Below are 68,920 nucleotides of genomic sequence, written 5' to 3' on the forward strand. Positions count from 1 at the left end.
ACTGTTTCAATAACAATACATGTATAAGCGATAAATTTTATTGAAATATGTTTGATACCCACGTGGTTGAATTTACAGCAATGTAGGCGATACAAATAAAACTTTTCAAGTATAGATTACACCATTAATTCAATTAGAAAAATCATCCATACTGGAAACAAACACACAGCCACCCCGCAGTGAATAAACAGAAATTACTTCCGCCTGGTGACGATCCATAATAACAAATACCATAGGAATAAAATACTGGAAAACAGCAAAACCCTGAACATGTGTAAATATGTTGTTTGTCTTTAAAGTATTTCATTTTAATAAAAGTTTAAAGATATCATTATTTATATTACACAATTTTGAAAATACTTTTGAAACAACTTTATGTAGTCTATGTTTTGGAATATATGGACCAAAATTTTCCTCAGCGGTATAAATCAAAATAATGAACTTCATATATCATTTATCACATAAAAATACTCAACTATGGTTAAAACCATACATGTATGTGTTGAAAATTGCAAAGTAAAAGAAAAATAATGATACACTAGGTGTAAAAAGGAGGGAAGTTTTAAGTGCATGTATTAATACTTGTATCATAGTTGTGGTGGGGGGTTCCCCTTTGAATTCATGTGGATCCGGTAATGGGTAGAGCTAGCAGTCACATGACACACTTTTACATCTCTCCAAACTGAAATTTCAATTTGCTATATATAAAGATATTTACTGTAAATATTTTTGGTCGAAATAATAAAACTTCAAAATAAGCAAATCAATGTTAATTCACATGATATGAACTTTTTATCAAAACAGCCCGGAATTTTTTTTTATTGCATAAGTACTACGGATAACTCCGTTTACCGGATCAGGATATAGGGCTCACGGCGGGTGGGACCGGTCGACAGGGGATACTTACTCCTCCTGGGCACCTGATCCCACCTCTGGTGTATCCAGGGGTCCGTGTTTGTCAAACTATCTATATTGTATTGCTTATGGGAGTTATGAGATTGATCATTGTTCGTTGTCTTCACCTTTCATAAGTGTGATGAAATTGATTTGAACCACAACTTTTGTGAAGTCAATTTATTGACGAAACACCAAATTTTCAACGTCAACGCCAAACCAAAATGTGCCCCCTCTGGTACTGGAACAATTCAGTATTTCAATTTCATCAAGCTAAATTGTGAGTTAACATGAAGTGCTCCTTGGTTAACAAAAGTTCATATCATACTCTCAAGTCCTCCACGTTCATTGTCTGGAACGCTAGTTCTGATTACCAATTGTAGTGGGAAACGAAACAAAGATATGTGGTTATCTGACAAAAAATTCGATTTTTCATCGAGAATAATAATAAAAAAAATCTCACAAGGACTACGGGTCACATGGAAAAAATTTCTTTGAATTGGTCATGATACAAGACAATTATTGACTATCTTGATTTATTTGGACAAAGGGCAGAAACTCGCACTCGTCATCGCCCTTCGTCTTAATAAGTCAAGATACACCAAATTGAATATTATACAATAACTATTACTTGTATTCACATTTCGTTCTCAGATTTCGACAATAGTTATAGAATTTGTCAAATAAAACAGTTATGCATCTTTATAACGTGTGTTTCAGGGCCAAAACATTGGTGCAGATTAAACGAATGTTGGACAACTTGTGGCTCAAAACGGCGACAGTCTCCCATTAACATCAGAACAAGGAAGGCCAAGTCTCGCTATATTGAGAGCTTTGTTTTCGAAAATACTCATAAAAGAGTACCAGCCACGATCTTCAATAACGGTAGGACAATTTTTTTTCCGGACAAATTACATGATTACCCGATTGATCAGTGTTCGTTATCTTCACCTTTCATGTATATATGCACGTGTAAGGAGTAAATGTCTTGACGATGAACCTCAACATCATTTTTCTTCTTTGCAATTAGTTTAGTAGACATTTACATCATTTAGGTATGATGGGTGTTTCCACTGAAGTATGTGACCTGCTTCAAGTGTTAAATAATGTCATAAATGGTTTGCCCAGTACGGTTACGTTTCATTAAATTATATTCTTGTCATTTTTATTCTTGAAGGACATGCTCCTGATTTCAATGTCGCTGTGAACGAAAATAATGAGGAAAATATTATTCTGACCAACGTCCCAGGAAGGCCCTCTAACAAAAAATATATTTTCGCGCAGCTTCACGTGCATCTAGGTCGAAAGAAGGGGAGGGGTTCAGAGCATTCCATAGACAGAAAGTTTTACCCCATGGAGGTAAGTAAAATATAAACTGAAAGTTTTGAAACTGAAGGCACGAAATACTAGTAAACGATACATACATGAATTGTGAAAAAAATATTTTGCTATCAACCTACACCGTCATCGAAGAAAAAGCAGTTATTATCATTTGAGGGGGAGGGGTTTTAATTGTAATTAAAAGTACTTTTGGGCCGGTTGAATGTTGTAAAATATTGCAGTCTGTGATAACAGGTTTAAGGGTTTGCTCAAACTAGACTAAATATAATGATATTTACACCTGGTAATATTTTTGTAAAATGATTACCATATGTTATGATACCTCATGAAAAGCAATATACAAAACAATCTTCTCTTTCAGGCTCATATGGTATTTTACGACAGTAAATTTGACAACATTGCAAAGGCTAAACCAGCCAAGGATGGCTTGGTGGTCATCGGGGTGATGTTGAAGGTACATGTTGTTTTCACAACCGTAATATTCTATTTTGAGCTGAGTTTACAGAAAATTTTAATTTTAATTATCAACATTAAGCTAAATCAGTATGAAAATATCAAAACAATAGAGAGAAATAGCGATTTGATGTGAATAATTAGGTCAAAAGGAAGGATGGGGACGATGATGACGAAGAGGATGAAGACGATGATGACGATGACGATGATGACGACGAGAGAGAAAGGGAGGGAGATGAGGTATGCATAATTACCAAGAGATTGTCGGAATATCAAAAAATAAACGATCGAAATTCAGATACATTTCTTAGATTGTTTCTAATACAGGTAATGTAAACATACATTGCCGTATGCCGTTGAGATCAAATGCATTAACGTTTTATGAATGGATATAAAGCAACGTCTTTTTTGTATGTTTTGCAGAAACATGAGCATAAAAAGGTCTGCAAATATAGAGACTTCCGATATTTCCTGAAAAAATGCTACAAAGGGGTAATATATAGCTTTTTATATTACATATAAATCTTGTACATGAATTTGATATGACCAAGTGCATATATATTGAACTTAATATTTGTACATTTCTTTTCTCTTGAAAATGTAGGTAATTTGAAACGGCAACACTTCATTTTGTTTTAATTTTGCTCTATTCAGCGAGGGCGTTGCAAAGTGAGATTTGCTAGAAGACTGAGTTTCATAATGGAGAAATATTACAAAAAGGTCAGAGAGCATAAACCCTCGCATTCCCCAGAGCCGCAACACACTGTTCCCAAGGGTAAGTACATGTATAATAAAGGAAATGAAATTATGGAACATATAACATTGAAAAGGAGGCAAGTTGAACACTTTATCTGGTGGCCTAGACCACTATGAACAACTAAATTTTGATTCAGGAAGTGAACGTCATCAATAGTGTACAAAAGCATGATTGCTTCATAATCATGCCAGTAACCTGAATATTTGTAGACTTAGTATGTGGAAAACCGCCAAGCCAAGAAACTATCGAAGAAAAATGTATCAAGAAGGGAAGCGAAAACAGCGACGCTGTCAGTGTATCTTGTGGGATCTCCCCGCAAGATGTCCTCCCGTTTGACCAGAGATTCTACACATATCCGGGATCTTTAACCACGCCCCCCTGCTACGAAACAGTCCAATGGATAGTTTTTAAATGCCCAATCATGGTGTCGCACAGAGTAAGTGATACCAAATTTATGCATGAATGAAACCCACCATGACCTATGGCTAAACTTGGGAAGAAATTAAACAATTTCTATTAAGCTTATGGATTTTATTTTCAGGCATTTGAGGCATTGCGACATGTTGAAGATTCACACGAGGAACCACTGCATACTCTGGGGGTACGGAGACCACTACAGGTAACAAATCTACTATAGTCCTTTACTAATGTAGAATCAAAATAAAACTTGTACATGAGAAATATGAATATTCATTTCTAGATTAGTGTAGGATAGAATGCAACCAGCTGCTATTTACTGAAAAGATATCTACATCCTCATTAGTCGAGTAGCTCAAGATACATCATGCCCCGATAGTTTACTACGCACCCCAACTCTGCACATTCCTATAATAAGAAAATAAAAATATGCTAATGCGAAATATATTTTCTTTCTTTTTTATTACAGAAAAATAAACTCCAGTCAGTGTATAAAAACTTTTGAAGACGTGATAAACAGTTATATATGAAAACAGTTGATTACGCCAATGTACAGAAATATTGTGATTAATAAAGTAGTACCAGCTCATCAGTGCGTTTTTCATTATGATACTCAGCATATTGTAAGCATATGTTAATATCTCCCACAGAATGGGGAGGTCACAATTCAACATCACATCACAATGCGGATGCCCTATCTCGCAGACCTTGTGTCGACGGAATTTGCAAACATTAACGAATGTGTTATAACCAAACCTAAATAATGCGAAGTTGTCAACCCGCTCTAGTAACCACAACACTACTCGTACATCTACCCCTCCTAATGTCATGTAAAAATAGGAGTTTGAGAGAAATACAAGAAAATGACCCCAATATTAGGAAATTCATAGAGTAAAACTCAAGGATAAACCTTTATGTGAAATGTATCAAATTTGAGGCTTGCAAATATTATTGAGTTCGATTTGATTCCTTCCCATGGAAAGATGACACTTTTTATTATAAATGGGAACATATAGTCCCAAAAGTGCAAGTAGTCCTGGCTCATTTGCCGAAGCGTTTTGTCAGAAATTAACATTGGACTTACATGTACTAGGGGACTTTAGGTCACAAAAGGACATTATCAATAGCAAGAGTTGCCCCCCCCCCCTCCCCCTGAATCTGCTACTGCTATTTCACAAAATGCATAGATTCAATCCCCGTAAAAAAGGGCTACTACTATATCTCAAATAATTACTGCAATATATAACATCCATATACGAATACAGTTACACCCTGATCAAAGTAAGATCCTTGAGTCCATTATATTCCAAATACTAAGTAAACTGCTAGAGATAGAAAAGACTCGAACAATACCCTACATACTCCAATCTGGCGGGATGGTTGAAAGGGCTAATCGTACTATTGAAAATATGTTGTCAGGTTTTGAAGACAAAAATCAGAAAAAATTAAGAAGAGTTAACACCTTTACTTATGTTAGCTTACCGATCTCCAGTACATATGGGAAAAGCCCAAACGAAATGATCTTTTATCGACAAGCTGCACTTCCTGTTGATCTTGTACGTGGAAGAGACCATGAAAGAAATAACGTTTCAGAATATATACAAGATTTATCAGAAAAGTTAAAACTTAAATTCCCAAAAGTATGCTATGGGAATTCAACACAATCCCTAGAAAGTGGCTTACTATGGGTTTACTAACCAAACCAAACAGCTTCAGAGTACTTGTGCGTAGAATCAGAGTGGTGTTTAACAAAGTAATTTTTTGATTGATCACGTGATATGAATATTTTCTTTTTCCATTTTTGTTGAAGAAGCAACTGTCTATGATGTTAAAAAGTCTAGTCTTTAATTTATCGTGAGGAATGGTCGCGAAAAGAGTTGAAAAGTCATACGTTTTGATGTTAATTCGAGAACAGTTTTTGTCATCTAAGTTTAGGAGTGGGAAGATATTACTTATCAAAGCGATTTTCATAGGTCAAGGAATAATCTTCATAGTAAAAGCGTAACGCCCTTTCCTGTATTATCATTTTTGAGCATCGTTAATAGATAAAACATGTCTATCTAAAGGAGTTTCTGCACAACTTAACTGTTTAAGCGCTTTTGAAATTATTAACCTTTCTGAGTAGACTTGCTATTTACCATTCTTTTATTTACTCTAACTTTAATTACTGTCTCCGCACTGGGCATTTCTGCAGTGAAGCTAATACCAACAAGAGGCCACATCGCTCACCTGAGTCACCTTGGCTCATATTTAAGAATTTTTCCTATTCGCATGTAAAACTTTCATCCCTATTGTGGCCCCAACCTACTCCCGGGGGCCATGGTTTTTGCAAAATTGAATATGTACTATGTCATTAAGCCTTCATGTAAACGTAAACTTCCTTGGCCAGTGATATTTGAGAAGAAAATGTTTAAGGATTTTCCCTATATATTTGTATGTAAAATTTTGATCCCCTACTGTCGCAACATCTTACTCCTGGGGACCATGATTTTTACAAACTTCAATCTGCACTATGTCAGAAAGCTTTTCTGCAAATGTAAACTTTTTTTTTTTAGCTTAATGGTTCTTAAAGGGAAAGGTAATTCAATTTTTTTTTACATAATAAATGATAATATTAATTATATTATAAAGATTTATCATATTATTCTGTTGATACATGGCCTAGATAAGCCTCAGTACTAATTTTAAAACGTGAAAAATTAAAATTCCCGCCATCTATAAAGGCTGCCATGAAGCGGAACTATTTTGTATTCAAGAGCACAAAAATTAATAATTTTGACGTCACACCGTCTATTCCGGTTTAGATGAGATTCAAAGATCATCAAAGATGTGCATGTGGTAGATTTTAAGAATACATTGTAAATAGGTGGATGGCTTCTTGTCAAGCAGTTAATTACGCTAATGCGAAGGGGAGATGTGAAAAAAGTTTCCCCCCCGAAATTCCTGACCTAACAAGGTTATTTGAAAAGAAAATACTATGTAAACTGTGGATCCATCATTTGCGTAATGACAAGTTGAGGTTTGAGACATGTACATGTATGAAGAAACGAGTACCATCTGCCTGGTCTGCGACTCGACTGAACGTCTTCTTTTCTTACATTCCTATTGCGAAAGAACGGGCTCAAATCTATACGACTCCAAACTTAACGGTTCGTGACTTGTCATGTTTACAGTGCTGCTGATGAAATAAACCGGAACCGACGGTGTGACGTAATAAATTAAACTTTAATGACTGCTCTCTTAGCGGCGGGTAATTTGAAATATAAGATAGATTAATATTGATTTAATTGTTACGCAAGGATTTTTCTTGTTAAAGACTGTAATTTACGATATCAGTAAGTAATACTTTATTCATAAAGGCAACAATGGGGTTAGGGTTGCCTTTCCCTTTAAGGAATTTTTTTTTTAAAGATTGTTTCTATCTATTAGTTATGTAAAACTTTGATCCCCATATTGTGACCCCATCCTAACCCCAGGGGTCATGCGTTTCAAAAACTTGAATCTGCATTATGTCAGGAAACTTTCATGTAAATCTCAGCTTTTCTGGCTCAGTGGATCTTGAAAAGAAGATTTTAAAGATTTTCCCTATATATTTGTATGTAAAACTTTGATCCCCTATTGTCGCCTTATCTTACTCCCCGGGGTCATGATTTTAACAAACTTGAATCTGCACTATGTCTGGAAGCTGTCATGTAAATTTCCACTTTCCTGGCCCAGTAGTTTTTGAGAAGAAGATTTTAAAAGATTTTCCCTATATATTTATGTAAATCTTTGATAGCCTATTATCGCCTCATCTTACCCCCGGAGCCATGATTTTAAACAAACCTGAACCTGCACTATGTCAGAAAGCTTTCATGTAAATTTCCACTTCCCTGGCCCAGTAGTTTTTGAGATGAAGATTTTTTAAGATTTTCCCTATATATTTGTATGTAAAACTTTGATCCCCTATTGTCGCCTCATCTTACCACCGGGGCCATGGTTTAAAAAAAAAACGAATCTGTACTATGTCAGAAAGCTTTCATGTAAATATCAACTTTCCTGGCCCAGTAGTTTTTGAGAAGAAGATTTTTAAAGATTTTCCCTATATATTTGTATGTAAAACTTTGATCCCCTATTGTCGCCTCATCTTACCACCGGGACCATGATCTTAACAAACTTGAATCTGCACTATGGCAGGAGGCTTTCATGAAAAATTGAGCTCTTCTGGCCCAGTGGTTTTTTAAAAAAGATTTTTGAATGACCCCACTTTATTTTTGTATGTTTGTGATTATCTCCTCTTTGAAGGGGCATGCCCCTTCATTTGAACACACTTGAAAGCCCTTCACCCAAGGATGCTTTTGGCCAAATTTGGTTATAATTGGCCCAGTGGTTCTGTAGAAGAAGTCGAAAATGTAAAAAGTTTACAGACGGACAGACGGGCGGACAGACAGACAGACGGACAACAGGCGATCAGAAAAGCTCACTTGAGCTTTCAGCTCAGGTGAACTAAAATTATGAAAATAAAGGAAAGGGCATTACGCTTAATCTATGGTGACTATTCCTTGACTTATAAAGATCGCTTTTATAAGTGAAATCTTTATAGGAGTTATGAGATTGATCACTGTTCGTTATCTTCACCTTTCCACTCTTAAACTTAGATGACAAAAGCCTTAAAAATCATTTTTAAAAAAATCAAAGCCTTTTACCTTTGATATCTTTACAAATTCCAAATACGGGCCTCCCGCTTGCAAAGTTAGTGCTCTATCCATTAGGATATCGGTCATATTGTATTTAAATTTTAGCATTGTATTTTATTATTTATTTATTGTTTGTTTGTTTAAAGTCAAATTATGAGCGTGAAAAAAGTCTTCATTACGAAATAAAAATTTGTAATATACAAGATAAAAAGTCGTTATTACGATTTTCTGTCTATATAATGAACAAATAATATGACATCTATCAATGAAACAATAAAGCTGTGTTTAAGACACCGTGTAGTCACTTTAGAAGAACCACATTGTGACTTGCATATCAAACCGAAAGTTCTTTTTAATGTCAGCCCGTTGGTTGATTGTATGATTTTAATATCATGAGTTCCAAGAAGCCATAAATCAATTAAACATCGGCCCAATAAGTTTTATTCCGCGAAATTATCAATCAAGGGTCTTAGCGTATCGCTATTTAAAGACATTTGCATATCTTTAGTTGTAATGACGACTAATTTCGTAATTACGACTTGTAAATGTTTTTTTTTCGTGTTCCTAATTGGTTTGCGTAATTGTTCCTTTTGCCTTTTCACCGTCTATATCCGGTACACGGTATTTTACGAAGAGCATTGACATTTTGAATAGATAATATTATATAGATAAGATTAATCTAGAGTAATAAGTAAAGTTTACATTAAAAGATATCAATCGGGAAATCCGTTAACGGTAGCAGATAACACTCAGAATAAAATAAATTTTCGTGGAGGATATTAACCCCTCCCCTCTAATACTGGTGTGCTACACATGAGCCCATATATAATATGTATCGAATTGATATGATATATATGGTATGTGGTTTTTTTTTAATTGATTTGCGTGAAATATTTTGATAATGAATCCAGTAAAAAGTCACTGACACTTAACAAATAAAGAGGTCAAAATCATTTTCAATCGATGGGGACTCATCGCTTTTTTGCAAAATAATAATTATTCAGGCGATAGATTAGATTGACACATAAAAATATATCACATCAAATGTGTAAACTTAATAAACTTTTAAGTTTTTCCTTTACAAGAGCTCTGCCCTTTACTTTGAGTAAATTAATTGTGAATATCAAGAAAAAAACTGGTGTGTACACAATTCAGACGTGTATTCAGCGTGTACCAATACATGGTTTAAATTTTTCATTAATGAGTGTAAATATACAATGTAATTTCGATATGCATTGGAAATAAATACTTAAATAAAATAAAATCTGAAATAAAAATTCAATGCAACACTATTTTACAGTAAAATTCCTGGACTTCGTGTTACTGTAATCAGACTGGGATTACAAGCCGTACTTAGAAAGCAATGCTTCTTTTGGTTATTACACCAGTTACATATATATCTTGGCACACTGACTACGGATCACTCTGTTTACCTGAAAGTGATATAGGTGTGACCGGTCGACAGGGGGATGCTTACTCTTCCTAGGCACCTGATCCCACCTCTGTTACAGGTATATCCAGGGATCCGTGTTTGCCCAACTCTATATTTTGTATTGCTTATAGGAGTTATGAGACTGATCACTGTTCGTTATCTTAACCTTATGTATACTGTTTTACAAGTCATTGAAAAATGTATACCTTTAACCCCAGAAATTATATAATGGGGAACATGTGCTCGTTTTTTTCTTACGCTTTACATCAACGTTTCAGGATGCGAAATGTAGAGGCAGTGGTGTACACAAACGTTTACATTAACTATTTAACTATTTCACCATGATATTCAGGTCGTGACATCCATTAAATTTACAGAAATGATTGACTTTCATAACACAGAACTTTCACGTGGAATTTAATTTCACTATATTTTTGATGCATTGATATATTAAAAATTTTAAATTGTTGCAAATTTCCCGGGGATTTCTATTTATTCATTTGTTTAATTCAGAGAAATTATAGAAAGTTAAATGAATCAAAATATCGCAAGGAAATCCAGTGATCCCCAGTTATAACGCCATTTGTACATCGGCAATTTTGGCATTATAACGGGGGTGGCATTATATGGGGGGAAGGGGATATGTGTACAGTTGTCATAAGAAATCAAGCAAACATGCTTTGAATGCCTGGATAATCCCGGCGTCCACTGGTCGTAAATGACCCGTAATAGTAGGGGTATTTAATGATTTCTAGTTTTTGTTTTATGTCCAACACACTTAGACTTAGGTGTGTCCGCAATTCTTAGATTTCAAAAACAATACGGCATATCTGAACTCAGTTGATTATAATTTAAGTAACTTATTATCTGATCTAAACTTTCATACCTTGATGACTAATGGCAGATAATTGCTTTAGCCTACTCACTGAAATTTTCCTGCCGTTGATTGGAGATAATTAGCGGGGGTGATTATAACGGAAATTGACCCAATCGTACCTGTAAATAGGTTGGCGAGTGGCGGTATGCGGGGGATGCCGTTATAACGGGGTTTGACATAGCGAGGAAAACGGGACTTTGAACTTTTTGGCGATATGCAGGGGTGGCATTATAAGAGAGGGGGGGGGGGGGGGGGGAGGAGGGGGCGGGGCGGCAATATAGCGAGGATCACTGTATATACTACATGTAGCTCCAGAATAGAAAAAGGTTTTCTAAAATAGTGAAAGTGCATCTATTCATTATCATATTTTGGATATCACTTCTGGAAAATGCATTTATTTGTTCAATTGTTATGTTTAATGCTTTAAAAACGCTTCTAAATAGTATTGTTGAGAACAAAAACCACGAGTGACAAAGTTTGACCATCAGCAGAAATATTATACAAGCGACAACTGAAGGGCATAATGAAAATCATTCTTGATCTAAGATGGGAATCGAGCATACAGACATTTCACACTTCGTAGCTGCTAGTGATAGTCTACAAAAACACAGATGATGCTTAGAATTGATATTTATTTACTATTTATTATATAGCCAATGAATACTCTGATATAAAATCTGCGTAAAATCTAGAGAATGTTAGCGTTCAATATCCCGAGAATTTATTGAACGCTAACTTTGCATTGCGTAAATTGTATGCGCCTGAAACATTACGAGTATGAGCGTTCAATATTGACGTTACCGTAACGACGTAAACAAGCCAAAATGGCAGACGACGGTCCTCCGAATCTGACAGAGCCGGTATTTGATATTCACTTAAGCTTTCCCAATACTCAAAGACGGAAACGCAGTCATGGACATCGTTCATATTAAAGACCAAGTAAAAATGATGTCACGTTTGATTCATTTATACCTTACGTCAACAGACAATTAGGTCCACATCATATTCGTACAAAACTTTACTCTGTTCCATTGACAGTTTTACATACGTTACAGCTGGTCTATACTTGGATTTTTCAACACCTGAATATAGATTGAACTCTATGATAATGGATGTTGTCAATCACAGTCTCCTTAAACCACCACAGGTTATGAATAATACTCCTTCCAAATCATACTTCCTTAAGCTCAAATTTACAAAGGAATAGATGCCGTCAACATAAGCAATATTCTTCGTCATAAAAAAGTTCAATCGTGTATTCGAACTTATTTCAAGTTCAAATCTATACCTTGTATTTCATACAGCTATACTTCTACTATTGCATTCAAAGTTTTTATATAAGCAAACTTTGCAGTTCCTAGATATATGCCATCTTCTACGTAATCCATCAGCGTGTTCTTGTTCTTCATCTTCTTTCAAATATAGTCCAGCTGGACATGAGATGACTGGTGATGTTGATATAACTGAAAATGAGGATCTCAAATAACTTATTCTAAAAGGTTCTAAATATAGAGAACCTCGGTCTTTCAGTTGGCGACCGAACTTCATCTCTATTATGAAATGTGACGATAACGAACAGTGATCAATTTCATAACTCCTATTATGAATTCTGTCGAGGAATATGTCAGACGATGGGCTAAAAATGAAAAAGAAGGACTTGATACATTGTAAGAATGGATTAAATGTATAAGAAAAATATTAAAATCCCGCATTAGACATATCAAAACAAAATACCATCTATCCTTCTGTGTTTAGTAAACCAGAAGTGATAAAAGAATTATTTAGGCTAAATGAGAAATATGTTTTGGTTCTAGCTAACAAAGCTTATAACAGCATTGTCTTTGTTTGTAAGGCTCATCATTACAACTGTATTTTAAACGAACTTGACATTGACTCCACTTTTGGTAATCGTACTTATAATCCAACTGCCCTTTTAAAACATGAAATTCTTCAAAACCATACTTTAGCTTTAGGCACATTTGGTATCCCGGTCGGTCTGTCGAATGAATATGAGTTACCGTACCTATACTAGATTCCAAAACTACATGAAAACCCTTACAAACAAAGATACATCGTTGAATCAAGAAAGTGCTCTACCAAGCCCCTTGCTTTGCTCCTCACGAAAATATTAACAGCTGTGAAGGACAAACTTCAAACTTACTGTACGACTTCATATGCCAGAAGTGCCATAAATCAAATGTGGATTCTAAAAAAATCTAAAGAACCTTTAATTAACTTCAAATCGCAAAACTTTTCTCAGATCACTGTTCGTTATATTCACCTTTCATCAACAACATCAAATCCTATGACATTTGAACCCTTTACACGACCATTCCTCACGATTAATTAAAGACTAGACTTTTTGACATAGACAGTTGCTTCTTCAACAAAAATGGAAAAGGAAATTTTCGTATCTGGTGATCAGTCATAAAAAAAATACTTTGTTAAACACCACTCTGATTCCACGCAGAAGTACTCTGAAGTTGAAATAAAAAATATGCTAGAGTTCCTCATTGACAATATTTTCGTGGTCTCTGGTGATCAGGTCTTCCAACAGTCTGTAGGAATTCCCATGGGCACGAATTGTGCTCATATGTTAGCTGGTCTGTTTCTCTATTCATATGAAGTAGAATTTATTCAGAAACTTCTACGTGAGAAGGAAAACACTGAATTCGACATTTAAATATATCGACGACGTTTTATATATTTACAATAATAACTTTAATTCATATGTCGATTCCAAATATCCCTGCGAGCTCGAACTAAAAGACACCACAGAGTCATCCACGTCTGCTTGATACTTATATATTTTATTGAAAGTAGATATTAACGGCGAACTAACAACTCACGTTTATGACAAACGGGACTATTTTAGCTTCTCCGCCATCAACTTCCCATATTCATGTAGCAATATTCTATTATCACCTGTATATGGTGTTTATGTCTCTCAACTGATTCGATACGCAAGAGCTTGTTCTGCCAATAGTCAGTTTTTAAATCGAGACAAGCTACTGACAAGCAAAATGATGGTACAGTGGTTCCAACAGTCGGATTTAAAGTCAGCATTTCGCAAATTCTATGATCGTTATAACAATCTAGTGTTTACTAATACAACCTATCATTGGGTCAAATGCTGTCTGACGTGTTTCATACCGATTATAGACCGTTCGTGGCACACTGATCTTGACTAAGGATAACTCCGTTTACCTGATCAAGATATAGGGCTCACGGTTGGTGTGACCGGTCGACAGGGGATGCTTACTCCTCCTAGGCACCTGATCCCACCACTGGTGTGTCCAGGAGTCCGTGTTTGCCCAACTATCTAATTTGTATTGCTTATGGGATTTATGAGATTGATCAATGTTCGTTTTCTTCACCTTTTATGATATAAAATCTGAATCTTTGTAGGCAAAGAAAATATAATTCTACAAATATACTTCTTATTTGTTTTAACTACATACAATTTAACAGCTTGATAGTTAAACAGATTATGTATTATCTCATTAATTGGAAAAAAATCCCGCGTGAATACTCTCTGATTAGTGAATGACGCTGTGTAGGTTTATGTAACATGGTCATATATTTCATTACAACTCTTCAAAGGAAGTAATCTGAAATTGTTTTTTTGAATAATATCAATTTGTTTGTAAAACTGCGGATTAATCAATTTTAAGATGTGGTGTTAAGTAGAAAATAAAACTGAATCATCGTAAACATGTTAATTTTTCAATCGAAAATGTTCTATGCTGCTTTAATCAAATGAAAAGGTGATAAATCTCATAACCCTGCAAAGAATACACAATTACGGTTTCCAATGAAAGGTGAAGATAACGAACAGTGATCAATCTCATAACTCCCACAAGCAATACAAAATAGAGAGTTGGGCAAACACATGTATAACGAAAGGAAAATGGGCACTTTTGAAAGAATTAAATGAAAATGAAGGTTCATTGTTAAGTAATTTGAATTTAAAGCAGGGGACAATTTACAGTACTAAAAGTCGTACAAGTTAAAACAAGTAAACTAATAGTGGGTCAATCAGGTGGATTCTTTAATTAATAGTGAAAGCGAAATAGACACCTGATCCCACCTCTGGTGTATCCAGGGGTCCGTGTTTGCCCAACTATCTATTTTGTATTGCTTGTAGGAGTTATGAGATTGATCACTGTTCGCTATCTTCACCTTGCATAGATGAAATTCACATGACTGGTATGCAATTAGAAATGGACCTTGTTTGCACTTGGAGTTATTTGCCCTTTGTAAAAATAAGAAAGACATAATTTTCGGAACAATGTATGCGGTAAATGATTAAATTCTTTTCATATTTTCATGAAGATAAAGAGCATGCAACTTTCTACCAAGAGATTTGTATCAAAATATAATTTCTTTTAAAGATATTTTTAATAAAACATGCTCTTCAATGTAAAACTTTAGGTGAAATAAATTAAACAGTAAACAAAATTTTTGAAAATTCCTTGGGTGGATTATTTGTATTTGATAAATCCTTCAAAATGATATCATGATTAGAAAAATCCCACCATTCATTTACTATATGTGAAATATGGTCGTTATACATTGAATACATTAAGAACAGTGAAAACATGGGTCCCTGGGTATACCAGAAGTTGAATCAAGTGCCTAGGAGGACTAAACATCCCCTGTCAACCGGTCACACCCGCCGTGATCCCTATACCTCGATCAGGTAAAGGAAATGATTCGTAGTCAAAGTCAGTGTGTAAAGAAAAGCGCGCGTGATTGTGTGTTAAATAGATATATTACATTTATCAAGTAAATGTGTCTTTATACACACAGTATGTACATGTACTACTGTAGTGCGTTCATGAGGAAAAGCACATTATTACAATTTGTAAAGATAATGGGAAATGTAAATATTCATATTGATATTTACATCCCAATATCTTTTCTTTTTTTTTTGTAAAACATGTGATGTTTCAAACCTCTTCTCCTCAAATACCCTTCTGCTAGGAAAGCGAAAAGCCTGCATATAATTAAAATTCAATGTCGTTCAATCAACGACTACTGGGGACAGAGTGGGACCACAATTAAGGTTCAAAGTTGTACATAAGAATATGTAGGAATGATGTTGAAAATAATCAAGAACCACAATGAATTCTACAATCCACTTTAATTATAATCAGATCCTTGATTTTAATTAGATTGGTCAACAATTAATCAAATTATCAAAATATTCAGGTCACGCAGATGTTTATATATGTTCATACCATAACTCCTGGTGACACAATTCTAATCGAAAGTTGTACATAGAAATATGTACAGTGTATATAGGACATTTTACGAGCCAAGTCTATAATTAGCCTACTTTTTTTTTTTTACTACAGCGCAAGAGACGTTCTCCTAAACATTAAAGGCGTACGTTATGTTGTGATTCTCGATTCGTGCCGACTGAACATTGAAAATAACAGTTACATTATCGCATCGTTTATTTTATTTCCAGGTGTTAATTCTTAAACTTTCTTATTTATTTTTTTCATTTTAATCCAACTGTGACGTTGGTTGTACCGACCAGTAGTCTATTTCATTATAATAATGCTTTATCGGCAGTTATCCTCGTCCCTATTTTTCCGAGTTAGAAGCCATCACTATTTGATTTGTCCAGTTCAAATATCCTATAACATTGTAACAAAAAAGTTAAAATAAAAACAACACCTACCCACCCCCCAAAAAACAGCAACACCACAATCTCCCCCCGAAAACAGCTAAAAATCATTTAAGAAAAACCACCAATAACAAAACAAAACAATCAAACAAAATACAACACAAAATGAATAAGAAAATAAATATACAAAAGATTAGGGTCTACTTCGTGCGTATCCATCTTTAAGTCAACACCATCCCCTGACCTTGCTGTTTGATGAAATTGTTTGGAACATAATTCATTGATATACATTGAAACAATGTATCTTTACAAGGTCATTTTTACTTTTTTTCCCCGATGAACTGATTATGGATTTTGCAACCGATTACCACCGTTGCGTCCGAGTAACCGGTTAACCGATTAAAAATTAATCATTACACAAAGAAAGATGATGTATACGTGATGTACAGGTGAAAAATCATCGCACAAACTGTTGGACTCTACAAGGGCCATCGATGCATTTGTCTACAGCAGCAAAACATTGTGGTTCAGCTCTTTTGGTCAAAGTTCCATTGACCAAAAGTAAAAGATATGTTTCTATATAATAGAGTTTAAATCAAATCTAAGTAGATGACTGAAAAGATTGTTTCGAGCGTTGAAATAAATTTTACAGGCAACAAAATAATGATATGTTTGTTTTCCGCATGAACAGAGATTATTATTCTGAATAGATCATAACTAGGAAGATTTTTCACAAACTAAAACTGATGTCTCCATTGTCTTATCATAGTATACCCACATACCAAATATTATAGGCCTATGTCAAAAGACAACACAAGTTATGGTCCGGACAAAAAATGCCCCAAACATTCTATTATTTGACTGCTGCATAAGGTAATCACAAATACCACGCAACATTCTGTCCTATCATGGTATACCAACATAGTCAAAAAATTATATTATTACTAAATTTATTTAACCTTTACATAAAAGGTCAAAATCAAAGGTCATCAAAATGATGCACGGCACACTGTCTTATCATGGTATACTCACATACCAAATATCAAAGTCCTATGCCAAAATACCAGAAAAAACCCGTTATGGCCCGGACTTTGTATGAGAGCCGGAAGAAGAACTCACACTAAAACAATATGTCCCCTTCTGGGAAGGAAAGACATAATTAATTAAGCAGCTGTGTCTTAATTTGGTATGGATTATATCAACATAGTGTTTGCCGAATACAATGGGGGTACTTTGAAATATTTGTTAAGTATGTTACTAAGAAATTGATTGATTGAGGTACCCAAGGTAACTCCTCTTGTCTATATCTAGTGAATTTCTTTTTCGAACAGCATCAAATACAGCATCAGATACGAATAACATATTGAATCATGATAATATATAAGTTTGTTACCATTTTTCTTCAATAATACACCTTGAATTATCTATTACACAATTGAATAAAGTAAGGACCTTTTGAAAACAAATTGAAATCCACCCTTGAAATATCAGAAAAATGAAAGTTTACAAAATTGATATTTTTCTTGCTACGCTAATTTTAATATGGCGTCCACTTTTAATGACACAATTATGTGAAGGCATTTCAATTCTACCCATAAGATAAGATGATCTTTACAAGAGCATCGCTAAGCAGAGCATCCCTTCGTGATAAGAAATGTTACGAACATATGCATTATTTAGGCATAAATGAAGAATGAGGCCAAATTTTTGGGAGCTATTATCCGACCTATTTGTTTCTTATTTACATGTGGTATTGACTTCAAGTAAAACTGTATAGAACAATAATCACAAATATAGGAATAGATGAAAAATGCTATAAAAATCTTAAGTGGTTTCAATAAAAAATATTTCGCATATAGATATCAAGATTATCGAATATAAATCAAGAAATTTGCATATAAATAACGTGTGTCGAATATAATTCAAGATTTTCGCATACATGTATATATAACAAGATTAATGAATATAAATCAAGATTTTCGTATATATTTATCAAGGTTTGTATATTGCAACGTTTTAGACGCCATAGCCGTAAAGACCCCTCTATCTTATGTTCAGTCCACCATTCTCATAATTTTTCACATTGACAATTTTAAAACCTGATAATGGGGATCATTCCATACAAATGAAAATAAAATAATGATAAATAATACTGATGTTAAAATTTGTAATGCACCTTATGTAAAACAAATAACTCTGAGGCGCTTTACAAGGGTGAGAATAAAACACAATTAAATGAAAAGAAGTGGCAGTATGATAAAAAGTGAAGATAACGAACAGTAATCAATCTCATAACTTCTATAAGCAATACAAAATAGATAGTTGGGCAAACACGGACCCCAGGACACACCAGAGGTGGGATCAGGTGCCTAGGAGGAGTAAACATCCCATGTCCACCGGTCTCACCCACCGTGAGCCCTATATCCTGATCAGGTAAACGGAGTTATCCGTAGTCAAGAACGGCCTAATAATCGGTATGAAACACACCATACAGCATTTAACCCAATGATTGCTTGTATTATTGTATGATATAAGATCTTATATCTGTAATATAAAACACTAGCCAGAGTGTTTTTGGCTTCTTGAAATCATTATCATCATTATGTACAACTTAATTGTGGTTCCACACAAATGAAATTAGAATAATTCTTGAATTTATCTACAGACATTTTCGGAATAATTTGAAACACCCATTAGTATGTGATTCAAAACTGGTAAAACAGCTCTCCTACATAAGGGTGTGATATGCCTTTTATTCCATTGACTAAGAATGAGGTGAGTATTGCCTCTTGAGCTACAGATAATGACGTTTTTAATTGTCACATATTTGACAATTAAGCTTTGACTTAGTATCCATGTACATGTATATTATCTGGATACCTTACAATGTCTTTCTCGTCACATGCATGTGTATTTTGTCAAATATTGTGATATGTGTACAAAATCACGTTAATATTAAGTTCATAAGGTAATTTTGGGGGAATGGTACCAGATATCCATGTTAAATTAATCAGCTGGATCTTTTTAAAAATCATTTCCTCCTAAAATTGTACAAACCACGTGTCCTCTGTAACCTCGTTTGCTTTAAGATATAAAAGGAGCGTGGGGCAGCTTGTTTCTTCATTGACAGAGATGGCAGTTTTGAGTCAGGTACTCGTGTGCGCTTTATTGTATATTGGGACAGTAAACGGTGCCGGCTACCTGTCCATAAGGCCTCGGTCAAGCGGGTTGTGTTATTACGAAAATATCGAAGATGCTCATTTTAGCTACGATAGAAATGATTGTGAAGGTAAGATTATTAATTTAGTTTAAAGAATACTTTTGGCCGGGTTGCATAACGTGCAAACGATTTATAGAATGGTGAACGGCGGGCGGGTGTTCCTATAATAGGTTACCTACAACCCCTCGTACACCTCTTACTTGACGTTCCTTAAAATTTGTACAGTTGTTATGGACACATTAAAGATTTGCATGATTTTGGGTAACCAACTCTTCTTACAGCTTTTACTTAACATTTTCGGACCGTGCTTCTGGGTTTTAAAACTTCTACATTTAATATGTCATTTTCCAGTATGTTTTGTACTGCTGTCTCTATGATCGATTACAATTATTTTAAAGCAACCCGACCAATTTTCTTCTTGAATCGATTTTTTTCATTCTTAATGTTATAAAGTAAAAATATATGTACAAAGATAATTATGTCTCCGAACACATAGTGTCGGGGACATATTGTTTTTGCTCCGTTTCTTATCATTATGTCTCCGAACACATAGTGTCGGAAACATATTGTTTTTGCTCCGTTTCTTATTATTTTCTTCTTCTCATTCCTCTTCTTTAGTGAGAAAGTCCGCGCGATTATATGAAAGTGCTTCGACAGATCCACTTCAAACTTTATGAGCTGATAGATGGTCATTAGGAGGGGTGCAATCAACTTTCCCAATTTTCAAAACGTCAAAAAATCAAAGTTGTCGGATTTCAACCAAATTTTATTTATATGGTTATTTGATGACCTCAAGTCCATTTCCACCATCAAATTTTTTTGAGCCGTCATTTTCAAAATGGCCACCATATACCGAAATATTTCAAAGTGTTAAAATCTCTACAGCATTTTGGTTCTGGGGTCAATTGAGGGTCCACAGTTCTTTCCTAGCATCAGTATTTCCTTCCTATCCATTTTCATTTTTTTTCAAAATGGCCGCCATTGAAGAAAATGGCTGCCAAAAATCAAGTTTGTCGGATTTCAACCAAAATTTAGTTTCTAGGTTTTTTTGAGGATTCTAATTCCATTTCAGCATCATCATTCATTTCTGACATGGGGAGGTGTTCGGGGACATTTGTGTTGGCATCCCAACACAGTTATAGCTCGTTCTTATTATTTTCTTATTATTATCATTATTCCTCTTCTTTAGTGAGAAATTTGTTCGTGCGATTTTATGAAAGTGCTTCGACTGATCCACTTTAAACTTTGTGAACTGATAAGGGGTCATTAGGAGGGGTGCAATCAACTTTCCAAATTTTTAAACGGCGGCCAACAAACGTCAAAAAATCAAGGTTGTCGGATTTCAACCAAATTCTTTTTCTAGGGTAATTTGGTGACCCCGAGTCCATTTCCACCATTAGATTTTTTTGAGCCGCCATTTTCAAAATGGCTGCCATATGCCGAAATATTTGAAAGTGTTAAAATTTCTACTACATTCTGGGGTCAATTGAGGCTCCACAGTTCATTTCTAGCAGCAGTATTTCCTTCCAATCAATTTTTAAATGATTCCAAATGGCCGTCATTGAAGAAAATGGCGGCCAAAAATCAAGTCCGTCGGATTTCTACATAATTTACTCCCTAGGGTTTATGGAGGATTCTGACTCCATATCTGGCATCAAAAACCATTTCTGACATTGGGAGGTGTTCGGAGACATTTATGTTTGCATCCCAAAACAGTTATAGCTCGTTAGTTTTAAAGTAATCAATGGAAATGAAAATTTGGGCGCACGAGATATGAATTCCATAGGAATAAGGCGACATTAGGAATGTAAACTTAATCATAAGTTTTTCCATACTGTTCTACATTTTCATACTGTAGAGTAAACACGATAGAAAAGCAGGTCACCGATTTCTTACTTCATCCCAAAGTAAAGAAAAAAGAGAGAAAATGAATAAATGTATTTTTCTTGGAAATTGGAAACTTGAAGAACAAATGGCCAATTGTTCGGAAATTGAGGTAAAAAATGTTGTAATTACTTCAGAGAGACAAACGAAAGAAAGGACCTCTATAAGTTTCTTAAGTGCATTGTTGTCCCACATTTTGACATCATTTCTTTCTTCAGATAACAAATATACCCCTCACCCCACCCAAAAATTATTGATTCTCAAAATATAATATACTTTAAATGGGGAAAGGGTTGCTATGGTTTTAATTTCGCTATGTTCGCGGTCGGGGATTTTTCCGCAAAATTAAAACAATCGCAATCATTTTGCAAGTGTAACACAATACGTTTTGAACTGTTATACAATTTGAATTCCGCGAAAATAAACCCCCCGCAATTAGACCAATATAAAAAACCGCGAACTTTTAGCACCGCAAAATTAAAACAACTAACAGTATTCTTCGCATAATTCAATGGAAACGATTGAAATAAAGAAAAATATGATAACATTCGCTTATTAGATACGATATTTCATTACAGAACGAGCACATGAGCACTGTTAGATACGATATTTCATTACAGAACGAGCATTTGAGCACTGTTTTGCAATTGTTTACAATTCATTCATTTTGATTCATTTCTAACGAGAGAGAGAGAGAGAGAGAGAGAGAGAGAGAGAGAGAGAGAGAGACATGTAGATCGATACACATATTTTTAAAAAAGACACTATGAATTGCTCACCTGATCAATTCAAAGATAGGTTTTAAAATAAGAGTATCTAAGTTATCTATTCATAAGTTTAATTATGTTGGTTAAACTCACTTCTTATGGTCTTTCATCGTATAAAGAGTCATCGATTCTAAATTATTCATCTTATTCACTTAAGTCAACAGCTTGCATTTTATTCATCAGCTTATCAGACAAATCTTTGGTATTGTGCCATATCGAAAAGAAATTCCGTCTTTATGCATTTTTAAATAGAAATAAACCAAAGATCCAAATTATAATCATTCCTATTAGAAAGATAGATTGTTCAAATAGTTAGATATGGTGGCAGTGTTGTTTACATTTGATTTTCAAAGTTTATGATGAAAATCTTATGAATTAAAACGACAGCATGGGTTCGTGGAAATGGTCCTTTTGGAATTTGTAGACAGCAGCAGTAGGAGTCTTTCCTGTCTTCAATGTTTTAAAGATAACAACTGTCAAACCTTTTAAAATAGATTCGGTCAAGTATTTATAGATAGATAGATTTAGTATAAAATGTAGACTTGCTCAAGTCTATTACTTTATCATTTCATCCAAATTTTACTGTGTTTTAGAAATCTCTGCTCTCTACCATACTTAAATGTCATCAAACATATGTTTGGCATTATCAAAAGTATTAAAGAGAGCACTGATTGTTAACCATAGAGACTTGAGCAAGTCTATATACAATGTTAATTATACAGTTTTCCAATAAATTATAACACAAAACAAAGTTTTACATAAACCGCACGAAGCTTACATACTAGTAACGATATCGAGTAAAAGGGACTTCCATGCCATTGAAAATATTATAATGTTGACAAAGATATGAAGTTATGACATTGTTATACCAGAATGACCCATAAAAGCCCTAAGGCTTACTATAGTACAATGTATTTCAGTTTGGGTCCGTTCAGGATCCACTCGTTCAGTGAACCTTTTCACACGTGTCATTATATTCCCGTGCATGCGCGGATGAACACCTAATTAACTTCTTGATGATGATTAGTAGCTGTTGTCATGAAATAATTATGTCAGTGCTTTATTTATAGAATGACCCAGATACTATGGTTTTTCAAGAGGCTATCCACATGTGTGTAATTCAAATAAAACAATTAATATTACTAATACATATCATTGACAATACAGGAAGCGACACAAGCACCTGTATGGGCCGGATATACTGAAGGTACACATTATTTTGAATAAAGGAATGCCTGTGTATATGCGTGAAGTTTCTAAAGTTTGACCAGAGAAAGGTGTTTACCAAAACCCAGTGCACCTCTTCGTATCGCGATAGTTATTCTTAAATTAACTCTAATTAGGAAATTTGGAACATTACTTACTTATTGTCCTATATATTGTTCTTGATAAAAATAAAAGTCTAGATACTTCAATAATTATTCGGGTTTACTGATTCAATAACAATATAAGCGATATTTTTAATTAAAAGGTTTTTATATCCACATGGTTGAAATTACAGCAATGTAGGCGATACACTTTCCTCCAAATAAGACTACTCAAGTATACATTACAACATAGTAAAAACGTAACGCCATTAAAGTAAGTAGAAATAAACTTTTAAAAAAAAATCATTCATACTGAAAACAAACACGCAGACATCCCGCGGTGAATAAATATTGCGCAGTAAAGCATGAATCGAAACAAAATTCATTTGAAAGAAAGGGCCGTCTAGTGCCGACCCATAATTACGGATACAATAGAAATAAAATACCAGAAGAAAACAAAGCCATGAACATGTGTAAAACATGTTTTTAAAGATTAAATTAAAAGTTATAATAAAAAGATTAAGTAATTTAACTTAAAGGGTTTCACTTTGATAAAAAAAGAGATTTACTGACAATATTTTGTTTGAAATAATAAAACAAATTATGAGCTTGATAATGAACTACTGTAAATGGGGAAAGGGTTGCTATGGTTTAAATTTCGCTATGTTCGCGGTCGGGGATTTTTCCGCGAAATTAAAACAACCGCAATCATTTTGCAAGTGTGACACAATACGTTTTGAACAGTTATACAATTTGAATTCCGCGAAAATAAAACAACCGCAATTAGACCAATATGAAAACCGCGAACTTTTAGCACCGCGAAATTAAAACAACTTACAGTATGTTAATTAACATGATATGAACTTTTTATCAACACAGGAAGAATTTTTTATCGCATGTGTGTTGTGAAAATGATATGAATCACAACTTTAGTGAAATTGATTTAAATGCTATTCCGGACATATTGGATATTGACAAAAGTCAAAATATTCAACGTCAAACCAAAATGTGCCCCTTCAGGTGCTGGAACAATTCGGTATCAGTACGTCCAAAGTAAAGTCAATATCCAAGATGTCCGAAATATCATTTAAATCAACCAAAATTGTGTTTCATTTCAATTTCATCATCGCACATGTGCGTTAACATGAAATGTTCCAAGGTTGATAAAGAGTTTATATCATAATTACAAGACCCTCAAGTTCATTGTCAGGAACTTGTTGCGCTCGCATATTCTCACTCTACCGTCAATGGTGACGTCTCCATATGAGTGAAAGATTTTCGAGAGGGACTTTAAACAATATTCAATCAAGCAATCCTCACTCTACAAGATTCTACTGACCAATTGAGGTGGAAAACAAAAGAAAAATATGTGGTCATCCGACAAAAATTCGATTTTTCATAGAGTACAATAAAATCCCGCAAGGACTACGGGTCATATAAAAAAAATTCTCTGTATGTCTTAAAATGCTGAAGAAGGTCACCGCAGCTAGTTTTTGCTCTATCAATATAAACATAATGTAAAAACTTATACGGTACCAATTTTGATGCACCAGATGCGCATTTCGACAAATAATGTTTCTTCAGTGATGCTCAACCGAAATGTTTGAAATCCGAAATAACAATGAAGTTTTAGAGCTATTATAGCCAAAAACAGCGTGCCAAAAAAGTTGAGTCAAATTCGTCTAAGGATAAGAGCTATGCATGAGGGAGATAATCCTTAAATTTGAAATGAATTTCTAAATTTCATAACAGCAATTAAATATACATCCGCATTTTCAAGCTAGTAACGAAGTACTTAGCTACTGGGCTGTAGAGACCCTCGGGGACTAACAGTCCACCAGCAGATGCCTCGATAAGGCAGATTGAGTCTGGAAATGTCATTCAAATAACGGCATTTATAACAAACTACTAACAAGGGGATCAGACTCCAAACAATCAATTGAAAAGATCACTGAGATCGAGAAAGAAAATCAACAGTGACAAAATAATTCACTATGTCTGATCCCGAAAATTTATCTACAAAAGTCTACACCAAATACCATGAAACAACCTTACAAAGATGCAGCAAAAAGATGGCTCATCAAAAAATTGGCAACAAAAAGATGGCTCATCAAAAAATTGATAACACCTTATCAGATTACCAACATCACAATTTAGAATAAACAATACTAGATATTATAACATAAATGAAGCGGAACTAGAAGTAACTGAAAGGAATGAAGGGGTGGATGGTGAGTTTACAGTACAGATCAAACGTTGTTGGTTTTTAAAAAAAAATGTAAGTGTGCCTACAAGGATGTCAAAAATGTAGAGTGACTGTAAGGTGGAGTCACGTGATTAATTACGGAATGCTTATTGGGCAATATAGAAAAGTAGTGAGTTTGGGAGAATTGATAAGTAGTGAGTTTGGGGGAATTTAAACAAATATCCAATGTACGTTACACAAAAACCAGCTTGAAAACATGGAACGATTAATGCAATTACTTTAAGAACTGTTGTTGTTTTAATTGGGCATGATACAAGTAATATATTGAATATTTATTTTGGTGTATCTTGATTTATTTGGACAAAGGGCGGGAACTCGCACTCGTCACTGCAGACAAGATACACGAAAATAAATATATACAATAACTAATATCTGTACTCACATCTCTTTATCAGATTTCGACAATAGTTATAGAATTTGTCAAATAAAACAGTTATGCATCTTTATAACTTTTGTTTCAGGACCAAAAAGATGGTGCAAATTGAACGAATGTTGGACAACTTGTGGCTCAAAACGGCGGCAGTCTCCCATTAACATAAGGACAAGACAGGCCAAGTCTCGCTATATTGAGAACCTTGTTTTCGAAAATACTGATAAAAGAGTACCAGCCACGGTCTTCAATAACGGTAGGGAATTCTTTGAACAAACTATATAGATCTACAATATGCTGGAATATATATATTTGTACTACGGTACACATTTCATAGAAAACGATTTAAAACGCAAATGCGATTGTGATTAGATATTTCTCAGAACATTATTTTTACACACACACACACACACACCCACCTACACACACAAGTGGAATGAATATCTCCAGCTATAAGGTTTTATATTCCAACAAATGACTAAATCAAACCAAACTTATATTGAAATATATTCTGTTGAATCATATGGTGCTGTGTATACTTAAGTCCTCACCACCTCTAAATCATTGTTAAAAATAGGTGTTTTGTTTGTGTATTTGGACGTTACCATCTCAATATCATTTTTCTTCTTTGCAATTAGTTTAGTAGACATTTATAGCATTCAGTTATGATGCGTGTTTGCACTGAAATATATGACCTGCTTAAAATGTTAAAGGGACTGATTCACGATTTCCCCCCAAAATTTTCTTTTTCACTTTTAATGATCAAAATCTACTGTCTAATGTGTTTAAAAGATTTCACATAAAAATTAAGGTTAAACATTATCACAGAAGCTCATTTTAGACAGTTTATTATTTATTTTGTAAACAAAGATTACGGTATGTTATTGTTTACGAAATTTTCAACAGAAATGGATATCGATCAAAGTTTATTATATCTTTCACATTTCAAGTATTTTTGGGGTAAAATGTGTCATCTAAAAGTTAAAATTTGTGACTACACAAAATTAAGATTCTTTATTTTACAAAATCAATATTTCACTTGTTTGTTTGTATACATAAAAAGACTCGAGTCTTTGTTTACATAGCACAGATTCAAGGCTAAAATATTGCTTTATTCTTGCATTCAAAAGGTCAACATTTTGGCTGTCAACATGTTTAACATCAAAAATGAAAAATATATTTATCGAAAATCGTGAACCAGACCCTTTAAGTAATGTCAAAATTGTTAGGCTAGTTTAACACTATTACGTCTCATTAAATCATATTAATTCTTGTCATTTTTATTCTTGAAGGACATGCCCCTGATTTCAATGTCGCTGTGAACGAAAATAATGAGGAAAATATTATTCTGACCAACGTCCCGGGAAGACCCTCTTACAAAAAATATATCTTTGCGCAGCTTCATGTGCACCTCGGTCGGAAGAAGGGGAGGGGTTCAGAGCATTCCATAGACAGAAAGTTTTACCCCATGGAGGTAAATTAAAAAAATGAATCCTAAGGTCACTAAAAACTAGTAAGTAAATAGATAATTATATGAATTGTGAATAAAGATATAGCTATTAATCTACACCGTCATCGATGAAGAAAGTGTGTGTTAATCATTGAAATTAAAAGAATTTTTGGGTCGGTTGAATGTTGTAAAATATTGCAGTCCGAAATAAAAGTTCTAAAGGTTTGTTCAAACTAGGCTAAATATAATAATATTTACACCTGGTAACATTTATCTAAAATAATTACCAGGTTTTATGAAACATTTCGAATAGCAATCCCATATACAAAGAAACTTTCTCTTTCAGGCTCATATGGTATTTTACGACAGTAAATTTGACAACATTGCAAAGGCTAAATCTGCCAAGGATGGTTTGGTGGTCATCGGGGTGATGTTGAAGGTACACGTAATTCTCAGAAACGTAATATTCTATTTTGAGCTGAATTCACAGAAAATGTAAACCAATAACTTGAATAGGTCGTAAATTTTAATTTTTTTTAACGTTCAGCATTAATCTCATCTACAAAAGCCGGATAGGCTCATTTTTGAAAGGAAGGAAAAAACCTCTAAAGTGAATATTTCGTTATAACGAGTTTGGCATCTCGTTTTAACGAATTATTTATCCTCCTAGGCACCTGATCCCACCTCTGGTGTGTCCAGGGGTCCGTGTTTGCCCAACTATCTATTTTGTATTGCTTATAGGAGTTATAAGATTGATCACAGTTCGTTATCTTCACCTTGCATTTATCTCGTTATAACGAGATAATTGTTGCTAAATCTTTATAACGATATATCTTATGGAAACTTTGTAAGGCCTTCTCTTGTTCCCGAAATTTAACAATATTTTTACAAAAGAAACTGTGAATGTTTTCTTAATCTAGAAATTTAGAAGTCAAAAACACACATCAATTTCGTAGTGGTTTGTAAAAATACATATATATTGTAAAATGAAAGGTGAAGATAACGAACAGTGATCCATCTTATAACTCCTACAAGCAATACAAAATAGATAGTTGGGCAAACACGGACCCCTGGACATACAAGAGGTGGGACCAGGTGCCTTCGAGAAGTAAGCGTCCCCCTGTCGACCTGTCACACGCCGCGAGCCCTATATCTTGATCAGGTAAACGGAGTTATCCGTAGTCAAAATCAGTGTGCCAAGAACGGTCTAACAAACGGTATGAAACACGTCAGACAACCTTTGACCTAGTGATAGGTTGTATTGGCAAACTAGATCGTTATAACGATCATAGAATATGCGAAATATTGACATTAAACGAGACTATTGAAACCCCAGCACCATGAACTTGTTTGTCAGTAGCCTGACTCGATTTAAAAACTGATCATACACAAAACAAGCTCTTGCGTATCGAATCTGTCGAGATATATGAATACCTTATGCAGGTGGTAATGGGATATTGCTACATAAATATGGGAAGTTAAAGATGGAGAAGCTGAAATCATCCCTTTTGTCATCCAGTTGAATTGTTAGTTTGCCTTTAATATCTGCTTTCAATAAAATATCCAAGTATGAAACAGAAGTGGACGACCCTGTGGTGTCTTTTATTTCGAGTTCACAGGGATATATTGAATCAACCTATAAATGAAAGTTATTGTTGTTTATAGATAAAACGTCGTCGATAAATTCAAATGTCAAATTGAAGGCCAGAGCAAGAGATTTTTGCTTTTCATTTAGAAGTTTTTGAATAAATTCTGCTTCATAAAAATATAAAAACAGGCCAGCTAACAAAGGAACACAATTTGTGCCCATGGGAATTCCAACAGACTGTTAGAAGACCTGATCACCAAACACCACGAAGATATTGTCAATGAGGAACTCGAAGATTTTTTTAATTTCAACTTGGGAGTCCCTATTTGTGGAATCAGAGTTGTGTTTAACAAAGTGATTGGATGACTGATCACTAGATATAACGAATATTTCCGTTTTCCATTTTTGTTGAAGAAGCAACTGTCTATGATGTCAAAAAGTCTAGTTTTTAATTTATCGTGAGGAACGGTCGTGTAAAGTGCTGAAAATTCATACGTTTTGATGTTGTAGATTTGAGAAAAGTTTTGTGATTTCAAGTTTACTAAAATTTCTTTAGAATTTGTTAGGATCCACATTTGATTGACTTCTGGGATATGTAGTCGGACAGTACGTTTGAAATTTCTCCTTCACAGTTGTTAATATTATCGTGAGGAGCAAAGATAGAACACTTAAATGATCAAAGTATATCAATTTGCAGATGTTTGTAAATTTATATAATATATAACTTACGTGTGATATGTGAATACTTTTTTTCGTGATGTTTAACAACAGAAATAAATCCAAGCTTCTGTTAGCTTTGTCAGCCCGCATTTACATTTCTAAAAGAAATAAATTACGGCATTAAATCAAAATGAAGTACATTTAGTAATATTTTTCTGTGCTAGACAGATATCTGTCTGCCACCTCAAATATCTTCACGAATGATTGTTTCATTTATTGGGGAAACTGGCATTACAGGCTCGCAGCCCTGTTTTTCAAAGTAAGGAAGGAGAGAGTTTTATGAAAAGTTGATTTCACTATCATCCATAATTCTTGACAAGCAAAGAAAAAATCAATAAAATTCTAAACCTCAGTAAACCCAAACTATAAAATCCTAGAGAAGCACTCACAAATAATGATTAAAAGACGATTGATAATCAAACTTCACAATCTTTAATCGGAATGGGGGCGGGGTGTATGTTAGCAAGTGTTTGTTCTTTTAAACTGGTTCAATTCATTGGGTTAAATGCTGTCTGATGTGTTTCATACCGATTGTTAGGCCGTTCTTTACATACTACTTGTGACTGCGGATTAAGACTCGATAATGGGGGATAACCCAATATATCTTACTTAAGATTGCAAAGAAAGTTTTTCGATGCAAAAAATAACGGAAAATGTACGCTGTCAAATTAGGGAAAGCCCTCTAGTTCTACATACATGTACTTGTATTAGTAGCATAAATATATCTATTTGTACGCTAAAATCATCTGTACCGAGACTGCTTTATGTGATGCTCAAATATCGAGTAAGTTCGAAAATTTCGTCAAACCATTGTGGTACAGTGTATTTTAAAACGATGAAATTTAAATTTATTTTTCAAAATGGACAATCAGTATTTTTGTTGAATGTTTAGATTTTGCAAAGAACAGGTCCTTAAAATTAACTCGTTATAACGAGATACTAACTCGATACAACGAGATGATTAACTTGTTATAACGAGTTGAGGTATTTTTTGTAACTTTTGTCAAAAATCAGTCCAGTCGGCTTTCGTACTCACCAGTATTACAATAACAGAGAAAAATAGTAATTTGATGTAAATAATCAGGCCAAAAGGAAGTATGGGGACGGAGATGACGAATACGATGATGACGGCGAGAGAGAAAGGGAGGGAAATGAGGTATGCAAAATTATGCGAGATTGTCGAATTTCTTTTTAATTGATAGAATATTCCGATACATTTCTGAGATTGCTTCTAATGCAGACAAAGTAAAATACAATATCGAATGCTATTGAAATCAAATGCATCAATATATTATCTGAATTATGTTTTTATGAATTGATGTCAACCAATCACAACGTCTTTTTACTATGTTTTGTAGAAACGCAAGCATAAAAGTATCTGCAGATATAGGGTCTTCCGATATTACTTGAAAAAATGTTACAAATGGGTAATGTATAGCTTTTGATAGTACATATAAATCTGGTACATGAATTTAATATGACCAAGTGTATATATTGAAATTTATACATCTTCTCTTGAAAGTATAGGTAATTTGAAATCGAAACAAACTTTCATTGGTTATAAACTTTTGATGATTTTACTCTATATTCAGCGCAGGCATTGTAGAGTGAGATTTGCTAGAACACTGAGTTTCATAATGGAGAAATATTACAAAAAGGTCAGAGAGCATAAACCTTCGCCTTCCCCAGATCCTGAACCTACTTTCCCAAAAGGTACTTGTATAATAAAGGAATGAAATGATGGAACACATAAGATCAAAATGTTGTTTGCTTTGGACAAGTTCAACATCTTGATCTGTTGCCTTTTATCCCTGTGAATAACTCCATTTTGTATTTAGTTTATTCAGGAAATGAACATATTGCATAGTGTACAATAACATATTTACCTGAATGTTTGTAGACCTGAAATGTGGAAAACGGCCAAGCCAAGACACTATCGAAAACAAATGTATGAAGAAGGAAAGCGAAAACAGCGACGCTGTCAGTGTATCTTATGGGATCTCCCCGCTAGATGTCCTCCCGTTTGACAAGAGATTCTACACCTATGCGGGATCTTTAACCACGCCCCCATGTTACGAAACAGTCCAATGGATAGTTTTCAAATGCCCAATCATGGTGTCTCGCGGAGTAAGTGATACCAAATTTATGCATGAATGATACCCACAATGCCCTATCGCTAAACTCGGGAAGAAATCAAACGACTTGTAATAAGCTTATGAAAATAATTACATTTTTCATATTCAGGCATTTGAGGCATTGCGACATGTTGAAGACTCGCACGAGGAACCACTGCATACTCTGGGTGTACGGAGACCACTACAGGTAACAAATCTACTATTATAGTCCATTACTAATGTAGAATCAAAATAAAACCTGTACATGAGAAATATGTTCTTGGCACACTGATTTTGACTGCGGATAACTCCGTTTACCTGAACAGAATATAGGGCTCGCGGCGTGTGACCGGTCGACAGGGGGGTGCTTACTCCTCCTAGGCACATGATCCCACCTCTGGTGTATCCAGAGGTCCGTGTTTGCCCAACTATCTATTTTGTATTGCTTGTAGGAGTTATGAGATGGATCACTGTTCGTTATCTTCACCTTTCATGAATATTCATTTCTAGATTAGTGTAGGATAGAATACAACCAGATGCTGTTTACTGAAAAGATACATTCATCCTCATGAGTCGAGTAGCTCAGGATATATGATATATCATGTCCCTATAGTTTACTACGCACCCCAACTCTGCACATTCCTATAATAAGGAAATAAATATATGTATATGCGAAACATATTTTCTTTCTTTCTTTTTCAGAGAAATAAACGTCAGTTTGTGTATAAGAACTTTTGAAGACGTGATAAACAGTTATATATGAAAACATCAGATTACGCCAATGCACAGAAATATTGTGATTAATAAAACAGTACCAGCTCATCAGTGCGTTTTTCATTATGATACTCAGCATATGTTAATATCTCCCACAGAATGGGGAAGTCACAATTCAATATCATGTGGCAATTCAATATCCCACAGACCTTGAGTCGACGGAAAACATCAACAAAATTAGTAACGAACGTGTTAAAATGCGAAGTTGTCACCCGCTCTGTCAACCGTAACACTACTCATACATCTACCACTCCTAATGTCATGTAGAAATAGGAGTTTGAGAGAAATACAAGAAAATGACCCCGATATTAGGAAAGTCATAATGTGAGTAAAACCCAAGCATAACTCTTTATGGGAAAATGTATCAAATTTGAGTGAGGCTTGCAAATCTTGGGTTAGATTTGATTCCCTCCTATAGAAAGATGATACGTTTGATCATAAATGGGAACATATAACCCCAAAATTGCATGTAGTTCTTCCTGTTTCATTTCCAAAGACGTTTTGTTAGAAATCCACATTGTTTTTACTGGGGACATCTAGGTTATAAAAATAATTGTGGTATAAAATACCTTTACATCAGACATTACTGTCAAACATATGACATTTGTGCTTCATGGGAATCCCCAAATATGTTGCATAAAGTTCCATTACAAATTCATAATGTTGGGGTACCAATGGAACGTTGGACACTAGATAAGATTGGGATCACTTCCTATCACCCTCACGAAAACTTAATTTCTGTTGGTTCTTTGGGACTATTTCACAAAATGGATTGATGATTATCGGTCACCTGAGTACTAGTAAAAAGTATCACTACTCCCAAGGGCTATGAAATCTAGAAAAAAATTCCTATTCTGAATATCTAAGCTAAATTCTTATCTTCATCAACAGTATAAAACAAGATGTGTTCTTAAAACTTTAATACTCTCAAAAGTGCATACACCGATGAAAGGCTTTACATAATATAATAGGTATTAACATTAAAACATCAAAAGATATGACTAATTTGGACCCATCCTAGAGTTAAGATCCTGAGTTGTGAAATTCACTATTTTTTGTGTATCCTTTAATGCAATTCCTAAGTATGCATTTAGATTTTATACAGTATCAGCAAACTTACACATAAATACTACACACTAAGTTTGGCCCCACCCTAATACGAAAACCCCTTCCCCCGGGATCATCAAATTTACAATATTGGTGAAGGACTACATGCTCTTTCTAAATATCTATTTAATTTCAATTTAGTATCAATAACACTAAAGAAGATGTTATTTAAGTGTTTACATATAAACACTATATGATAAGTTTGGTCCCGCCCTTGGATCAGAACCCCTACCTATCCCGTGGGGAACCGGGTTAAAATAAGTCCTCAGTACCCCCTTGCTTGTCGTAAGAGGCGATTAAATGGGGCGGTCCTTCGGATGAGACCGCAAAAACCGAGGCCCTGTGTCACAGGAGATGTGGCACGATAAAGACCCCTCCCTGCTCAAAGGCCATAAGCGCCGAGCATAGGCCTAAATTTTGAAGCCCTTCACCGGCAGTGGTGACGTCTCCATATGAGTGAAATATTCTCGAGTGGGACGTAAAACAATATACAATCAATCAATCAGAACGCATACCCGGGGATTATGAAATTTACAATTATGGTAGAGGTCTTTCTTCTCTACATCACTATGTATTTAATTTTTCTTAAACATGTGCGGTTATGGAGAAGATTTTTGAAAATTGATCAATTTTGGGCAGTTTTTGCCCCGCCCATAGGGTCCCAGGGGTGCAGGAATCCTCAAATTTACAATGTATGTCACCCTTGTTCCAAAGATGCTTCATACCAAATTTGACAAGAATTGGAATGATAGTTACAGTCTCGTTTAAAGCCAGCATTTCGCAAATTCATTGGGTGAATGCTGATCAATCTCATAACTCCTTTAAGCAATACAAAATAGATAGTTGGACAATCACGGACCCCTGGACACACCAGAGGTGGGATCAGGTGCCTAGGAGGAGTAAGCATCCACTGTCGATAAGTTGTAGGATGATATGTTGTATTGGCATAATAAATCATTATAACGACTATAGAGTTTGCGACATGGTGACTTGACTTTAAACAAGGCTGTTAAAACGAAACCTTTGTAACACCAACTTGTTTGTCAGTAGCCTGCCTCGATTTAAAAACTGATACACAGAACAAGCTATATATTATATAGTTATTATGATAAACTTTTATACGAAAACCTTAAATAATAAATTTCTTGTATTGTATTTCTAACGGATATACAGACTTGGGAGACCCACAAGTTACAATTATCTAGCAAAGTATAAAAAATGTTTATAATGTAACAGTTGTTGATATAGTTTTATATATTCTGCTAGCCGTTGCTAGAATAGGTCCTCGGTACCCCTTTGTTTGTCGTAAGAGGTCACTAGATGGGGAGTTCATTCGGATGCGACCGCAAAAACCGAGGCCATTGTTACAGCATGTGTGGCACGATACAGATCCCTCCCTGCTCAAAGGCCGTAAGCGCCGAACATAGACCTAAATGTTACAGCCTTTCACCGGCAATGGTGACGTCCTCATATGAGTGAAATATTCTCGAGAGGGACGTTAAACAATACGCAATCAATCAATCCAGAAATGGAACGTCTTTTTATTGAATTATTTTGTATTAGTTGAGATATTGATTCTTATTTATACATGTATTTCTCTATCTCCGCATTTGACGGTCTCCCCAAGATCTCTCGCTTCTAAAATTTAAACTCTCCGAGAACTCTTCTGACTTTATCAAAAGCTATTTCTCCAACACAAACCAATGTGGTAAACTTGGAAACCACACAATTAATTTTAAAATTATATACATGTATAAAGGTGTCTCTAGGGGATCCATCATGGGACCAACCCTCTTTAACATTTTTCTTAATGGTATCTTTCTTTTTGGTAAACAAATCTATTCCTTATAACTATGCAGAAGGCAATACGCTGACTGCATCTGGTCATAAAAATGAGAACACCATTGATGATCCCTAATGACTGCAATAGCCTCAACGAATAATTTCGACAGACCAAAATACATGGAAATCTACCCCTAAAAAAAAATCAAAAAAAAAAAATTTAAAAAAAAATAAAAATCAGGGAATAGTCACTGGCAAAAAACCACACGACAACATACTAAACCGCAGTCTTAGGAACATTTTCATTGCCTTTGAAGCTGAAGTAAAGCTACTGGGAGTCACTTTGGATTTCAGTAATCTTGATAATCAAATTGCATAATTGACATCTTGGCATGTTTTGAACCTTCCGTTTGGTAAAGCGTTATCCAGGCTAGTCCTCACTACCATGCCCTTCACGTTTTCGGTGCGTATGAGGGATGCCATATGAGTTTTTATGAAAACACCAGCCATTCATTTATTGGCATACATGATGGGCAGACGATTTCTTAGAATACTGGTGAGATTTTTAGGTGGGATGGTAAGTAGTGACTGGTGGAATCCTGTCATTCTTAGGTTTTTCTTTGTACTGGAGAAAGGACTGTCGAAACTGTTGTGACGTCTCGTCAATTGCGGACTGTACATTGCAAGCATCATATCCTGTTCGTCGATACGTTTTAAGAATCTGTCCTTGCTGTTGGAAAGTAGTAGAAGTAGAGCAGAGGCGACGGATTCGGGTGGCTAAACCCTCAGAAACACCTTTGAAAATATGGGGTGGATGACAGCTGGATGGCATAACGTACAAATAAGACTCGTTGGTCTTTGTATGGTTGATTGATTGAATATTGTTTAACGTCCCTCTCGAGAATCTTTAACTCATATGGAGATGTCACTATTGCCGGTGAAGGGCTGCAAAATTTATATCTATGCTCGGCGCTTATGGTCTTTGAGAATCTCATTATAACGATCATGTAATTTGCGAAATGCTGATTGAAACCCCTGTAACACCAACTTATTTATCAGTGGCTTGCCTCGATTTAAAAACTTCTCATACGCAGAACAGGCTCTCGCGTATCAAAGCAGTTGAGTGACATAAACACCACATGAGGGTGATAATAGAATATTGCTACATAAATATGGAAAAATGATAATGGGGAAGCTTAAGTTATCCATTTTGTCATAAAGTTGAGTTGTCAGTTTGTCGTTAACATTTATGTGCTGTAAAATATCCAAATATGAAACAGATATGGAAGACTCAGTGGTGTCGTTTACTTCAAGTTAACTGGGATATATTGAATCGACATATGAATGAAAATGAGCGTCACTAATAGATAAAACATGTCTATTTGAAAGGGTTTCTACACAGCTTAACTGTTTAAAGCGCCTTTGAAATTTTTAACCCATCTGAATAGACTTACCATTTGCGTTTGAGTTTGAGATGAGACAATCTTCACTCAGTTTTACGAGGAAGTTGTTGAAAAAGCAAAACAGATGAACATCGATGATCCTGTTCTTTCTAGAAAACGCAAAATTCCTCGTAAACTTGATGATGGGACAGCAGCACATACTTTTTCATCGTGTGCAGATATGTATAGGAAAGATTTCTACGAGGCATTAGATCTGCTTTTAGCTGGCATAAAATCTAGGTTACAAAGCTTATCTTGAAAAGTTAATCTTGAAAACCTCGTAATTAAGGCTTGCACAGGTCAAACGTTTGAAGAAGAATTAAATTTTGTCACGACCCTATATGATACAGATTTGAAGCCAAAGGATCTTCACTGCCAGCTTATAATGTTAAAGACTGTTTTGCCAAAAGACTAAGCCAGATTTACCAAGTGTGGTTGAATTTTTCAGACATTCAAATGAAAAAAGTCTGTTTGCCGAGATCCTCAAAATTCTCAATCTAATTTTGGTACTTCCTGCAACTAACGCTACCAATGAGCGTTCATTCAGCGCCTTGAAAAGATTGAAAACATCACTGAGATCAACAATGAGCCAAATACGAACAAACAATTTGCTTTTATTGCATGTTCATAAAAATGAGACTGATGAATTGAATCCAGAAAAAATAGTTGAGGAGTTCGTAAGTGAAAGTGAACAAAGACTGGCGATTTTTGGAAAGTTTACCGAGTACTAAATACCTTATGACTCAGAAATGATTGATAACAAAATGATAAAGATATAAACAACCAAAAAAAAAAAAAAGATAACAAAAAAATCCTTAACACCCCCCCTCCAAAACAAACAAAACTTAAAATTAAACTTGAGGGGTTTTCTGGGAAACTAATTAGATTCTATGTACATAATTAGATTTATGTACATGACGTACACCTCAATGCTTGCACACATTTATGCAGTTATCTTTTTACTAATGGTTTTCTCGATATCACTTTTTTGTCGTAAATTACTTTGGTGTGGTGCCCCCCCCCCCCCAAATGAAATTGCTTCCCACAGGCCTGTATTTATAGATGTGTGCCTGAAAAATTATATTCGTGAATAACCATCGTATACTTTCTGACAAATAAATTGTTGTCTTATAAGAATATAGAATTTTACACTCGCACTAAATACGTCACTGATGTACGTACGTAAATATTGTCGTCTGCTGTTACATGGGGGGTAAAGTTTTTCTTCGTTTATTGATTTCAACATTTATTAACATCTTTTACTACATAATTCCCTTTTGCCTGAAAAGGGGAAGGGACACTACTTTATTGTATCAATATAGAAAAAATAACCTTGCTAGGAAAAGGTTGACAGGATACCCTTGATACTACTTGCCTTTATATAGGTTCCTGCATGATTAAATATTGTATTGTGTTTCAAGAGAACTGGCATATATCTTTATTGTATAATTCGTTTATTGATTTCAACATTTATTAACATCTTTTACTACATAATTCCCTTTTGCCTGAAAAGGGGAAGGGACACTAATTTATTGTATCAATATAGAAAAAATAACCTTGCTAGGAAAAGGTTGACAGGATACCCTTGATACTACTTGCCTTTATATAGGTTCCTGCATGATTAAATATTGTATTGTGTTTCAAGAGAACTGGCATATATCTTTATTGTATAATTATATAAAAGTGACACATGGCCTTGATAAGAATGATTGTAACACTCATATCCTGTGCTTATTTCAGAAACTATAACTTACATTTGTTGTGTAGTGAGCCATTTTAAGTCAATAAAAACATCAATTTATGGTATATTACTTTTTTTCATAGATACAAAGTTACGAAACCTGCTGAAGCAGAATCATTTGCTTCAAACGTACATGTAGGAACCGAAGTTGATACTGCTACCAATATATCTGTACCAGACAACAATGATACAGCATCAAACCCTCAACATTTAAAAAGGTACAGTGTACGATACAAGTATTGTCAATACCAGATATTAGTACATCAAACCAGGAAGTTACAGTGGTTGTTAAGTTTAGTGTCAGGTGGTTTTCTGTATTTTCTTCATTCTCATTTCAGTGTTATCTAAATTTATATGCACACCAAATTTTATAATGGTATTGTTTTTGTTCTGACAGCTTCCCTTGAAGACTAGGATGTTGTAAACTTGCAGTGAGAAATATACCTGCATAATTAAAGGAAACCATCCATGACAATTGGGAACATCATAATTGAAAGACCCTGGAAAGGTATGTTTTAGCGGTTCTTTAAGGAAAAATGAACAATTGCACTTTCTATACACTGACTAGTTATCAGATTTCACAATATTCAATTACCTAGTAGTTTTTTTTTTTTTGGGGGGGGGGGGTATAAATGTTGCTGTATACACCATTTTCTGTGAATATTTTTTAATATATTCATGAAATTTTGTTTGAAGGGATCATGAACACTGTTGGGAGTGTCCATTCAACTGAAATATTAAAGCCAGAAGAATTGAAGATTGCAATGGATGCAACAGAAGAGACCTAATATGAGCAAATTGAATAGTCAGTCTTTCGCTTACAGTAATTACAAGAGTCGCCACAAAGGAAAGACTTTAATGTGTATTACACCTAATGCAGCTCATTTCCAATTGTGTATGCTGGATACAAATCTGATTTGGCAATTGTGAACCATTGTGGCATTTGAGAGAAGTTGCAAGTTGGTGATATATTCCTGGCGGACAAAGGATTTTGTATATTTGACAAACTTCCAAATGACATGACATTTAATATCCCATTCTTTCTTACAAATAAATCCCACTTCTCAAAAGAGGATCACAACTTTGCTATAAAATTTTCAGATGCAGAATCCATGTTGAATGGGAAAATGAGAGAATATTTTTTTTTTTAAAAATTCCTCAGCTATATTCTGTCATAGTATAGATATTGATCTGACAAAATATTTCAGCTTTGTGTGGCCCATGTGGTTTTGTAGGTTCCCCTTTTGAAGGAGATTGCAGATAAATCCTACAAATTTATTAGATTAATTGCATGTATATATATGCTCATACCTGCCACATTGAATTTTTAAAGTTAAAAGTAATGAATACCATATATATGCAATATAACTTTTCTACATATTTATATAAATATAAAGCCTTTTATATTCATATGAAGCCTTTTGGAACGTCTCCATCAGAATGAAATATTCTCGAGAGGGACGTTAAACAATTTACAATCAAACATAAAGCCTTTTGTTCTCCTGAAGGTTTTCAAATCTGCATTATTAAAAAAGAAGTAAAATCCATTGTTTTTAGTGAATGCATGTAATTCAATGATTTTCGTAAAGCTGGACACTGTGTCTATACAAATTTTTGTTCATCTAAAATAAGAAAAACTCTGTCTATAATGTTTATTCAATAAATATACATGTAATTACATAACTTTGATAGATGCACCACTGATATCATAATAAAATATATGTACATGTGGTTATGTGTGTGTGTTCTAGACTGCAAAAATACTTCATTATTATAATTAAACTCTATCACGCTTAAAAAGTTGACCATAATACATCTTTGTCAATGTATTTGAGTGTCACTAGGAATCCACACTAGCAAATCACAGCATTGGGTGTCTTTCAGGTGTTGTTGTCCTTGAATCTGATGCCAATATTCATATTTTGTTTTAATGGGCAGCGAACCATCTCTTACATCACATTCTAAAATGGCAATTGTCATTACATGTATTGATAAAATATACATGATTTACAAGTGGTCGGATTAGTGGTGAAAGTATTATACTGCAATATGCATACTTCTTTTGACATAGATGTACTGCAGTATTCAAAACTTGATGCAAGTAAAGTTTATAAAGAACATTAGCAGTTCAATATCACAATGAAGTCTAAGTAGTATTTGTATTTCATTCATAAAATGTTACTTTAAAGTTATAATAAACTTGGATACATCCATAATAATATATATGAATACATATATGTACAGCTAATGTACATGTATTAGGTACACATAATTGTTCAATCTATAATGCTGACTTACCAAGAGGGATATCCCAACATTTGCACAGGCCTCTTTAATTGTCATTGTTCGAGCTGAAAATGGGCACTTAGCCTCAATTAAGAATTTCAGGGGTTGCTGAAAATGGCCTACTGCCCTTCGGAATGAGGATGCAGTTAATTCCTCCATTGTTGTTGTGACCTTTGACTGTGCCGACTTTGGATGTTTTATCCAACTACTGGCGTATTTTACATTGAACAGTTATATTTGCCTTCTTATATCTGAAAAATTCCAATATATCTACATGTAAAAATTTTATTTTCACAGTTTGAACCCATTTATTACTTACTTTGGGTATAGATAAGTTTATTCCAATTTGGGCCCAGAGGGCATAACAGCAAGACAGTTTATAAAGAAAGAAATTTCTAAAAAGAAAGAAAGTTTACAACATATAATCTTATAATTATTATAATCATAATAAATATAGATCCAAACATGTATTGACAATATTTTATCTTTAAATTGTGTACCTGCCTTTGAAAATTTGCTGCCATATGAAGATCGACACTTATACTGCCCCACTATGGGCATACTGGCATCAGACATCCACATTAATGATGACTGCACAATACACAACACCTTTATCCTCAGATTCAAGGCATATCTATAAAATAATTTTCAAATATTAAACAATCAACCCATCTGTGATGTAACTGATATAGATATTTACATTTAATGAGCTTTGTTTATTGAATATGTATACAACTGTACACTGCAGGTACGTACATGTAGTATCGTTGCCCCCCCCCCCCCCCCCCTTCTGATCGTACATTCGTATAAACACAAAGCAAGTTTTATGCATAATCCGTTTTTATTTTCAATTGGAATGATTTGAGAATATAAAAACGTATCGTACATCTCATTACGCTTTTACCAACCTGCTCTTTATCTGCAAGACGTACCCTCGTCGATGCTTGTACACTGGCAGTTATTACACGTAATTCGTCAAACACGAAGCGAAGAATCCTCGACCACTCCACTAATGCTTCAATTCCCATGTTTATCTCGTTAAAACCTCCACATACTCGATTGATAACGCTATATCTATGTATACCACTCTCTACACAGTGCAATCTGAGATGTTGATGTACCCGGAAGTTAATAATCTCGCTAATTCTCGGCAATCACATGACGAGACTTACAGACCCTATTGTGATGTTTTTAGGGACAGGGGGGTATTCATTATTAATGGTAATTTTACAAAGAAAATAGATTATAATGCATTACAACAAATCACGGCAGTATTATCCAGGCACATCATAGCGTCCCTTATCAAGGGGAGGGGGGGGGGGGTGTCATGTATTGTGTATTCGACAGTCAGTCGACTGTTATCCGGATTTATATTGTTTATGTTGTTGGTTCTAAAAGTAGAATAAAGCAGTTTGAGTTCCGGTTATTATGGCGTCTGCTTGACGAACACGACATGGTGTCAGAATGTGAAAAAAAATCACGTCTACGATAAGCCATCGAAAGTTATTTCGTGAATATTCTTTGACATAAACACTCAAAGAAAACAGATGGAGTCTCTTACTGGTGCTACGCCAAAGGTGGACTGGGAAAGTGGTGACCTGCCGGGAACATGGAAAAAATTCAAAGCACACACGGAATTTATGTTCAATGGACCACTGAAAGATAAAACAGAGGAAGAAAAATGCAGTTACCTCATGATCTGGGTTGGCGAAAAAGGTAGGGATATCTACAGCACTTGGCACATTACTAATGAGGAACGAAAGAAATTAGAAACGTACTACACAAAATTCCAGGCCTACTTTCAACCGAAAAGTAACAAAATATTCTCACGCTACAAATTCAACTGTAGGACACAGCAAGAAAATGAAACATGTGAGGAATTCTTAACAGCATTGAAAGTTCTAGTTAAGGACTGTGGTTACGCTAATTCAGAAGAAATGCTGAGAGATAGGATAGTGTTCGGAGTGCGTTCAGCGAAAATTAGAGAAAAACTGATTACTACCGGAAGTGATTTGTCATTAAATCAAGCAATAGACATAGCGAATTTATATGAACTCTCTAGAGCTCAACTGAAAACTATGAGTGAGGACAGTAAAGGCGACCTCGTAGGAAACGAAGTGAACCGTATCACAACAAACTACAAAGGAAAGCAGTCAGATTTTCCGAAATGCAGACAGTGTGGAAATAGGAAACACGAAGCCGGAGAAAGGTGTGTCGCAATTGGGAAAACATGTTCTAGTTGTGGTAAGAGAAACCATTTTGCGCGAGTATGTGAATCTAGTGTGAAAACAAAGCGAAGTGAACCAGGTGCTTTCAGAGGAAATTCGCGTGGGAAATATTATGGAAAGCAATCAAGGAGACAAAAGAATCGTCCAGTGAATATGATTCAAGAAACTGATTCTGATGACAATGACTTAGATGATGGAAATTATTTTTTCATGGGAATGATTGATGCTGATATCAACACGATAGAAAATTGGACTACGTCATTGAGAGTAGGAGACACAGATGTACAGTTTCTCATGGACACAGGTGCAAAGTGTAACGTGATTACCAGAGACACTTATCGAAGGCTTAAAATCACAACAGCACTGGAGAAAGCGGAGGCGTTACTGAAATCATATTCAGGACACAAAATCACAGCTGATGGTATGCTCACCATTCCACTGAAATGCAATGGTCAAACTCATTCTATGAAATTCTACATAGTCGACAGAAATGCGCCAAACATCTTGGGAGCAGATGCTTGTCACAAACTGGACTTGGTGAGACCGATGAACGCTATTTCGTCGAAAACTGAAATCGTCAAGGACAACCTTCAGACCACAGGAAGTGACATTTTGAGTGAACCTCAATATGCAGAACTATTTGAAGGATTGGGATGCCTACCCGGGAAGTATTCCATTAAGTTAGATCCATCGGTTACGCCTACTATACACCCACCTCGCAAGGTACCGATTTCGCTGAAGGACAAAGTGTACGAAGAACTCCAGAGAATGGAAGAACTGGGAGTTATCGAACGTCAAACAGAACCTACACCATGGGTAAACAGCATGACAGTTGTGAACAAAGGATCCAAAATTCGAATCTGTATTGACCCTCGAGATCTAAACAATGCCATACAGCGTGAACACTTCCCGTTGAAAACCGTTGAGGATGTGATCGAGAACATGTCTCAAGCAAAGTACTTCACAAAGCTGGATGCCGTAAGTGGTTTTTGGCAAATCCAACTAGATGAGCAAAGTTCCAGACTTTGTACATTCAACTCACCATTTGGACGTTTCCGATTTAAGCGGATGCCCTTTGGTATTAAGTCAGCGTCCGAGGTATTCCAGAAAATCATGTCACAAATGCTGGAAGATATTTCCGGTGCGGAAGTCATCATTGATGATATTTTAGTATGGGGATCTTCGATTGAAGAGCACGATCAGCGTTTACGCAGAGTGTTGCAACGCGCTAAAGAGTACAACCTGAAACTCAGCAAACAAAAGTGTGAGGTACGAAAAACTGAAGTGAAGTATGTAGGACAAGTACTCACCCAGAAAGGAGTAAAACCGGATCCAGAAAAAGTCCGTGCCATCTCCATGATGCAGAAACCAGAAAATCGACAGGAACTATTAACATTCTTAGGACTTGTTCAGTACCTTGGAAAATTTCTTCCGAGACTATCAGATGTCAGTGCTCCACTACGGAAGTTGACTGAAACAGCAGCAGGATCTGAATGGAACTGGAACAAGGAACAGGAAGTCAGTTTCAAAACCATTAAGGCAATGATTATAGAAGCTCCAGTTTTGGCATACTATGACCCAAAACAACCATTGACGCTCTCTGTGGACGCTAGTTCTAAAGGACTTGGTGCTACTATCTTACAGCAGGGTAGACCCATCGCGTACGCCTCAAGAGCACTCACAGCGGCCCAAAGGAACTACGCACAAATAGAGAAGGAAGCCTTAGCAGTGGTATTTGGATGTCATAAGTTTCACCATTACATCTATGGAAGACAGATAACTGTGGAATCAGATCATAAACCATTGGAGTCAATATTTCGTAAACCGCTCTTAGCAGCTCCTATGCGTTTACAAAGACTACTTCTTGCAGTCCAGAAATATGACTTAAAGATAGAATACAAACCTGGGAAACTCATGTTTATCGCTGATGCTTTGAGTCGCCACTACCTAGATGAAACTACAGAAGAACTGGTACCCGAAGTTGATGTCAATAGCATCACGCTTAACCAACATCTACCAATGTCGAAAGACCGCTATACCGAATTTCAACAAGAAACACTACGTGATTCTACTTTGCAACAGCTTCTACACACAGTATTGTCAGGTTGGCCTGAAGCCAAGCAAAACTTGCAATCGACTCTTATTCCGTATTGGTCATTTCGTGATGAGATATCACATGTGGATGGACTACTGTTCAAAGGCAGTAAACTCTTGATTCCGAAGTCGATGCAACAGAAAATGTTGGACTTAGTGCATGAATCACATCTCGGAATAGTGAAATGCAAGAGCCGAGCGCGAGAGTGTATGTACTGGCCAGGTATGGCAGCACAGATTGAGGACAAAGTTTCAAAGTGTCATATTTGTGCAGAAGTACAGAATTCAAATCCTAAGGAACCAATGATATGTACAGAGTTGCCGGACCGTCCATGGTCCAAGATCGCGTCCGACATATTTGCATACCAGCAAAATCATTACATAATTGCGGTCGATTACTACTCTAAGTGGCCGGAGATCAAGATTCTAAAGGACTTGTCATCATGTCAAGTTGTGAACTCGCTCAAAAGCATGTATTCAAAATATGGAATCCCGGATGAACTAGTATCCGACAATGGTCCGCAGTATACAAGCAAGGAGTTCAAGGATTTCACAAAGGAATATGGATTCACCCACACCACATCAAGTCCGTTGTATCCAAAATCAAATGGACAAGCGGAGAGGATGGTACAAACCGTCAAACGGATTCTCAAGAAAAACAAAGATCCGTACATAGCACTAATGGATTACCGTAACACGGAAATTCAAGGACTAGGAAAATCACCAGCACAGATGTTTCTAGGACGTCGTCTGAAAACAAAATTACCGACAACGGCAAAACTTTTGCGTTCCATGAACAATGACACTCATGAGAAATTGAAATCTAGACAGCTAAACTTTAAAAGATTTCACGACAGGAATGCAACCAAGAACCTACCAGATCTGCAAGCAGGAGACCGTGTAATGTTGAAAGTACAAAATTCGTGGAAACATGCCAACATCGAGTCAAAACATCACCAACCGAAATCGTTTATCGTGTCATGTGAAGGAAAGCAATACCGTCGCAACCGAAGCAGTATGAAACAAACAAAATCGATTAAAGAAACATCCGAAGTCGAAGGATTTGACTTTCAGCTTCCCGACAGTGTTTCTCAACAGATTCCAGGAACTACTCGTCCGAACAGCGACAATGCTAGTGAACATCCGAACTGTGACCGCGAAACCGAACAAGCTCGATGTACCCGTCCAAAACAAACTCTATCGTTTCCAACTCCACCGCAAGAACTGAACAAAACGCGATCGGGACGTACTATCAAAGCTCCTGGCAAATACGCAGACTATGTTATGCAGACAGTTTAATGTGAATTATCATTTCTTGTGAAACGGGCATAATTGTCATGGACATTCTTAAATGTCATGTAGTTCATTTGCAGCTTTCTTGTATGTGTTAAGTGACTTATTGATTCAGAACTTTTTCATTACTTGTATTGAGTTTACTTGATTTCTTTGAATTTGAAAAGAGAGGATGTCATGTATTGTGTATTCGACAGTCAGTCGACTGTTATCCGGATTTATATTGTTTATGTTGTTGGTTCTAAAAGTAGAATAAAGCAGTTTGAGTTCCGGTTATTATGGCGTCTGCTTGACGAACACGACAGGGGGTACAAAATATAAATATTGACAACTACTACGATCTATACAGATACTATTTTTAAAAAGGAAATTTTACCAAAAAAAAGGGGGGGGGGGCGAGATTATACGCACGACGACAAATTTTGAAAATCACTTGTAGTCTATATAGTTAGTGAAAGCCAGGAATAATTCAGGGCTTTTCCAATCTAATTAAAATTAGATCTTTGATCCGCTTATGCAATCACTATTGCAATTGTGTAGCGATTGCATGAGCGGATCAAAGATCTAATTTTAATTAGATTGGGGCTTTTCCAACCCCCTTCTCTCCTTACACTCGTCAAATATACCTCCATCTCTTTACATTCGTCTAATACAAACCCTCCTTTCTTAGAATCGTCAAATCCCCCCCCCCCTTCCTTTTCCTTACACTTGTCTTACACACCCCTTTCTCCTTACACTCGCAAAGAGAAGTCGGTTGTTTAAATCACTCAGACTGCTAAAAATGGATAGACTAACAGTTGGGTATTGGGTGGTGAACCTAAATTGCCTGGTTTATAATTAGTATCCTTATTATTTGCAATAAAGTTTCTAGCTTTAATATATATAGGCCTACATATGTTATACCTAAAAGTGAACTTTGAACTGGTCATTTGTCAAAGTTAGAGATAAATTAAATAATTGTGTAGACATCTCGTTTTTTTTTTAAATTGTCAGAAGCTTATAAGATTTAAAATCATACAAATGAAATATATCTCTCACTCTGTCTCATGGGCAACTGGCAAGTAGAAGAAATTTATAACTGGGAAAAGAATATCGTGCGGATAGGAGCTCTAATATAAGAGCGACCGTTGTGCGAATATTGAAAATGATTGGCACGACAATGATGCTGATAGACACTTAAAAAAACACACCAACCAAACAACTCATAATGGCACGACAGTCATGCTGATAGACACTAAAAAAAAAAAAAAAACAAAAAAAAAAAAACAAAAAAAAAAAACCCCCAAACAACTCGTAAAACTTAATTCAATCCAAACTTCAAAATCCTTAATTGTGTGAGGGATGACTTAATTCATAGGTTCAAACTTAATTACTACTCAGTACTGCATACCACGGAAGAGAGAGAGAAGAGGGGGTATGCCGATAAATCAAACCACTTTGTCATTTTAAAAGAAAAAAGACACATTGTCAATAAAATTATTGAACTGTTATCACTTCTCTATGCAATGTACTACTTCACTGGGTTAATTTTAGAGAGCTATTTAATTCGATAGAAAACATCACAAGTGAAAGTAGGGAGCGCGAGCAGACATAAACAACATATACTTCACCAGCTCAAATTAAGGTAGCGACGGATAGCAACCACGTGATCAGTAAAAATTGTGTATTTTCACGTGAATTCATTTTCCGGAATTCCTTACTCCGTCATAGAATAGTCGAAAAACAAAAAGGGGTTCCGAAAGTGTTTTGTTGCTGTGACTGACTCGCCTACAGAAAATATGCACATACCACATAAGTATACGTCAATGTCTGTAATAATGGTAGATCAAATGTTTCATCTGTGTGAAACTTTTTGCTAATCGAAATGTTAAACCAACCACCAATCCATGTACATAGATGCGCTACGTAAACAAAGTTGTTGATTGATGCATCGTAATGTCCGAGTGTAGCATGCTGCGAGATTAAATACTGTTTATACAGTCATTGAGAGGCTAAACAAAGTTTCTTGCAAGAAGAGGAAGTTGGTGGATGCATTCAACTTGGACAACGAAATCATAGTTTCGTTTGGTGAGTGAAAAAAATGCCATAAATTTGTATTCAAAAGTTCAACTCACATTTCCTCTGCTATTTCACAACGCGATTTATAATAACATCTGTAAGTTTAAACACACGACATACAGTAGATGTATTATTTTGTATGTATATATGTATTCCATATGTGCATAAAATATAACTCCCACCTGTGCATGTGATTGTAAACGAACGGATGTCATGTAAATGTATACCACATTTGTAAACATGGGCTCTCACAACTCTTTTATTAAGAAAATGATAATATCGTTATGAAAATAACCGTTACGAAAATAACATACCTTGAACTACATGTATAAAAGTAATGAAAAACAAATATCTGTATAGACCTACTATCTAGGGGTATGAGGGAACCGGATAAAAAGTGGAAGGGGGGGGGGGGGGGGGCATGTGTTGAATTATAATTCCCTAGACTATAGTATACATATACTATTACTTTGAAATTTCAGTGACCTAAGAAATATATCAAACCTGAAGTTTCGTGTTTCACACAAACATGTAGGTTGGCAAAACCTTTTTAAATAATGTAAATTAATTACAAGTCTGCATATGCCCTCTCATAGGCAAATGTATGCACTGTATGTATAAGTAAGATATGTATACTACACGTATGCCCTTCTCTTGACCCACATTTTGTAAATAAAACAGATATGATAAGTCTATGACAGTTTATAAAAACATATATACATGTCATCTCATTGCAATTTATAATTTTGAAACATCAGTATTTAAATTTTAACTGAATATGTGTTGAGACACAGTTTTAAAATTCACATTGTCTGACGCAATCTAATTACTCAATGGTATAATATAGACCTAACTGTGCAAATATCAATTATGATGATCTTTTTTCTAGGCATCAGCCTGAAGACCGAGGGAGGTTAGATAGGACTAGTGCAGGTTGAAGTGGATTTCGAGGCAACAAGTATAACAGCAAGAGAGGTACTATTTTTTTTTTTTGATAAACATTTGTAAAGACAATTCTGAGTATATCAGATATTCATCCTTTTTGCTATATTTAATTATATTTATCTATATTTTGAACAGGTACTCCATTTACAGTGATGATGACATATCCCCTGGACCCCCACAACTCCACAAACTTAAAAATGTTTGATCAAGTTCCGAAGATTAAAGAACTACTGCAAAATTTGGGACTGGATGAAAAACATTAATTCACTTATATGAGCTCAGAGCAGTGGATGTTATACAACATACTTTAAACTAAATTGTGAATTTAAGGGAAAACAAGATCATGTACTCGTATATTACAAGTACATGCCTTTTGAAAGACAATAATATTGCATAGATGTAAAGGAAATTTCAATGTTGATTATTCTTTCTTAGATATATTAGTAAAAAATGTGCACATGATAGAATATCAATTTTATAACTTCAATCAATGTGTTTGAATTTTCCTTGTATTTCAAAATTTAGTTGAAACATACATCATAGATACATTAATGTATATCAAATTTTTAGAAAAGTTTCATAATGGAACTAATTCACCCCCCCCCCCCCCCCCCCCCCCCCCCCTTATACATACAGTGAACATAGACCTTCACCTGGGGAAAACTTCAGTTAGTTAATGCAATATACATGTACATGCATTCTCAGTTATCCAATAGTGAGTTTTTGGTTCCATGTGAAACTACAATTAGAAATCTTAAACTTATGAAAGACACACCTATCTGTGAGGGTAAGATGACTCAGATGGACTTACATGTAGTGATCCATGAGCAGTCCATGGGTCTCTTTCCATTGATATTAATTATTTATTGAAATATGAAATGGTTATTTAAACATATTTGGTGTATTATACTGTATAGTGATATAAATTTCTATCAAAAAATATGTATAGGTAATAGATTTGGTCCAGTTATTACAAGAAATTGTATAAAAAATAACTAAATATTTAGGCAATCATTGTGAGTGCGAAAAGGTCAACTGCAATAGCACACACTGTATATCATTCTTAAATGGCTCATAGAAACTTCTAGTATGTGAGTTTGAATGCTCGATATGGTAATTTGGAATGCTTAATCATTTAAGGTCAATAGTTTATCTCTGCTGACTGTATCTCTTAAAATTCATTTCTAGAAGGGAGGGGTAGGGTTACAAAATCTGACATAGTTTCAGATTAAACCTCATTTGGTATATTTTTTTCTATTCAATATTTTAGATACTACTTGACTTATTGTAAAAATGAAATAAAATCAGAAATTTTATGAGCAGAATTTTGTTGTTGTCAGAAAATGTATGCCTGATAGTATTTGAGAAACGCCATATTTAGGGTAAATTTGGCCAATTGCCAAGTCGAATCATGCCAATGTTTTCCTTAGATGCATTTTGAATTTCTAATCCATGTTGATTTTTTATCTGTTTGTGTTTAATTTACATAACTATATATGACAAACAATATTTCTGGTGTCAATAAAATTTTTATTGGCTTTTGTGTTAATTTGCTCAATTTTGGCATTTTTTGCCTTTTGGGGCTGCAAAAGAGGGGATTTCAATCTCGCTTTCCTCGAAAATTAACCTGATTACTTTTGTTGATTTTTTGATATGTTTTAGGATAAAGTCAAAATGTTATAATAAATAAAATTGAAAAAAATTCAATGAGCGGTTTTTTGGGGGCTAGCTATCAATAGCTACCTTAAACAAATGTGAAAGAAACATTCTAATCTGCAACTCTTAGTGGTAACTTTAAAGTGTATTTTTTAAGAATGTTATATTTTTATCATCGTACATGCTTAAACAAAGTATGTCTTCCCCTTAAAATGTTGGTGAGCAGCCGTCGTCGTTCGCTGTTTCACATTGACAAAGGACCCGGATGTAAGATTTTTTTCCCCTATGACCTTTTGACCTAGCATGACGTTAGAGTGTGCAAAACATCTATGACGTCGCTGAATCCGATCGACCCGCGTCGCACAATAAGTTAGTGTAAAATATGTGTATTGACCTCTATTGGTTACTTGCTTTTGATACACTAAATCAATATACACACATGTATGAAATAATTACCCTGGTATTCTCTGCTTTAGATCGTAAACGTAGACTTAAATGTGAACGTAGCACGTACGACCGTTTCACTAAAAGTTACGATTTGCGATTTACGATCAGTATTGATCGTAACCCTACGAGTGGTCTAGGGTTATCGTAAGTGTTCCTACATGCACGTAAATGAGCAATATGGGCGCCATGCTGGCCCCGCCTGAGATCATTTTGTGGTAGTATTTACCTGACCGAGTTTGTTTATACTTTGTAGGAAGAAAACAATCACAATGAATTGCAGTCTGCTTTTGCTGAAATAAATATAAAGACAATGCAAGATCGAATTCATATTTTAAAAAGTGAGGGGAGGGGGGGGGGGGGGTAGTCAATATATCAAACTTTGCATGTAATAATAACGAGAACAGATATGGGGGGGGGGGGGGGTGGGGGGGGGGGGTATAGCTACATATGCCTGCATCACCGTTAGATCACATGTATATTTAACATTAGAGGGGTTCCAAGACATTATTATTCTCATATTCAGAAATTAAATTTCTTTAGAAACAGTTGATTTAATGATCCAAGACGTTGCCATTCGACGTACTCAGCTTTTTCCCCCCGTCAGATCAATATCTTTGATGCAACTGACTAACTGCATAATACATGCACATTTTAAGGAAAATATGATAATAAAATGATTTGGTAATGGGAGAGGGGTTAAAATCCCAATTTTGCAAGTGGATCGTTTCTGTGCTTTTATGAAGGTCGTTAGAAATTAAACATACAGACTAGACCTATATGTATACACAGACAAGGGAAGGGTCATTATCGGACCCTTGGGGTTCCGATCCCTTTTTATAAAGTGCACTCCCGTGGGGATCCGGGTTAGAATAGGTCCTCAGAACCTCTTGCTTATCGTAGGAGGCGACTAAATGTGGCGGTCTTATTCATTTTTTTTTAATCCGTTGAAGATAGTTTACTTATTGATGGAAATTTGGCTCACATGAACAGATCGATACATGGCATTTAAAATTCTAAAATGTAATTCTTTTATGTTATTTCTTATATCACCCCCCCCCCCCAACCCAATTTTAGTTACATGAAAGTCAATAAAAATTATTCTATCAATTGTTTAAACATTCTAGGAATTTTCTTTACGCTACACTAGAGATCGGGCTCAAAATTTCCATTATTTTTGTTGACAACTTGCATGGGTTACTGCAGACGATAAGGATATGTTTAAAACCATGAAGAAATAATGAATGAATATTTCTTTCCATGGTAGGATTAATTTTAAATCTACCTCCATAGAGAAAAGAGTTCTAAAAAGTCAGACGTAAATCGCAATCGTAAGTGTTACGACTACGTTAGGTTTCGTGAAACGCTCGTATACCACCCAAAGTCAATAAAAGCGTGCAATTGAGGGTTTCAAAATCATAATTTATCGACCATTCAAAATATGTATGGTAACATGCGTTTATTAATGGTAAATATCTGTTGAACACTCACCTCAAATTGTTTCAAGTTAAGTATGACAGATTTTTTTTTACAGTAGGTCAAAGTATGATATATTTTTCGAGATTTTTCTCACATGTAACCTTCGTTACTGAGTCCTTGACATGATAATATTTAAGATAAACATTAATTTTCCATGTATTATTCCATAATTTGTATTGGAATTGACTGAGCATATATTTTTCTAATTTGCGAAAGACAATAAATACAAGTTTTCAAAGAAAATATTTAATCAACACAACAAGAAATTATCTGCTGTAAAAGTCAGCAATAAGATTTTAAGAGCGCAAAATAAACGACTAGATATCACTTTCAATATCTTTGAAATGGCAAAAAATAAAATTGATTAACAAATATTCTCGAACAGTTCAATATGTATGAAACATGAAAACAAAAGACTAGCAATAGATATAGAACGATAGCTTTTTTGTATGTAAATGAAGTAGCGCTATAATTATGTAACGTATGTTTCAACACTTACACAACAGTACATCCATGAAAATATTGTGCCAAAACGATGCCACCATCAGTTATTCTTTACGATTGATGTTGCAAAATCATAACGACATCACTTGATTCAATGGAAATACCAATTTTAATAGAAATATAACGTAGACAAGCAAAATTTTTTACCAAATGTGTCTTTTCTTCTGAATTTGTTAATTTGCAATAAATGTGCGATTAAAACAAAAGTGATAGATTGATGTTTCGCTATTTAAATGCTCATGATTCTTATAGAAATAACAGACACATGTTTTGAAACCTGGATTGCTCTTTGTTATAATAAACAATGAAAGTAACGTATGTTTCTTATTTTTCCTTTCATTACTATAAACATCATTTCTATTCAAAAAATGGAAAGAATCATATGTACCCATTTCTAACAATCTGTTTACAATAATAATATAAAGAAAATGTTTAATTTCCCAACATTTTAATTAAATGTATACCGAATCTTATGTTTTTGTTGCTTATTTTGGAATACCTTTCCATAGAAACTGTCAGTATAATCCACCACGCGGTGTTATGAATAAATATTTAACGATGTCCTCTATTAATTTTGAGGTCAAAAGGACAACGGTTAAACTACTCGGACATACGCTATTGTCCGTTGAGAAATCTTTCCTTGATAGACATCAAACTTGAAACACTGGTGCCCCTTATGAATAGATGACCCCCATTGAATTCCAAGTCACAAGGTCAAAGGTCATACAAAATTACTCAAATGACCAGTTGCTTATAAGTATTTTGAGAGACAAAACTTACATGTATCATTATGGTAGCCTTTGACCGGTAGTTAAACCTTTATTTTCACTGTCTATACAGACATTCTACCTTTTCAGTATTGCCACAAGGGGAGCATATCATACTATTTCTAAAACATTTTTTCATGGTTGTTCTTATGTTTTAATACATTTTTTTTCATGGTAGTTATTCTGTACTTCTACTCTCACAAGCGCCATTTCTGAAAAAAATAAATAAAAAATTAAAAACAAGTAGAATAATATTACGTAACGGAATTTGTGGTAACATATGTTACACTCAGATAAAATATTTTTGAATGATTTCTCTATAAGATTGCATAGAACAATCATCAGAGATTAGTCCCTTCATTTCTAAGATATATTATGAAAAGATGCTGAATTCTAGCAAATTGATAAATGTAGAGTTGCATAGTTACATGTATCATAAATAGGACAGGAGCAGAGGAAAACATGGCCTGTATTTCTTGCAGAGGATATCTGTATATGCTAGTGAATACGGGAACAATAACACATTTGTTTCTTCATAACATAGTTGATATTCAACAAACATATCATTAATGATGATATTTTGTCAATATGTAGTTCAATATTTGATGTCGAGTCAAGCATTTCATTAAGTAGCATACGTTACTTTGAGTAACGTATGTTACCAGCATTCTACTCAATGTAATTCTTACACCAGAAGAATTTCGAGATATTTGGAATACGATATACATTCTTTGATATCAGAAGAACAAATTCAGACCAAAACATTTCATCTGCTTAATCAATATTGTATAAGTTGTTGTAACAGTACTTACCGTAAGAGAAAATTAATCCTAATTCTCAAAGTTTAACACGTATTGACTTTCAAACTCAAATGTTCATAGTAGACGTTCATGTCGTATACCACATCATGCAGAGAGAGAGCAAAAATACGCTGGAAATTGTTCTATCATTCCCTTTAATTAATTTCTCGGTAACGAATGTTACATCACGAATGTTACATCTTGACACGTTTGTCAAATTTCAGACCAACCAATGACTTCTGCAAAAGAAATGTTTATATTTTCATTCTCTGTACACTACGAGATTTTCATAAAAGGGGTAACATTTGCTCTGCAAATACGTTTTCATAAAAAAAAAAATTAGTGTATCGTATGTTACATTTCTAAAATCAGAATTCAAAATTTTGAGAATATGATGACTTCTTCTCAATGCCACATCCAAATATCGCTTGATGAATATTTTCACACAGTTTTTGAATATTTTAGCGCCAAAATAGATCAAAAACATAAAGATAATACGAAATCTTTGTCCATACATTGGGTGTTTAATTGACCCTATGATCACATAATATAATCTGGCGACATGGAGTAATATATACACCACTGCTTAAAATCATAGGCAAAAGTTGTTAAACTTTTATTGAATGAAAATTTAGGAAATACAAATGATATTAACGCAAAGAAAATTTAAAAACACACTCTCAGATTTTTATATTTGCTTGTTCAATTTTAAAAATTGAGTCGGCGACAGTCACGTACGTTACAAAATTAGGGTATCTACGCTTCCTACCAAGTTTATAAGTAAAGGGGAAATAAAAAGTATACCATGCCTAGGGAGGCTATGGGTCCATGAATGTATAGCACACAAAATATATGATTTGGTATAGCTTATTTTCTAATAAAGTGCCGGCGACATCGATTGCACGCTTTTATTGACTTTGAGTGATACGTGCGAGTCAAATGATCTTAAACATAATCGTACGTTTACGATCTACGATCGCTTAGTGAAACGGCCGCCTGTTTACACTAAATTCAACTTTCGGCAGCTCCCTGCTACAGAGTTGCGCATGCGCATTGTAACTTTTTCTTTCGCTTTGAATCCTGAACGGTAAACAAATTCAGTCATGATAAATGATGATTGCGCTAGCTATTTTCTGTGTGGTATGTTCTTTTTTAATCATTTGTTAAATTAATATGTTGACGGTGCTACCGTTTGAGCGAGCGCAGCTTCATGTATGTACAGATTAAATTTTGTAATGTTCATGCTTTGATCAGGTTCAATTTAAACCCCGGGCACTGGAAGTTAATTAATGTAAATATATAGTATGTGCATGTATAAAAATATATCCACATTTGGTATGGACTCTCCCCCCCCCCCCCTCCTTTTTATACATGCACATACTATATATTTACATTAATTAACTTCCAGTGCCCGTGATTTAAACAATATATCTATTGTAATGTTCATGCTTTGATCAGGTTCAATTTAAACAATATCTATTTGCCAAATAATCACATATATGGCAAGGAATAAGGACTATGTTTTTAAGTGCTTCTTTTGTACCCAAGGTTACATGCTCTATATTCCTTTATACAAAAGTTACAGAAAGGGTACAACACAAATCATGGAAATTGAAAGTAAGAATTACATGAGGTGGCTCTACATAACCTAGGGTACAGAAGGGAGCATGGTATTAAAGCAGAAAAACCCTACAATACACATACACCATACAAGAAATATAGAGAGTTACTAAGGCCAAGTGTTTGTATATATGTAAAAGATCAAAGGAAAGATGAGGAACTGATACCAAAAATATAAATATATAAAAACAAACCAAACAATCAAAAACTGTCCATTAAAAAATATACAAGATATTTACAGAATACTAAAATGGATTTGCAAACACCAAAAACAATCACAAAGTGTCTTAATTTACCTTTTATCACATTATCTACCTATGGAATGGAGTTCAGTAATTTCATCAAGGTGCAATCATATTGAAGATGCAATTATATATATTCGATCATTCTAATACATGAGACACTTTGCAGTGCAAATTATTTATAAAAGTCATTTCTTTTTGGAAAAAATTCTTTGATAGTAGAAATTGTCATAGATAATGGATTTTTATCAATAAAGTTAACTTTGCTGCTAAAAGATTAATAATTATAATCATTATTCAGATCAATAGTTATAATTATCATTCAGTGCTCTGTAAATAGCTGTACAAGATAGGGGTGTGTATAGTGCAAGCTTATAGGATATATACATCAGTGGTATTTAGGGTTCTTCTTTCACACCTTTTCTACTTCAAAGGGCACACCTGTGGTAGAAGGAATGTAGGAAAAAAAGTCACAGGAAAAAAAGTCACCGATAAGAGAAAACATTTTGTAAATGTCAATGTTTTTAATTTAAATCGCTTCCACAGGGAACCTCTTATCAGAAATATGCCTTGACCCAGTATGAAGGTCATTTTTGACAAGGTCACAGGGTACTACATGTAAGTAACGTATTAAAATATGGTTTTAGCCATATACTTTGAAATGGAAAAAAAAAAATCAAAGCTTATACTTTAGATTTAGGGTACTTTAGACTTAAAGGTATGTCCTGACCCTAACCCAGAGTAATTCAGATAAGGTCAAGGTCACCAGTTTTACAAGAATAAAATCCTTGCCATATCCATAACTTTGTTGTGAAAAAAAAAACCTTCAGAAGATTATACAAGACATGAATGATACTTGTGACTTTGAGAGGTGTAACAACCCTGCACTATGATTGTTTTAACAAGGTTAGAAAGAAATGTCATTAATACAAAAGTCAAGGTCTCAGAGTTCAAGATATATCTTAGAAATTTAAAATTTGAAAGGACAAAACCTTGGATTGGAAGAGGAACATAAAGTCACGGTCGTAGAACTGAGAATTTAAATGTTTTTGGTCCATGACAATTTGATGCTTGGACTGTTGATAGATTTTGATACTCACTGCAATTTTTGCTCTCAACATGCATTCATTCCTTATAACATTTCCATTAGAATTTGTACAAAATAGCAGAGTTCTTTAAGCTATTTTAAAGTGAACCTTTTCTGTTTACCTTGCAGGGTCATCAGTCCTTAATCCTTGAGACAGCTCTAGTTAGTCTTATTTTGACATTTTATGATTGCAGCAATTGCAAGATATTGAACTATTGTTGCATTTTTGTGACAGATGATTGAACAATCTAATTGAAATCAGACCCTAAGATACGCTCACAATCGCTTACGCAGAGTATACGGCATGAATTTAAGAAGTCTGATTTTAATTATATTGATGATTGAAATACCGATTTTAGGTGAAGATGTTTTAATTTATTTCAGGTTTATGAAGAAGGGGACATGGGTTTGATTCTCAGAATAGCAGTTTATATATACATTAACATGCCTTAGATAATTATATATTTAGTTTGCTTTGCACATATTTTTATTTTTTATTCACATTTTCCTTTATATTTCTCATGATATATTTAAAATATTATGTATGGATGGTGATGGCTGGGGTTGAGTTATATATAATTTAGTATGAAAAAAACCTAATTTTTCCCAATTTCGTGTATATAAAGATCTTTATAACACAATTGAAGCTCTTTCTCTCAGCTTGCTGAAATCTTTACTACTTTTCTAACACTTCTACTGCACCAATCTAACACCATTATAGGTAGTGTACGGACAGTCTAAGACATGGGTTCAATTCCCATCACTACCAGAGTTGAATACAGTTTTGTATGACTTATAGCTTAATTACAGTAATAAATTATAACACACTGCATGGCTTAATTTAACCTCACTGTTACATTGTTGTTTTTCTCTATTAAAAGAATTTGTTTTATAGTTTTAGTAATGAAGTAATGATGATTTATTTTATAGTACCGTTGTAACCGTATTTACTTTCTTGAATTTAATGAAAACAAAAAGAATATAAGAATATTTCTATTTTAAGCATATTCATTGCAGTATTTTTATAATATAGATTTTGTACACTGTTTGAAAAGATCTTCTTTGTGCTGTATTCATTTCTTAATTGTTCATATAAAGGACCAGTTCCTTTCCAAGGGGAGATAATCAAGAAAAGGCAAAATATATAGTGGGGTCATTAAAAAAATTTCTTTTCAAGAACCATCGTGGCAGAAAAGGTGAAACTTTTGTGAAAGCTTCCTGATATAATGTTGATTCTAAATAATTGAAAGCATCACCCCAGGAGTAGGGTGGGGCTACAATAGGGAATCAAAGTTTTACATTGGAATATATTGGAACAAATCTTAAACAATCTCCTTCCCAAAAGCAACTGGACCAAAAAATGGTAAATCTTATGTGAAAGCTTCTTGACATAATGTATACTCTAAATTGTTCAAATAATGACCCCTTGGTAGGGTTAATTGGGACACAATAGGGGATCAATGTCTTAATTGGACTATTTTAGAAAAAAAATCAAAATCTTCCCCAAAAGCACTATCGATCTGCAAATCAAAGTTGTGTTGACTAAATTATTTTGTATTTTAAATTATGGACTCTGGGTTAGAGTTGGCTATATATATCAGGATTGAATTTTAAGTAATACTTGTATACAAAAAAAGGAATCTTCTCCATAACTGTAAGGCCATGTTTGTCATATTGATATTAAAGCATTCCTATGTAGTGTAGATTCAGAGACCCCCTAGAGTTATGGTAGGGTCATAAGAATGGAGTCTCAAATTTTCATGGGAATATAAAGGAGAAAATTCTTTTAAAAATCTTAAGAACAGCAGGGCTGAGGGGGGGGGGGGTGTGTTAAATACCACTGTGCACTGTGCTTAATTTGTCAAGGTATCTTAAACCACTTATACATTGGGTTAAAATTCCAAGCAAGTTAATACCTTTGTTACCTTGAGTAACACATTAAATATCATAACATTAAACTAACACGCAAAAGACGACTGATACGGGATTTGACCGTTTTCTTACTTGATTCTAGGCCTACTTTCACTTTGTGTGTGACGTCACAATTATGGTCACATGGTGTGCAGGGAGCTGCCTTCAAGGTATCACACCGGTAATTATTTTCACTATGTATTACTATAGAGGGGAAAAAATCATTAAAAATCAGTTTACAAAATTGATGCCGAATAACGCAGTCAGACACGTTCTATGTTACCTATCTCGTCTGCCGACACCAGAAAAACAACACCCTACGCGGCATTTTCGAAAAAAAAATTACCCGCAAACAAGACTACCCTCAAATCCACGTGTTTTTCACATGTGTGTAAACTACCGGAGTGCACCTCAGGAAGTAGCCTCAGCTACCAACAGCAAATAGTTCCTTTGTATACACTTGATTATTTCTACAAATTACACAAAATTTCCTAATCAGGGGTACAAAAATTAAGAGAAAAGAAGAAGAGGAAATGAGAAAAATCGCGCAAGGAAAAAACATATTTCTTTAAATATATGGAACTACAATTGACTAAGTTCATTTTGATTTGATTGGACAATTACCGGTGTGATACCTTTAGACTCGTTCGTTTACACTACAGCCATAAGAACAGAAATGGCATCCGGTCTGTAAGATAGGGTTAAATTTATCCGGATTTTTTATTAATATGATGATTTTAATAAATGTCAAACTGTTTAAATAAATAACCATATGAGCATCTATTATTTGAAAATATATTCATTACCCAAATGATTCTCGTTTCCTCTACAACTGCCGCGATCAACGCAAATTGCGTCACGATGGCGAATTACTGATATTTTAACCTCTCTTCCATCGTCGCCCGGGATGAAACTAGGAAGAATTGTAAGTTATTTAGCAAATTTTTAAATCATATAAAAATTGTTCCGGGCGACGAGGGAAGAGGTGTTCAATTTCACTGGTTTATCTATACAAAAACCATGAAAACACCACACATAGGCGGAAAACCCTCACTTTATTTGAATATGTATTACGCATGCGCATAGATAAGTTGATTTCCATATGCTTTTGAGAGTTACTATGAGTTACTCTTTTAGAAATTTGACAGGAAAATATCTGCAACGCAAAATAATTTTCCTCCATAAAAGTCGGACAGAATTTGGCCAAAACCGTACCTACTTCTTTGTGTTACTTCACCTAAAGCTTGTGACGTGAAAAATTCTCGATGGGACCTAAAAACAATCAATCAATAAAGCATCGTGTAGCAAGAACGACAACTCTGCATTAAAATATTGTTCATTTAATAAGGCAGGGACGTAACATCAGCGGCAGCACAAAAGCCCGGGCCTGCACATAACGGCAGCACAAAAGCCCGGGCCTGCACATTATTTTCACAACAACAAAATTAGAATTAAGTCGTCTATGCCAAAAAACTACGGAGTGTCTATGCATGTCTCCGCACTTCCTGATTAGGGTAACTTTGGTATGCTATTTCCATTCACCGTAACATTGAAATAACGGTACTAGATTGCATCTTGTGAGAAATAGTTGGTTCTTAAATTGTCAGAAAGTAATATATTTGTTCTTTAAAAGTTCCCTAATACGCAATTTCCGAGTTGCCCAATAGTTCTTTCCCTTTGTGGAACTCTTACGCACATTGAGACGCAAAACATACTATTGTTCACACGCGGTGGGTACAAATGCTTATCGCTGCCGTCATATATTGCCTTAAGGCCGATTATCAGACATCATGCAACCACCCAATCTGCAGGGACACACAATATTAGTAAGTTTATTAGTATTTAATAATAAATTAGCTCAAACAAAAATCGATAAGCGCCATTTTTCTTTGATCAAAATATCACTCATGCAGAGTAGGAAATAAGAAATAATTTCATATTTAATTTCATGGCCTAATTCAAACAAATATTATTCTTGATACGGTCAGTTTAATGTATACCAAGGGCTGATATTAACAAAATTTACACTTTCATTACTTTTATCCGTATTTACATAGCTACATGTAGTCTATAGTATATACATCTTGTACCCACCCAAGCGTTCAACAGAACACTTAATGTACCTCCATCACAGAAGAGCTGATATCTCGAAAGTTGCGTATATATAAATACGGGGAAAAACAATGCTAGTTGATAAAACTGTGGAAACTTTTTATTTTCGTCATTTCGAAAAATGTTTATATTGGTGTGTACCTAGCCAGGACAAAAAAAAAAACCCAGTCCAATGCGACCCATTGTTCTTCAATGAACGGCGAGTTCACCATAACATCTAGGTAAGGCATTTATTGTTCATGCATATTCAAAATTTTCCATTTCCTGGCTTTATTCTTAATTTTCATTTGAAATTTTCGAAAAGACTAAATTCAGGAGATTAAAACGTTCCCTCAAGTCTTTTAAAATCAATATGAAGATGAAACAGCCATCTTCTGGCATTTTTGCCCTGGACTTACTGGGGACCTTAAACGGTCCCAGGACATCTTGCCGCTTGGTGACTACACTTTCATCATTCCATGTATCATTTGTTTCACCCCTGTAAGGTAGCCCATCGTGTAGCAAGAACGACAACTCTGTATTAAATACGTTTCCTTTAATAATGTAGCCCATCGTGAGCCAACGAAATGCATTTCCCAACTAAACAATACTCGTCAATTTATAACAGAGTGTTTAATAGATTTGTTCACTCATTTGAAACCATGGATAATTGATTAACGTGTATGAAAATAATTTTAAACCCCTCTATCGGATTTCATTTCGACCCGTGGCAATGGCAACTTGTTCGTTTGCGACTGCCAATGAAATTGTTGACAAATTACAACACTCCATTATTATTCCGGCGTTAGGCATCCCTATATCCAAAGCATACTCCTATCACCACCTCCAAAAACTTAAAAGAAAATATATGTGAAAGATAACAGCAGAAATGGCACGATCCGGATTGCAGTAATTTTAGTCCATGTTAAATTCGAGCGACGATTTGAAGTTTTTGTCAAGTAAAGTTTGAATGATAAATAATAAATGAAGTTAAAAACACAGTTATATACTGATGATACGAATAAATTACGCTTTATCCGGCGATCTTCGGTACGCATGGGTAACTCGAGACGGAATCCGTTTCTCTTTTGAGTGATCAAACAACTAGCTCTGGTTATCTACACAGGTGTTTGCAGATCAATACAAATCGTTCATTGATGGGAAGCGTGGCAATGAAAATACTAGCAATTAAACAATAAATATGTAAGTTTACAAACAGCGTGTGTGTATTCTACTGAATGACTACGCAATAGGATTCTGGTAGCCTGAAGGTATTCTCTTTAGAGAAGTCGAGAGGCATAGCCTTCATCGACTTCTCTTCGCAAGCATTCATGTTTTGATTCTGGAAAACGTGTAAATGCCGGAGTCGGTGACGGTTAATGCTTCGACCGACGTTTCGACTCGGATGTGTCTGAATTTACGTACTAAACAAGTTGTTTTCAAACATTTAACTGCAATGCACAAAACTGTCACAAGGAAATAAAAACTTACTTGCTTTTAATCCATTTTCAACATGCCCCTGTCCCGGGTTTAAATCACAACTCTGATTACGTCAGCCTGCTTTTCTCTTAACTGGTCCCCTGTTGTGACAGCTCCCAAGACCAGTTAACGTAAACCCGGGACAGGGGACAGGTTGAAAATGGATTAAAAGCAAGTAAGTGTTGATTTCTTTGTGACAGTTTTGTGCGTTACTGTTAAATGTTTGAAAACAACTTGCCTATTGCGTAAATCCAGGCGCATCTGAGTCGAAACGTCGGTCGAAGCATAAACCGTCACCGACTCCGGCATTTACACGTTTTCCAGAATCAAAACATGAATGCTTGCGAAGAGAAGTCGATGAAGGCTATGCCTCTCGACTTCTCTAAAGAGAATAGCCTGAAGGTAGCTATATATATATAGTATTGCAGAAAACATTCATAACCCGCGTAAGCGGGTTGTGTAATTTTTTTCTGCAATGTGAATTTTTTCTGCAATGATTGATATACCTTCATCACCCGATGAAACAACGAAGACATTTTATTGTTTATAACTATATTCTTATGCATTGTTTTAAAATAGAAACTAGTTTAAATACTAACATATCATATGTTTTACCCATTCGCTACGTTAACGGAACAGCATCTTGATGACGCTCCATATTTGGTAATGATTACACAGACAGGTAGTACTAAAAAAGTGGACCGAACTAGTTTGCAGCAAACATACATTCATTGTCGCAGATGAAAACAAAGTCAATTTCAATAGAGATTCAGTGAATGTTAATACTGTTTCTTCTATTCACGGTTCTATCTACTATGGAGCGCCAAAGTAACATAAACTCAAATAAGTAAATATATCAAAAATTTGATGCGCGCAGGAATTCAATTGAAGGTATCTTCAAATAATTAATTATATCTTCAAATCTAAATTATTGCTGTCCTCAAATGAATTTATCAACAATTAAATTTATGCGCACTCTAATTCAATTAATGTAACACAATAATTGGATATTGGGCGCATTAATTGAATTATTGCATGCACCAATTCAATTATTTCATGCAATAATTGAATTATTGTCCTCTTTGATTCGATTAGTGATATCATTAATTCAAATGATGTGCGTAATAATTCTCTCAGAGTGAGCAATTACTTAATAAGAGACATCTTCAATTCAACATACCCATACCTTAATGAATAATTGAATTGTTGCTCTTTGTAAAAGAATTGATGCACGCATTAATTCCTTTTACCAAATCGTTGTAAATAATTAAATATATCTTTAACTGAATTAGAGAGATCATCAAATTATTTAAACTGAGCACCAAACTAGATTTTGCGAGCAATAATTCCACCACATGGATACGTGCATCAATTTAGTTAATGAGAGCAATAATTGATTTGGTACGCGCATCAATTTAGTTAATGAGAGCAATAATTGATTTGATGCGCGCACCAATGGGGGATAATAGTGAGTTATCGTTCCTAATGTAGCGGCGGTACTTGTCTCGGTCCAAGTGATACAAACACTCGTGAAACAATAAAGTTATACTGTTTTTAGCTGAACTTTTAGTTAAATAAGATACAAAACGACGCCATATACTGGATCTGACACATATCAAATCCTGGGTTTTAAAATATACATTCGAACACACCAACACGTTCCAATATTTGGATCGTAGGAGTGCTCATGATCCTTCTGTTTTTAAAGGATTCATTAGAGGTAGAACTATCAACACATTTAACCTTTGATAACAAGTGACGCACAATCATAGTTTCTGCACATAGTTTTGTTAATTCCACCAGTATCAGAAATGAAGATTTTATTCCACCTGTTATGAAGCGCAATTATTAGCGTTAAAAATATCAACAGTGTGCAGGATGAACAGACATAGTAAAATGATTTAACTTCACTGTCCTGTTCTCTAAAGGTTTAACTGTCCAATTCGGTGATGCTTAGAATTAGCAAATCTATTGAGAATATGTTAAATTGAAACTGATTCTTTTGAATAAACAACAAAGCAAGACCGATCAGCCCATCATCTGCTTCATACCGGGACATGTAGCGCCGCCTAGCGGGAAACAGGGGAACGCATCCATGCGATGGTTGGTTGTATGTTGTTTAACGTTTTCACTCATATCGGAACGTCACCATTGTCGGTGAAGGGCTGCAAAATTTAGGTCTATGCTCAGCGCTTACGACCTTTGAGCAGGGAGAGATCACCTCTAATGAGTTGTATAACTCAAGGACAACAAAGAATTGAATTGAACCAGCAAGTGACACGGGGCCTCGGTTTTGCGGTCTCATCCGAAAGACCACACCCCTTTAGTCGCCTATTTTGACAAGCAAGGGGGTACTGAGGACCTATTCTAACCTGGATCCCACGGGACTTAATCGATGAGAGCAATAATTGATCTGATGCGCGCATCAATTTAATTGATGAGAGCAATAATTGATTTAATGCTCGCGTCCATTCAATTATTGTGTGCAATAATTGAATTGATTATATCTTCAATTCATTGAAAATATCTTCAATCATTTGAGTTTACGTTAATTTGGCGCTCCATAATCTACATCGTGAATATAGCGAACATTTTCACCGCGATCTATTTCTCCCTCAACAGTATATTTCGGTGACCAGGATACCTTACAGAGTCTCAAAACATTTCATTTGGTCGAATGCTGTCTGACGTGTTTTATACCAATTTTAAGTATTACTCCGTTTACCTGTCAACAGGAGATGTTAACTCCTCCTAGGCATTTGATTCCACCTCTGTTGTGTTCATGGACCCGTTTTAGTCTTACTGTCAGTTTTTATTCTTTATAGGATAAAAGGAGACACTCTTCATCGTCAGAATGGCTGACTCCCTTTTACATGTAAAACATGGATGAAAATATAAATATCAGCAATATTTATCTATTTATTTAAATATTATAGCCTAGCCAAGTAGCTCAGTAGGTCAGCACGTCGACTGCAGAACTGTACATTGTGGGTTCGAGTCCAGCAGGGGTTTTAAATTTTTTTCAGATTGCTTTCTACTAAAACTGCATTTTAAAAGTTTTCAATTTCACAATATTGTTGTAAATATCCTCCTCTTTTCATCAATATCAAATTTCTCTGGCGTAGCTTGCCTCCTTAGAAGATCTTGTTTGTTGTGTTCAATTTTTCATGTATGCTTTCATATCCTTTTATCTTGTTTGATATTCATGCATGTTTACAAAATCACTTGAATATTAAGTCCATAATGTAATTTCAGGGAATGACAACAGATATCCATGTCAAAATAATCAGCAGGATCTTTATATAAAAAAATCCTATATGTGTACAAAATCACGTGTCTTATTTAACCGCGTTTGCATTAAGATATAAAAGGAGCGCGGAACAGCTTGTTTCCTCATTCGATAGAGATGGCAAACCTGAGTCTGGTGCTAGTATGCGCTTTATTGTATGTTGGGGCTGTAACCTGTCTGATTAAAAGCAAGTTGTGTTATTACAAAAATGTCAAAGATGCTCGTTTTAACTACGATGGAGGTCACTGTGAAGGTAAGATCATAGGTTTAAATTAATCAGACAACGCAAATAAATAAAGTAGGCGCATATTGACATACGATTTCAATTTTTCGGAGATATGGATGCATAAGGAATGCAAAAGTCAATTATAAATATGTCCATACTTTGCTACATTTTGAAATTAGAGAGCATACTCTTGTCGCGGTAACTCAGCGCATGGTAGAACGTTCACTTCACAACTGAGAGGCTGCGAGTTTGAGCCCCACTATAATATGTATGTAATACTTTCCTTTTATAATATGAATTTCTTGGATTCTTATATCTCTTTAAACCTCCCTTAACAAGATATATATATATATATATATATATATATATATATATATATATATATATATATATATACATGTATGTTAAGAAAATAAAAATCTCTGCAATACGCATACGTTTATTTAGTTTAAATGTTGGAATAATGCGCCAAAGTTGTTTTCGATAATATGACTTAACAAATCATTTTTCAAAGATAATACATTGGTTTTGCTTGTATACTGTTTCTGTCCCATTTGAGAATTTTATACTTATTTAGAGACATTACCAAGTCTAGGTGAAGTGTCACGACATAGGCACTCAGTATTGTCTTTAGAAAACTGGATAGGCATAGCCTACATCCACCTTTCTTCACTTACTCTGGAAAACGTGTAAATGCCAGAACCGATGGCGGTTTACGCATCGATCGGCGATGTCTGGATCTACCTATTAGGACGGGTTATTTCCACAACTTTTAACTTTAATGCATGTACCCTGATAACTGCGACAATGCATGTATATGGTTCTGACATTCCGTCTGAAATAATTGTGTAAAATGATTTTTTTTATATACACTTTAATATTTCACATTTTCAATTAAAGTTATTTTGTAGCTATTTATACATTTGTAGAATCGGAAACGGTCCAAGGGGATAAAGCGTTTTGTCATTTGAGAGAAAAGTCTATAATCTTTTTTTTAAAAGAAAGAATTAAGATGGGCCCGGCTTCTTCTTAAGGGGAAATTCTACAGGTATGTTGGGTCCATTTTTGGAGGTAGAAGGATGTGTGTATAACCCGGTCCCATTTCTCAGAATTATTTCTATACAGGAGGAAAGTCTATGTTTCAATAGTGGTCCTCCACAAACCACTAGACTACCCCGCCTGGTTAGACGTAAATTATGCAACTTATGCAAATGAGTACAACATGTATACATGTTAATGATGCACTAGGTGAAACAGGAGACGAGAACTTATTTCTTTCTTTCTGTGACATTGTCAATAGCTATACAGTTTGTCAAATAAAACAAGAAACGGTAAGAATCATGCACGTTATTATCCTATGTTTCAGGACCAAAAAATTGGTGCACTATAACCGATTGCTGGACA

General features: G+C 34.8%; 5 protein-coding genes and 4 long non-coding RNA genes across 9 annotated transcripts in view; 7 read left to right on the plus strand and 2 right to left on the minus strand.

Moving 5' to 3' along the window:
* LOC125659249 (nacrein-like protein) overlaps positions 1 to 4,451 on the plus strand; it is a 6,653-nt gene extending 2,202 nt beyond the window's left edge. Inside the window, exons 2-10 of the mRNA XM_056148530.1 lie at positions 1,615 to 1,779; positions 2,072 to 2,253; positions 2,597 to 2,689; positions 2,833 to 2,928; positions 3,112 to 3,180; positions 3,343 to 3,463; positions 3,655 to 3,881; positions 3,987 to 4,064; positions 4,332 to 4,451. Of these exons, the coding sequence (XP_056004505.1) occupies positions 1,615 to 1,779; positions 2,072 to 2,253; positions 2,597 to 2,689; positions 2,833 to 2,928; positions 3,112 to 3,180; positions 3,343 to 3,463; positions 3,655 to 3,881; positions 3,987 to 4,064; positions 4,332 to 4,367 (1,067 nt within the window). The 3' untranslated portion in view covers positions 4,368 to 4,451. The remainder of the gene's footprint in view (positions 1 to 1,614; positions 1,780 to 2,071; positions 2,254 to 2,596; positions 2,690 to 2,832; positions 2,929 to 3,111; positions 3,181 to 3,342; positions 3,464 to 3,654; positions 3,882 to 3,986; positions 4,065 to 4,331) is intronic.
* Positions 4,452 to 19,588: 15,137 nt separating this feature from the next.
* On the plus strand, positions 19,589 to 28,248 carry LOC130049953 (nacrein-like protein). Its single transcript, XM_056148210.1, has 4 exons — positions 19,589 to 19,774; positions 26,391 to 26,555; positions 27,592 to 27,773; positions 28,096 to 28,248. The coding sequence occupies exons 1-4, from the start codon at positions 19,618 to 19,620 to the stop codon at positions 28,246 to 28,248; spliced, it is 657 nt and encodes a 218-aa protein (XP_056004185.1). The 5' UTR covers positions 19,589 to 19,617.
* A 2,897-nt stretch (positions 28,249 to 31,145) lies between these two features.
* Positions 31,146 to 32,960, plus strand: LOC130050040 (nacrein-like protein). Its single transcript, XM_056148536.1, has 6 exons — positions 31,146 to 31,213; positions 31,416 to 31,484; positions 31,650 to 31,770; positions 31,958 to 32,184; positions 32,302 to 32,379; positions 32,874 to 32,960. Exons 3-6 carry the CDS (start codon positions 31,695 to 31,697, stop codon positions 32,907 to 32,909), a joined length of 417 nt encoding a protein of 138 aa, XP_056004511.1. The 5' UTR covers positions 31,146 to 31,213; positions 31,416 to 31,484; positions 31,650 to 31,694; the 3' UTR covers positions 32,910 to 32,960.
* Positions 32,961 to 38,781: 5,821 nt separating this feature from the next.
* LOC125646531 (uncharacterized) lies at positions 38,782 to 40,665 on the plus strand. The gene is made up of 3 exons (XR_008798423.1): positions 38,782 to 39,235; positions 39,415 to 39,525; positions 39,714 to 40,665. It is a non-coding gene; the product is annotated as an uncharacterized LOC125646531 (long non-coding RNA).
* Positions 40,641 to 42,468, minus strand: LOC125671183 (uncharacterized). The gene is made up of 4 exons (XR_008798424.1): positions 42,212 to 42,468; positions 41,804 to 41,937; positions 41,316 to 41,554; positions 40,641 to 40,978 (listed from the first exon to the last, which is right to left on the minus strand). It is a non-coding gene; the product is annotated as an uncharacterized LOC125671183 (long non-coding RNA).
* Positions 42,469 to 42,850: 382 nt separating this feature from the next.
* On the plus strand, positions 42,851 to 46,924 carry LOC125651239 (uncharacterized protein K02A2.6-like). The gene has a single exon (XM_048879820.2). It carries the CDS (start codon positions 42,851 to 42,853, stop codon positions 46,922 to 46,924), a length of 4,074 nt encoding a protein of 1,357 aa, XP_048735777.2.
* A 1,620-nt stretch (positions 46,925 to 48,544) lies between these two features.
* On the plus strand, positions 48,545 to 51,459 carry LOC130050041 (uncharacterized). The gene is made up of 3 exons (XR_008798425.1): positions 48,545 to 48,985; positions 49,866 to 49,951; positions 50,057 to 51,459. It is a non-coding gene; the product is annotated as an uncharacterized LOC130050041 (long non-coding RNA).
* A 2,279-nt stretch (positions 51,460 to 53,738) lies between these two features.
* LOC130050042 (uncharacterized) lies at positions 53,739 to 56,162 on the minus strand. Its single transcript, XR_008798426.1, has 2 exons — positions 55,584 to 56,162; positions 53,739 to 54,983 (listed from the first exon to the last, which is right to left on the minus strand). It is a non-coding gene; the product is annotated as an uncharacterized LOC130050042 (long non-coding RNA).
* Positions 56,163 to 67,402: 11,240 nt separating this feature from the next.
* LOC125659250 (nacrein-like protein) overlaps positions 67,403 to 68,920 on the plus strand; it is a 12,952-nt gene continuing 11,434 nt past the window's right edge. The window contains exons 1-2 of the mRNA XM_056148538.1: positions 67,403 to 67,543; positions 68,883 to 68,920. The exon at positions 68,883 to 68,920 is cut by the window's right edge and continues 130 nt beyond it. Of these exons, the coding sequence (XP_056004513.1) occupies positions 67,408 to 67,543; positions 68,883 to 68,920 (174 nt within the window). The 5' untranslated portion in view covers positions 67,403 to 67,407. The remainder of the gene's footprint in view (positions 67,544 to 68,882) is intronic.

Source organism: Ostrea edulis, chromosome 9, assembly GCF_947568905.1.
Source record: "Ostrea edulis chromosome 9, xbOstEdul1.1, whole genome shotgun sequence".
Classification (NCBI taxonomy): domain Eukaryota; kingdom Metazoa; phylum Mollusca; class Bivalvia; order Ostreida; family Ostreidae; genus Ostrea; species Ostrea edulis.

What these genes read in the sequence shown, in the direction of transcription:
- LOC130049953 (XM_056148210.1), top strand. Translation starts at nt 19,618, where the DNA reads ATGGCAGTTTTGAGTCAGGTACTCGTGTGCGCTTTATTGTATATTGGG. An exon ending in CGATAGAAATGATTGTGAAG is followed by an intron (nt 19,775 to 26,390) that starts GTAAGATTATTA and finishes CTTTTGTTTCAG; the next exon opens with GACCAAAAAGATGGTGCAAA. An exon ending in AGCCACGGTCTTCAATAACG is followed by an intron (nt 26,556 to 27,591) that starts GTAGGGAATTCT and finishes TTATTCTTGAAG; the next exon opens with GACATGCCCCTGATTTCAAT.
- LOC130050040 (XM_056148536.1), top strand. Translation starts at nt 31,695, where the DNA reads ATGGAGAAATATTACAAAAAGGTCAGAGAGCATAAACCTTCGCCTTCC. An exon ending in CAATCATGGTGTCTCGCGGA is followed by an intron (nt 32,185 to 32,301) that starts GTAAGTGATACC and finishes TTTCATATTCAG; the next exon opens with GCATTTGAGGCATTGCGACA. An exon ending in GTGTACGGAGACCACTACAG is followed by an intron (nt 32,380 to 32,873) that starts GTAACAAATCTA and finishes TTTCTTTTTCAG; the next exon opens with AGAAATAAACGTCAGTTTGT.
- LOC125651239 (XM_048879820.2), top strand. Translation starts at nt 42,851, where the DNA reads ATGGAGTCTCTTACTGGTGCTACGCCAAAGGTGGACTGGGAAAGTGGT.